This window comes from Phaethon aethereus (assembly GCF_964289735.1).
Source record: "Phaethon aethereus genome assembly, chromosome: Z".
Lineage (NCBI taxonomy): Eukaryota > Metazoa > Chordata > Aves > Phaethontiformes > Phaethontidae > Phaethon > Phaethon aethereus.
Window position 1 is genome coordinate 40,964,370 of NC_138577.1, and position 72,089 is coordinate 41,036,458.

The 72,089-nt window shown below is 39.1% G+C and overlaps 1 protein-coding gene across 1 annotated transcript; it reads right to left on the minus strand.

Annotated features, from left to right (window-relative positions):
• Positions 1 to 16,262: 16,262 nt before the first annotated feature.
• RORB (RAR related orphan receptor B) lies at positions 16,263 to 55,495 on the minus strand (the record flags this gene model as incomplete). Its single annotated transcript, XM_082013302.1, has 10 exons — positions 16,263 to 17,007; positions 17,489 to 17,601; positions 23,467 to 23,577; positions 24,701 to 24,808; positions 26,731 to 26,863; positions 28,141 to 28,262; positions 46,423 to 46,824; positions 49,862 to 50,003; positions 54,388 to 54,473; positions 55,423 to 55,495. 10 exons carry the CDS (start codon positions 55,493 to 55,495, stop codon positions 16,852 to 16,854), a joined length of 1,446 nt encoding a protein of 481 aa, XP_081869428.1. The 3' UTR covers positions 16,263 to 16,851.
• Between the last annotated feature and the right edge of the window lie 16,594 nt (positions 55,496 to 72,089).

Genomic DNA, 72,089 nt, shown 5'->3' on the forward strand with positions numbered 1-72,089 from the left:
ACTCACAGAAGGAGCCTCAGGGCAATCAGAGGTGGGATAGGAATATGAAGAGAACACGATAGTGGACTTGACATTTACCTGCTCCTGTTGGAATTAAACGGGCAGAACTCATTGTTTCAGGGGTGTTCAAATTCAAACTGAAGTGAAGAACCACAGAGAGTTAAACCATATTTCACTGTGAGGGGAAACCGGGGGACTCTTCTGGAGTATTTGGACTGCTGTAGCATCTGAACTAGAGTGCAGGCTCCATTTTCTTCCTGGACTTCATTATCTCCCAGTTTGCCGTTGACACCTTCACACTGCTTCACCTTTTCCGTGTTCCCCTAAAGTTTACTGTCTCTCTATGCCAAGCATTTGTAACAGAAACTTGGTACTTTCACTGCATCCTCTATTTCTCAGCAACATATTTCAGCAGCTCTCCAAACAACTCTGCATGTAGAAATGAGCTCAGTCACACACGAGATTTTACAGGAACGCAGGCTCTAATTAATTTCACCCATATTCAGTCGGTTAACATTGTTATTACCCCAAAAAAGCACATTAAAACCACGGGGAAGGAAGAACAGTGTTGTGGCTTATTCAGGAGTGTTGCACAGTCTCCCAGTGGCAGAGCTTGGAGCTGAATGAATTACATGGCACACTCAAATTGCTGGGTTCTGAGTGTGAAGTGTTAATTTTGGAAACTTACCCAGATGTTTCCATGGGGATCCAGCCATACTACCTAGCTGCTGGGGCTGCAGCATGTGCATGGGGGTATTCAGCCAGATGTGATGGAGAGAATGTTTCTTCCAGTGTTTCTTTTAATTTCAGGTGAGTGGTGCTATACAACCCTGTCTTTATAGGTGATCAGGGCTGCAGTTAGAAGCAGGTGACTAGGAAAATTACTTAATGATGTCATCTACATTTTATAAGGAGTAGAATTTAACCCAGCTCCAGAGAATGCTATTTCAAAGCCTTCTGTTTACAGCTCCCTTCCACTTCCACTCCCTTCCAGTGTGGCTAAAAAGCACTGCCACAGGGGGCAATAACATAGACCAACACACTGGGTGGCTTGCGTTTCACCTATGGGCTGGAAATTCCTGCTTAAGCCAGAGTTCTCAATAACTAAGATCAATGACAAAGGACCAGCATATGTGATGATGAAAGATAATGAGATAAAAATTTTCCCACCTGCTCTGAATATTTCCTTGGCATCATACCAATTTGCAAGGAGGTGAGAAATAAAATTCAGCAAACAACCTTCATAAAAGAGAGGTGTTCTGTTCACTCTCTGGGTTTGTGCAGCCAATGTCTGGAGTCTGGACTTCAGTGGGAGTTTTTTTAGTTTAAACAAAGTGAATTTATGCAGAAAATCTAGTGTTTGGTAGCGGCTATAAATATTTCTATCCTGCCATTACTTTATTTTACACTTAAAAATATGTAGTTTCTGTATGCATTTATTCATGTATATTTTATACTCACACGATGCATTTCTGACTAGTTCCACCACTGTGAAGTAATGCTGCTGATTTCAGAGTAACTGTGGGTTAATAATCCTATAAAAGGAGTGTTCTTGACTGTTAAATACATCAACTCTTCCTTGTTTCAGGTGCTCTTATTTTTCTGCAGTTTACTTTCAGATGTTTTCTAAGGGAATCCCTGTGATGAGTAAATAAATGATTATAATTAAAAAAAATATTTAAAAACCAGATGATGGCATTTGGAGCATACGATTGCATGGGTACTTTGTCTACTTAATACTGGAAAAACACAGTTTCTTGTGGAACAAAACATATCAGTCCAATGTGACACATTGCTGCCTCCACCTCTTTGCTGTAAGCAGGATGAAATAAATATTTTTACTATAAGTTGATCTTTCCAACAAAGGGTAATGCACCAGTGATTTTCTATGTTGCAATGCTGCTCCATATTGGAAAGAACGTTACAGCAGCTCAAACAGAGGTCCAAGTTCAACACAGTATTGGAAAGAGAAGCTCTTGGGAAACAGCTTAAAAAGCAAAAGCTTTTAATGTCCCAAATTCAGCTAACAGAGAGCAGCCATTAGCTCAAATGTATTGAGTCTGTAAATTTAAAATAGAAGAATCAGAGTTATTCTCTGTACTTTTGATGCAGGTACTTGATAAACTCACTTTTGATCATATTTGATAATAAATAATGAGTTGTATTCAGCCATTAAATGACTGAAGAAGTTTAAATGGCACTTCCGTTGTCGGTATTCTGTGGTGTGTGTTCTGATTCCTAGTCTTTCTATGGAATACCATAAAAAGACATACTATTTTCTTTTAAGTGTGATGAAAAAATGCATCAGGTTTATATAATTTTCTATTACCTCTCAATGCAATATTCCTCACAGGAAAATTGTGCCCACAGGAGAATTTTGTTTTTTACTGAAAGAACACTAGATCTAATACTAATTGCAGGGGTTTTTTTACTCTTTTGAGTGCATATGCCTTTATTAGCACAGTCACAAATGCCCTTAAACAGTTTTTGGTGAGTAACATCTCTGCCTGGGGGCTAAAGTTTTAATACCTTTGAAAGTGCAAAGCATATTTTGACTGTATTCGCTGAATGCTTTCAAATTAAAATTTTTCAAATTAAAAGAACAATAACAACTTTGGATTTCTTACTGCATACAAAGATTTTGAAGTCTATTGGTTTGGTTCAGTGATGTGTGAAAGGCATGGTACCTACGCTTTGCTAGTGTTGCGAGAAGGTGTAATGGGTGCACATTTTAGAGCTGGATATCCTTCAGCATGCGGCATTGAAGGTTAGGAGCATAATTTTAAATGCTGATTTGCAAACAGCCGCAGCTTCTCAGCATGCTGTAGGATTACAGGATTTTCCTTTAAGGATGAAAGTGTTGTTTCAGTTCAGACTAACTTGCATAGAACAAGTCACTCTGAGGCATTGGAACGATAACTCACCTTGTAGAGAGGCAGAGTGGATTTCATTAGTAACCCAGATGGCAGCAAGAAAACGAGGTGATCATTGCCAAGACAGTATGGCTTTATTTGATAACATCTGGAAAGCTTACAGTAAAGATGAAGGCAGTGCTTATACCTTAAAAGTGCCGAGAAATAGATAAATAGATATACAGATGCCAAATAATCTGCTTGCCTAAAATGGCAGAGTAGTCAATGATCAGAGCCAGCAACCCCAAAATGTGATGTTTAAACTTGATGTTGTGCTCATTTTCCAGTAGGCCTCTCAGTTAGGTATATGATGACATTACGATGTAGTTTGTGGACAGAAAATATTAATTTCTTAAAGCAGCATTTTTCTGCAAAGCTTTTGGCTGGTAAAATGTTCCACAGTTCCTGGGTAGTTTCATGGATAGCTACACTCAGGCAGTTATTTAAGCACACGTCTAGCTTTAAGCTCATGGAGGAAGTATTGATTTCTTTGGGTAGGGTATGAGCTTAAAAAGCATACACAAGTTAATGCCACTGACTCTCCAGGGACTCCTCAAAAGCATGGCCTTCAACTTCCCCTCTGTTATAAGGCAGGGAGGGTAGAGAAGAAAATGGATAATATGGTGGTAAAGGACCTTTCGAAGAGACAGAAATAGGGGCGTGCCCCTGAAATGTACTTTCGTTTTTAAATTACCCTGAAGTGCAAGCCATGGCAGTTCAGCATTCATAGCAGGCAAATACATAGGCTGAGGAACAAAAGGGAAAAATCTTCTATTCCCCTCCATATCTGCTGGGAGTGGATCCACAAACATCTAGTACGAAGCACTGTGATCGAAACTATTTTGTAACCTGGAAAAAGAAGATTAAATTTCCTCTTCCTTTTGTCGTGAGAAGATGGCATGTTGATTAGGGCAGCGTGGCCTTTTAAAGAAGGTGAAGGTAGGATGAGCTGTCTCTTAACATCGTCACCTCCCCATCAGCTCTCTTACCTCCCATTTGATATCACAGTGCTCCTAAGTGCACTGGCTCAAGAAAAAATTTGGGGGCCAATTACAAGCCCAGAAAGTGAGAAATCTGACTTCTAAGCCAACAGAAAATTTTTATTGGTAAGAGAGTAATACCAACATATATTTGTTAAAACTTCACAGTGTTTGGTCATCAGCTGTCACAAGGAAGCAAAGGATATGCTAAACTTTGCCTATGTCGGTCACTGGGTCATTTAGAGGAGTGTTGCAAAGCTTATCAACCAACACTGCAATTTCAATGATGTCATCTTTGTAACTGAATCATTTTTGAATGCTAAAATGCAAGAGAAACAGGTGGATAGAGAATGCAATTTTTAAAGCCCTCTGATAAAGTCTTTTATGAATCTGAAGAAATTCCAGGCAAGCTCAGCATTTGCTCAAAATTGCTATTAGTTAATTAGTTGAAATGGAAGCATCTTACACACCAGCTTTATTAGGACTGGGCTGAATCCACTGATCATGGAAGTAGTCTCTTAAGCTCTGTATTACAGTTACTGTTGTGGGGATTTTGAAGGGAAATCATAGTATTTATTTCTAAATCACCAATGGTGCCTAACTTTTTTACTTTCATACATGCAAAATTCCAGGCTTTCATACGAAGTATGCTTAAACTATGGACACCTGAACACCAGCACATAATTACATTGGAGTTGCCCTAAATTATCCAAAATGTCCAAATACTGGGGGGTCTTATGAGAGACCTGAGACCTTGAGGAGCAGCAAGCAGAAGTCAAGCAAGGTACCCAAAATCAATGCAAAAAGGACCTACATACCTCTCTGTCAAACTGAACTGTGCCCTTACAGATTAGAACACCCAGATGAAAGATTTGCTCATATTTTTTAAGAATCATAGCTACACACACAGTTTTAATGCATGTCTGTAGGGGGAGATAATATTTTTATTAGCCCGTTCAATGTAATTGGAATAAAACCCTTCTGGGATCAGAGTCCTTTCATCAGGACTAATTGAAGCTCTTAAGTCTTCTGTAAATCTCACTAGTTTTATATACATAGACCATTAAAGCTACAGTAAAACTCCTGCCTAAATAGGAAGGTAAGCAAACATTTTCCAGGAACAGAAGCATGGCCTGTAACACCAAAATTACAGCTGCCTTCCATAATGAAGAGGTATTTCACACCTGCAGCAGAACAAATCAGTCTTTGTCCTCCCAAAGCAATGTGCAATCCAGTTTTCAAAGGATTTTTTGAAGATTTCTCTGGGGGATGGGGGTGAGAATTGAGGTGAACAGTGGAGGAGTAAGAAGGGAGAGAGGCAGAAAAATTGCTTAGCTAGGTTTTGATTTATCCAGTACAAATGCTGGACTAGCTTTAGGATGTTGATCACATTTCATGAGACAGTTCCTGTTATGAAGATGGTGCTCAAAGTGCATGGTAAATTATGGTTGAATAGAGCCACGATACATCACGATCCAGAAGGCTGCATTTGCATGGGTTTGTAACCAAGTGAACACCTGTAAGCATATAATTCTTCTGGGAATGACAGCTATTGTTATTTCATGTTGTTTTGTCTAATGCATTTCACCATTGTCTTTCATAAAAGCTTATATTAATCCATCTATCTTTGCGAAACTGTAATGTGCAAAACGTATACAATAGTTCATACACACAGGAGTAAATTTATTGTGGGCCTGAGCACGCTGACATTTACACTGACATTTAACTGGAGCAACAGTGTAGTAAGCGGCGCCCTGTAGGACTCCCATGTAACCGTTTCAGAATAATGTTCTATTTGTCTTCTCACAAAGTGTTGATCGCTGTTCTATTTGTCACTCAGAACCTATGAAAGTTTGTTTCTGTATTTCAGGGACAGTGGATATTTTACTAAAACTTTTCTTCCTAGACAGATGAGAAAGATAAGGCGGTCTTAAAATATCAAAGACAACAAACCAGGAAGAATACATGAACTACACAAAATCTGTTGATATTGTTTTCAAAACCACAGATTCTGATTTTCTAACTGAAAAATACAGGTTAGTATAAAATGAGTACCTCTGACACTGTGACACTACGTATCTAAAAACCAACAGCGTATTTGCAGGGTTGCCTGTTTTGCAACACGTAAATAGAGCAGTCCATTTTTTTTTTTTTTTGTATGCCTGGTAATCTGTTCAGCTTCATGATATCTGAAATATAAATGTTTATATATGAACTCCCTATTACATTTGCCTGAAATCATTTCAGATGGGTGTGAAATCTCCAAATGAGTCTTAAATATCTAGGACTTGAAAATCTTACCATGCTAAGCTGCACTTCTTACTACATCTCAGAACCCAAACTTGCTTGCCTGCGTTGTGATGCAAGAAACATTTAAACATGTATCTGTCTTTAAGTGTATGCATTAATCCTGCAGAATTCAGTAGCACTATAAACGTGTGCTTAACTGTTTGCAAAATGAGGCCTTTAGATATTTTCTTTTTAAATTTACTCCTGCTTTAAATTTAGGGTCCTAAATATGAAAAGATAGTATCTTTGAGAGATATTTCGACAGCTAACATTTTCTGTTCCATCCTTCCTATTAATTATTAATAGACATACACAAAAAAGATTTTATATATTTATAATTTATTTTAAATACAATGTCTTCTTTTATATACGACAAACTTCTGTTACACTACTGTGTAATTTGCCTTCATGCAAGTGTTTCTTGTGTTGTTTTGCTTTTCTAGTAGATGAGGATTTCCCCAAAATAAATAGAAAAATAAATTAATAAATCTAACAATTTGCATATTCAAAAGTTGCAGCTCTAGTTTAAGTTGCAAAACAGATACATTTTTGGTGCATGATGGAACAACATGCTGTAGTTAATTCAACAGGGTAAGAGAGAACCTGAAAATAAGTACAGACTCCTGATGTTTAGGTTTTTGTTTTTACCCTTCTCTTTTGGAAATGCACACAGTGTAGCTCTTCCTGACAGATCCAGGCAATTTAAAGGAATGGGGGAAAAAAAGTCACACAACAGAATTTATTTTCTCATACTTTTTTTTTAATTTTGCATTAAAGAAAGGAACTTCATCAACATTGATTGTCATTTACATAAAACATTCAAAAATCATGTGTGCATTATTATGGAATGCTAACAGTATTGAACTAATAATTTACAGGACATAAAAGAAGACAAAAATCTATTACATTCTAAAGTAATATAGAACTTTTTCATTTGACAGGGATGCTGGTCCTACAAAATTCATGATAAAAAATAAAACCCTCAATGGTCACTTTCTAAATGAATCAGGCTGTATTTTTACTCACATACACATAAATAAGGTCAGTTATATTAAACAAAGGAGAAATACCAGAAGAAAATTGCAGATGTAAAAATGTTGGATGAACTCCTGGCTCCATAGAAATTACTGAGGGATTTTGCCATTGGTTTCAATGGAGTCAGATTTTTACCCAGTATGTCATGGTTCATTTGCAGTTTTGCTTTTTGCAGCTACAAGCCAGTTAAGATACATCATAGTTAATATACAATTAAGCTTAAAAAAAAAAATCACTCTTGACTCTATGAGGCATTTGATTTTAGAAAGGAATTTTTATTCAGCTTTTGAGAGTGATTAATTTTGAGTGTTATTTGTATTTTATTTGATTGCTTTTTATCACACTTCTTGACAGGCAATGCAACTCTTGTGTATTACCAACAGTGGTAAGCATGTTTATCAAGTAGCAAAACAATACACCCCCAAAATTCAAATCAAATTGATTTGCAACAAGATAACTACAGCCAAGCACCAAATAGCTCAGGGCTTGGAGATCTGGGTCTTAACACCTCATTTCACTCTAACTGGAAATAGGATAAAAACATTAGATATTTGAAAGTGGGAAGTATATGAAAAATCAGTTTCTCTCATAATCCTAAAAGCAAGGAAGCATTTTCAGGGATATTTAAAAAATATTTGAAAGTTTCATTTAAATCTAAATATCTATTTTAGTTATGTTTTTCTTTTTTATAAATTGGTAACCATAAAATACTAGCCATTAAAGTCATATTGGGATGCTTTTCCAGCATCCCAATACTTTCCATGTTATTTATGCTCCTGCCTGTGTTATTATAGCTGTTCATAAGCTGGACATAATTTCTTTTTCTATTACGATCTTTAAACATGTATTTGGTGAAGGTCAATTATGGCTTCAGATTACAGCTAATGAATGACCTGACCTCAAATTTGAATAAGAAATTAAAGGCATACAAAAATATTTTGCTCATTGGAAAGAAAGAAATGTTTCTATTAATATAATTCATGCCAGAAGGATTCATAAAAGCCATATGCTGTAAGGAAACATTATTTGCTTGAGTGAGCTTTCTTCAAATTATATCAGTCAAATGCAGTCTGCAGGTATTAATACAATACTCACTGTACAGACTCATTGGGATCATTGACAGTCCCGTCTTTTTTTTTCTTTTCCATTACAAACAGAAGTATACACTAAACATCAACGGCTGGTCAAAAGGCTTTATCTATTACAATCAGTTTCCATAAAAACTGAAGAGTACATTACACTTACAGGAAGCAGGTACATAATTTGCTCTTTGATGTTTTTCCTCTTTAAAAAAAATCATTACAAAGTCTTATGCTTAAACAGAGACATAGAAAAAATCAGTGTATTCACTGTCCCAAGTTATTTACAGCAAAAATTACAGAGACAGCATACATAATATCAGACCTTCCACAAGCATATATTAAAAGTAATTACATTTGAAAAAATATTTTATTTGTCTTCTACATTTCTACAATACATACTCAGGTTTCTTTCTTCTTGTTTTGTTTGTTTAGTTTTTAAGTAACTTTCTTTAGTGTTAATCAGATGAGGCAGAGAGTGCAGCTGTAAAATAAGGGATTTTGTTGCTATTCCGATTCCTATTTTATTTATACCGTCCATTCATTACAACCAGAGTAATTAGTTTAACATGGGAATTATCTCACAGCGATTAGCATAAATCTCAAAATACCCCATGCATTTGATTTAGCTGGGTGTTGATAACAGCTTAGAGTTCGGTTGTGCTTTATTTGTGGCCACAAGTACAATCACAGAGCCGCTCCCTGTAGCCTACCAGAGGTCACATTGCAGTCACGCAAGAGGCAAAGACTATCACGGCTAGTTCACTTGCTATGCTACTCAGTGGCTTTTTAAGAATAAGTGCACGAATAAATCCCCATCTACTGCACGAGAATGTGGGGTCCACACTCTGTAGGGTTAAATGATTATTAGCATTTCTTACTTAAACAACAAAACACCTTTTTTGCCTGATTCTGACATTGAAGTGACACATTAAAAAAACACAAATGTAGTGCATCTGAATCTGAATCCCCAAAGTCAACAGCCTAATGTAGTTACTTTGACTTATTAAGCTGTGTGTCTAAACAAGACAAGTATAAGTGCTTTTTTTTTTAATATTTTTTATTTTTTTTTAAATAAGCTGGTTTTATCTGGAACAGTCTTCAAGGTAAAGCCTGTTCTTTCCTGTTCTTTGTGGTTGACCATCTGGCCCTGCTTATTTTTCAATGAAGTTGCGTTCATGTTGCCCAAACAAGGGACCAACGTGATCATAATATTGAAAACTAGGAGACATTTTTAATATTCTGTCCAGACAGAGTTTTATATTGAACGTACTCTACTGCTGCCAATGTATAGCCATAAACAAGGGCCTCAGCCTTTTCTTGAAGCACATACATTTTTCTCAACAGCAGTGTCTTCAATCACAAATTAGCAGCTCCATCCAACGAATCCAACAAATATGCAAAAACACTGTGATATCTACATTAGATGAAGTTTTTTATGTTATTGTACAGAAGACCACGTGCAAAGCAAACGATTTCTGCAAGTACAGTTACAAAGAAACACTTATAATTTATTTATTGCTGCTATATCCAATGATGTTTTCTTTCACTCTCCCTACGTGCTGTGCTTGAATTGTGAGGATGATGAAATTATGTAAATGTAGTACATCATGTTACTGAACTCACTGTGAGCAGTATTATCCTCGCTGCCTGCAGTAACACCCAGGAAATCGCTCTCCTTTCACAGAGCATTCTCTCAACACAAACAAAATGCAAGGATCCTTCGGAGGACACTGATCCATCCATCATGTCACTGGACGTTCAGGCGGCCTTTTTAGGAGAGTTACTGATCTGTGAGCTACCACTGTAGAAATTCTAAGTCTCTTCACACATGGCTTTTGTCTGCAGTCTGCATACCCAAGTGGTTTTTATAGTTAAGTGATCTACTGCAAACCACTTTTGGGATGTTAAATTACTGGTGTGTTTGGCTCATTGCCACACAGCCTTACTTGCAGGGACAACACATGCAGGGACAGTACAGCGAAGTGAGGACATGGAGGCTGGGAGGAAGGAGCCTCCTTCCTGCCTCCTGGGTGGAGCCTCCCTTGCAGGCTGCAGGTAAGCATCAGCTTTGAGAAAGAGCAAAAATGAATCATTTACCACTCCAGGCCTCATTCATTAGGAGCTACGAGTAAAAGGAAAAGGAAAGAGAGGCAAGGTCCTCTGGCCAAAAGACAGGTATCATGCTAACAAGATTCCCAGTTGCTTGGACATGGCTCCCAGCAACCTGAAAGATTAAAATTCAAATTGCAACAGGACGGTGGGCGAAGAATATGATTATGAAAACCATGGTGCATAAGGATGCTGGCCTCTCCTTTCCAGTTCTTGAAGTTTTCCACCCATCTCCTAGGTGTAGGAGGGAATTCAGAAGATGAAGGGAGTCAAAACCCATGCAGTCACTGTGAGAACAGGAGTAATGATCATACTTTAGGTTGAGAAAAACCTCTTGGCTGGAGACCTGGAATTAACTCAATGACTGGCAATATAACCCACTGCAATTTGCCTTTCTGTGTGTGTTCTTGTAATGATAGGTCTATAGAAAACATGTGGTGTAAATCTAGGGATAAGCAGAGGGCATTTCAAAATTCTAGGAAATGGGAGTACTTTTCACTAACACAGTATAAAACGGGGTCATGTTTGCTTGTGGTGAGAAAAGGACTGTTCATATCATGAAGAAGCACTGCTACAGAGGCCTGGTAGAAGCTATGATTTGGTGCATCCCTGAGAAGAAAGGGTAAGCTGTTTAGCCACTTTATACTACTTTATAGTATAAATCTTTATAGTAATTTCTCCATGTGGTAGCTCGGCATAACTGTTGCTGTCATTGCTGACATACTATCATTTATTCCATGTCTTAACCTTTCTTCTTACATGCCTGCAGCGATTCTGAATATGAGCTCACATTAATGGTACCTAAACTCAGTACCTTTAAACTGTTTCATTTGTTAGTTGTGTAAAGTCAATAACTTCTTACAAAGCTCGCTTGCCTTTTTTTTCCAAAAGGACTTGAACACCACAAACTGATGGGTCAGAAGGGCCCCACTGACTGTGAAACAAGGGATGAAGTGAGTCCTGCATCAAGCTGAGGAAATGCTGACAGTGAATTCAGTTTATACCAATGTTACTTCTACTCACTGGCTTGAAAGCCTTGTCTGGGTCTCATTCACTTGGGCAGCTCAACCTGTGCCCTTCAAAGCCTCTAGCATTCTCTTCCTTATTATCAGTGTTTTATTTATATAGCTATTTTTAGTAATGAAACATCCCTGAGTGGCATACAGTGCAACATCTGCGTCAAGCAGTGATTGTCATTTACAAAGCGTGAAACTTAAAAAGGAAAGAAGAGAACTGGGTCTTCAACACACCGTTCCTAATGGATGTCAGAGATAGGAGTTAGTTTCTAGAATGGAGACAGAAAGCGCTGGGACAGGTTGGTAAGCGTAAATACACTGTTTTGTTATTGCCAGGGAAAAGTAAGCTGTTCTGTCTCAGGTTTCCATTTCATAGGCTCTTAGACATAACGTATTTGGCCAAAAAACTCTTTCATGTTTCAGTTTGATCTTATTGCCCAGTGTTATATTCCTGGGATGTCCAACAGACAATGACTCTGAAAATAGAAGCTAGCTTCCAGGCTGGACCTTGGCTCTTCTGGAAAGAGCACAGTCAATGGCAGAGTCAGGAGGAAGGAGGATGGGGGGAGCCTGAAAATCTTTCAAACGTACTTTGTAGAACACCTTTAGAGTGGGTGAAAAAGACAACAGGGAAAGGAGTTGTCAGCTGCACATCTCTAACTGTGCTGCCTCACTGATTTGTGAGGCTGCTGCAGCCTTGGAGCAGCCCCACAGCCTGGTGGCGGGAGGCTGAGGGACCAGCACACAAAGGCAGCTTTGCACCCTCTTTGTGTAGCAGTTCTTACGTCAGAAATCCCTACAAGCTTATACATGTCAGAAATCCCAAAAGGAAATGTACATCTGTGCAAGCTGCCGCCATGAATATGAACACAGAAAATCACCTAATAATGCTCATCTTCATGGACAAGTCTGGTAGCTGCTCCACCTGGAGCACCATAACCTGACTGAGGCTTTGAGACAGCACCAGCACCCAAGGTGCACCAGGATGAATAAACTGATCCCTGTAAAACGGAGCTGAAACGAACAACTGCAAGCGTGAAGTAAAAGCATTAAAATGCAAGTATGAGAATAATGTCTGACTTGTGCCCTGCAAAGCTCTTAGGGGACCTCTTAACACCAAGGGCCGCTGACTTTAGGAGGAGTTGAGCACCTCCTGTGTGGTGCTGAGGTGCCTCCATTTTTAGTGGCTCTAGTTAGAGCTAAGGGAGCCTGAACAACTTGCAGAATCAATTCCTAAATGCTGCCTATCACAAACCAATCAGAAAGATATACATTGCTGTTGGAAATAAGTTGGCTCAACTGAATGCCTTCTATTACCCTGCTTTTTTTTCTAGCAATCGCTAAAGCAATCTTTTCCATTAGAAGGAAATATGACTCTTGGAATTAATTCCTTATACAAAGAGCTGGCAAGAGTGACATTTACAGCAAAATTAAGTCTCTGTGGTAGTGTAACAAACAGTCTACATCTGCTTCCTTGATGTCAAAAATAATCTAGATCAATGTGGTTGAATTAATCTGAGAGCAATGCTAGAAGTAGAAGATTCAATACATGCTTTAAACATGCTTTTGTTAAAGAGCCCAGGTTAATCAATCATTAAAAATGTGTCCCATTTGAAAAGCTTGTCACTAAAAAAATCAACAAACATAACCAATTACTACAGAGAGCAGATGTGACAAATACTAGTTTTAGAGATTTAATTGAAGGGCTTCAAATACTACTGTGAACTAATGAAAGCCAAGAAGAAATAATGTGTACCACTAATATTTTCTGAAATGCATTTCGTGAGTGGATTATGCAGTTATTTACTCAAATTCATGCTATTTTATTATTTAAAGCCTATGGATAACTTGAACATATGAAATCCAATATCAACAATTTGAAAGTGTGAGCATAAATGACTGTGTATCAAAACCGATAACATGCATCCAGCCTGTAGCGTGTGATTGTTATTTGTTGTTCTAAACTCAGCAAATGAAGGGCAATTTACCTATGTGGCCAATCCCAAATCACAGAAAATGAAATAAAATTTTTCAGCCTTAGTTACCATGAATAAATATTGTATGAGAATGAATTTTTATTTTCGAAATAAACAGCAAGGTCATTTGCTCAAATTCTGTAGAAAGTAGCAACAAAAATAGAGCAAGCTGTTAATAATCAACCTTATTTGAAGATAAAAATTTGTTTGACAATATTTGTAGTTTTTTATACAGGCTATTGCCTATCAGTGGCAATGAAGATTTTGTATACCAGCATCTTAATATTTTTAGGACAAAAGGCAAGAATCCATTTTTATTCCAGGACTGGATACCTCTCCCTCTGTGGTCTCTGGCAAGTCATTTAACTTCTTTTCCTTCATTTTCTCGTCTTTAAAAAGTGCTAGTAATCCTTACTGATTGAAAAGGTCATGAGGTTGCAGTGATTTAAGAACAGTGCTTTTTAGGATTCAAAGCCCTGCAAATAATGATTAAATAATGTCTTTTTCACTGGTGATGTCCATTTGGTTATCTTACCTAAGACATAAGTCAGAAATCCCAAGGACTGATTAGCTTATTTGAAAAGAACAAAACATTTTCAAGATGTGACACACAATTGTGAAGCACTACTTATAAACATGGCAAACCTGTTCATTTCTCAGAACAATAATATTTATCACATATTCTATATTTCTGTGTGCTGGCTAAATGTTACTTTTGATATACTGAAGACAAATTTATAAAGCATTTCAAACAAATATATATATATATGTGTGTGTTCTTGTGTTGGAAAAGGCAAGGAGGACATGAAAACCCTGCAGTTAAAACTGAGCATTTCTAGGGATCAGTTGACTTGACTTTTTTCCCAAATAAATTCTCACAAGCAGTACATAAATATAGTTAATTAAGTTTTTTGATATTAGAAAGAGCTGGAGTGTGGGGTCCTTTTCATGGTTTTACCATGTAAAAGGGGCTTCAGATCACCTTATAAGGGAATGCTGGTCTTAGGGTTTAAGTGGTATAAAGAAGCATCGAGAGCAATGTTTTATTATGTTAATTGAAAACACTTTAATGTAATCAGTAGAGATCAGAAAATGTGCTCTAAATTTGGAGCAAAAAAGGTATTTTAGAAATTGCTCTTCCATAAGACTACGTAATTTTGAAGCCTATGTCAGGTTTGCAACAGAATTCTACAGAGCATAACTAACTTTGCTATGCAGCTTTTTTTATTTTTTGTTTTTGAAGTTGTAATGGACCTACAGAGAAACATTTATTAGCTAAGCATTTGTAACTGCTCTTGTATTTGGTCTAGTATTGCTAAAACAGAGCAAACAAATGTTGATGTTGTCTAGATTGGATTCTGTCATGAAACATGTCTGTAAACTTGCAAACTGGCTGATGGAAGGCATGGGAAAACTCCACAAAGAACTTGGAATAGCCTGTGAATTATCTAGTCATGCAGAAAAGGGAACCGAAGATTGAGACCAGAGCTGTGCTAGTCTGCTGGAAAAGCTGGAGGCATCAAGTTATCACTGCAAGGAACCAAGTTCCTGCACCCTGGGGCTCAGCTGTGTCTCTGCGAGCTCCCTGTGACACCGCTCTGCCATGCGGCCTGGCAGATGGCAGGTCCTTTGGCCTCCTGGCCAGCATGCTCCTGCTTGGCTTGCCTCAGCTTGCACTGACTTCTGTGTGATTTGAAATAAAGAAATGTATCTGCTTGTGGTCCTGCCTTCACTCCATTTCTTCTCTACTGCCTGCTTCCTCTTATTTCTGCTCTACTCCCTCCACTGGTGTCCCCAGAGGAGACTTCCCTGAAAAAGCTCACACGGGGTAAAAGTGATGGTAAGGACAGACCCGTAGCAGAAACTGAAACCCTCTTCCATAGCTAAAAAGTCTATGTTTTGTATCTCTGGCTGAATCCAAACACATTAATCATGACTGCTAATTAAACTTAATTAATCCACAAGATTAAGTCCATGGCAATCTTCCACTCCCCTCTGTGTTTGCCTTTGGTTTTGCGAGCAAATGAACATAGAGTCAGTCTGGAGACAGACAAAAAGAAAGCCCCAATCCTTTGCTCCCCTCCTGAAGTGCGTCTAAAATCAACCCTATATATGTATATATATACAGTTATATGCATACAGATATATACATACATATATGCACGTGTATGTAACATACACACATGTATGTTTGTAAAGGAAACCGTCAGTCCCATCTAGATGATGGCTGTGTCAGAAACGATAGTTACATTCACCTTCGTAACCGTGGACATTGCTCGCTTTGACCTTCCTCCTCCTTCCCTCCCTTCCTCTCCCTGACGCTACTCTTCAGAGCTACATTTTAGGCTTTCTATGGTTTTCACCAAGTTCACTACTACCTCTGTCTTTCCGTTGAGTTCAGCAAAATACAAACCAAGCCTTGCGACTACTTTTCAAAGCAGTATATATAAAATAAAATCATGTGTGGAATCCGAAAAATGTACATGTGGGATCGTCTACATTTTCACTCTGTTTCAGACACTTTACTGACATCAGGTCCTACAGTGTTCATTTTTCCCCCTGTAACAGGGAGAAAGTAAAAAAAACCAAAAACCAAACACACTTTTCGTCCCTCCACTAAAATCATCCAGACAAGGCTTTTGCACCATTGATACATTCCTAATGTTTCATTTACAGACTGCACGCATGCACTACATTACACATATCTCAGAAGTGATCCTGTCATTACACATCGGCAGCTGATAATTTAACTCTGACTGGCAAAGCAAATCTTGATTGCCCAAAGTAAATCTAATACATTACTTGGAGAGTAACAAATGCATGACAGCCGGGCTTAGCATCCTTTAAAAGTAGGCATGGGATTTTTAAGCTACAGCATGTATGCATATAATACCTACATATATATATATATTTCTCTCTAAAAAAATTATATAGCACATATATATATATATGTGTATTCCATACATGCACCATAATTTCCAAGACAGCTACAAATTTCCACATGCATTAAACTATCTAAAAACATAGAAATAGGCAAGTCTAATAAGTGGAATTTTCTTAAATTATATTTGAACAATAAACAGCAAGAGTAATACTGCGAAGTACTGCTCTATTCTCATGTATATCTACAATAAAATTCTAGGAACAGTTGTCTCCCAAAACATTCCCCAATAAAATAAAATAAAAAAAAAAAGTAACACCCAGTGTCCTATATTTGTATAATCATTTTCAGTTAAAAAAAAAAGTAAACAAAGAAAAGAGAAAAAAGACATCCCCACTCAGAGTTGCATATTTACATTCTTCAAACTGTAGCGGTGAAAAATAATTCTATTAAGTGCAGGACATTCCTAGTGTTGCAGTAGTGACATTTTTAATAAGTTCTTCATGAAAACATTTCTTTTTGTCTTAATAGTGACGCATTCCATGACTACGTGAAAATTCTATTATCCCCTTCACTTGCAGCCAGTGGTTGAGTCTGGATTGAAAAGCTCCTTGTATAATGGAGGAAACAGTGTGTTCACTATATCTGGATGAGATTGCTTAAATACCTGTAGTTTCTCTCCGTGCAAGTTGCAAAGTGCAGTAATGGTTGGTATCTTGGCTATTAACTGTGAGACATTAAAATAAAAGGAAAAGGAAGAGGGACGAGGAAAATTTAGTATAAATTGCAGTTTCCAAAATGAACCACGTTAACATCTTGATGGGTAAATGAACACAATACTCTGAACTCCATCAAAACTATCTACCCAAAGGACCAGACATTGTTCTTGCCTAAGAGGCTAAAACCAGTTGTCCTGAAATTTTAGCCGAGTGCCAAAAATGCATTTAACAGGAACTGCCTCCAGGAGTATTTTTTTAAGGCAGTCTCATTCTTGCTAGGGTACCAACTAAAAAGATTAGTGGATTGAACAAAAAATGGAGTAAAGTGAACCAGGGACAAGAGTAAACCAAGCCTTACTTCTTATATACATTGCAAGCAGATAGTGTGCTGCTTTTAATTTTCATTAACACAGTAATAAATGGAGAAATGGCTACAAAAAAAAAGGGTCACCATCAAGGAGTGTTTGGCTTTTCGTTTTAACAATTTACCTTTGTCAAAGTCTCATCGTCGAGGTGGTTCTTCTGGATCACATGTTGAAGTGCAAAGTAAATCTTTTCCTGAAGCTTCTGGACCTTCCTTGGCTCTATTAACCAGGCTCGATCTGAGAAAAAGGAAAGCAAGAGCTGAAGTCAAGAATGCACAGATGTGGGGCATGCTCATGGCGGAACACAGTGTCCCATGCTGGCAAGCATTCACAGCAATCATAATTCCCATGAGGAAGGACTGCATGATAATTCAGACATGGTTTCAGAGGCTAAGTCTCTTAATCCATTAAAGAATCACTTGAGAGTTTAATTAACAGACAAAAAGTGTACAGAAACACAATGTTGGCTCTGCATCTTTTTGTTTAAACCAGGGTATTAGAGGTAAAGATGGGAGTAGAAATGAAACAAGGCCCAACCATTTCATTATTCTTTGTTGGTACAATCAAGGTCCTTCTAACTTCATACTGGCTAGGTGAAAAATTTGTCATGTTACCTCAGTGTCTTAATACATAAATAATAAATGTATTGATCAAAACAGTTCTTTGAAAATAATAGAATATAACTATTTAAAAATTAAAATAAAATATATGTCATTATTTACTAGGGTAACATTTTGAGACCAAATATTATATTCTGAATAAAAAGAAATAGCTTCCTTCAAAAGAATTTCTTGAATAATTCAAAAGAATTATCAGTTGTTACAATGTCTTGATGTGCAAATTTCTCATTATTTAAAAATGTTCTCTTTTTAAACAACACAAAATAAAAGATTGTCTGGGAGGATAACATTTACAGACACAGTTTTTTGGAAACCTATATGGTTTCTACTGAACTCAAACCCCAAGTGTAAGAAGTCTTCCTTAAGACAAGTCATAGCTTCTGGAGGCAAACACACAGAAAGAGAAGTAGCAGACCTAAGACAACCCCAAAACCATTAATACAGTGTGTTTACAGCACCATTAAACCTTCTGTTTTCCCATGCTGCAAACTTGTTCCTTCCTTCCTTTCTCCCTGAATCCAGACCAATTTTGTGGTATAGATTTTAGCTGTCAAACATAAATAAGAAAATCTATTTTATCACAGAGTATGAATCTTCATGTACAAATTGAAAAGTGCAGGAAAATTCCTTTCACTTTCAGAGGTCTTTCACCCACTCCCAGCTGCTAAAATAACCCATAGAAATAATGTAAGTCGACCATTCCAATGAGCACACATGCCACAGAGGCTGGAGCTGTAAAGTATTTCATCACAGGAGGAGCAGGATTCTGTCATTTGTCTGACTGTCTGTGGAGAAGCGCGTATGGAATGTGTCCATCACAGAGTACTGTGAAAAGAGATGAAACCAAACCTCTAGCTACTTAACAAGTGATCGGGAAACAAAAATTATCTTTTTAGTAAAGCTTAGAAAATCATGCTCCCAGAAGGTAAGCCAATGGATCCTGTGCCACCAGTGGCCATAGAAACAGAATTAGCTGAGAGTACACATAGCATCTACACAAACAAGCACACAGCAATGCCTAGACTTCAGAGGTTAGGTGCCAAATTGTATGTTATTGCAAAAAACGTGCCTTTCAATAGTGTTAAATCAAGGCCTATTGTAGCAGACAGGAGCTAAAAAGATTTATCATAGAGAGCAATCCTTAAAGATTTATCTTTCTGTCACAAGAATAAGCTTAAAAATAGACTAAAGCTGTTGGAGGACATGTTTCATCACTTATCTGTTGCTGTATATAACACAAGAGTTCTTAAATTCATGACAAGAGCTAGGTGAAACTTTTGCAATGGATATTAAGTTTGTCTCCCAAAACTTGGTTTCTACCACCTGAAAACCACCTGCAGATTTGATTGGAATTCCCCAGGTACCTCTAGTTATATTCACAAAAGTGCAGAAAAAAGTCAATAAATCAGTGAGTACTCATACATGATACAAGAAGCAGTGGTTCAATCCTGTACTTCTCTTTTTAGGTTTTCAACTTGCGTATCTTTAAAGAGTGCACAGGTCACTAGAATCATAGAATCACAGAACGGTTTAGGTTGGAAGGGACCTTAAAGATCATCAAGTTCCAACTCCCCTGCCATGGGCAGGGACACCTCCTGCTAAATCAGGTTGCTCAAAGCCCCATCCATCATGGCCTTGAACACTTCCAGGGATGGGGCATCCACAACTTCTCTGGGCAACGTGTTCCAGTGCCTCACCACCCTCATAGTGAAGAATTTCTTCATTATATCTAATCTAAACTCACTCTTTTTCAGTTTAAAGACATTACCTGTTGTCCTATCACTACATGCCCTTGTAAAAAGTCCCTCCTCAGTTTTCATGTAGGTCCCCTTCAGGTACTGGAAGGCTCCTGTAAGGTCTCCCCAGAGCCTTCTCTTATCTAGATTGAACAACTCGAACTCTCTCAAGCTGTCCTCATAGAACTGTTCCATCCCTCTGATCATTTTGGTGGCCTCCTCTGGACCCGCTCCAACAGGTCTGTGTCTTTCCTCTGGAGCTGAGGGTTCCAGAGCTGGACGCAGGACTCCAAGTGGGGTCTCACCAGAGCGGAGTAGAGGGGCAGAATCCCCTCCGTTGATCTGCTGGTCACGCTGCTTTGGATGCAGCCCAGGATATGGTTGGACTTTTTGGCTGCGAGCGCACATTGCTGGCTCATGTCCAGCTTTTCATGCGCCAGTACCCCCAAGTCCTTCTTGGCAGGGCTGCTCTCAATCCCTTCATCCCCCAGCCTGTACTGATACTGAGGCTTGCCCTGACCCAGGTGCAGGACCCTGCACTTGGCCTTGTTGAACTTCATGAGGTCCACACCGGCCCATCTCTCAAGCCTGTCAGGTCCTTTTGGATGCCATCCGTTCCCTCTAGTGTGTTGACCACACTACACAGCTTCGTAGGAAAGAAGACGAGGGATAACTTACAAGATCTGCTTTTGCAAAAAAGAACATGGAAAAAAGGAACATGGCCGGTCAGAATTTCAGAAGAGGAACTGGGACACAGTGGGCAGCCAGGTTATTGTCTTACCACCTGCCTCTGGCATGTTTGCAGGTGGACATGCCTCTACACCCTTTACTGGACTCTTTCTACAATGTTTTAACCTTTGAAATCACAAATCAATTTAAAGAATCACCACCAAGCAGAGTCATTACATCCGCCTTAAAATGAAAAATCTATGTTTGTGCTCTGAATCAGATGGAAAATGGGTCTGGCACTGGGCTTTGTAACCTTGGGAATTGTATTAATGGATGTTCTTAGGTCCCCTTACTCCTAATGGGATGGCTTTGTTTCCTGTAAACTACTTTAACACTGAGATCAAGGGCACAAGAATTACCTTTCAGGATGGTGGCTTCTGTAGAAAAGAAGCTTGAATATGAGTACTTCCCATAGGGAATCACTGTGTATCTATGTTAGTGGGGAAGGACTAGTGCAGGTACTTCTGACAAGCAGTGCTTAATTTTTAAATTTTTACATATGTTCCCAAAATGAAACAGTTTTCATTTTGGGAGAAGAAGAGGATGTTCCAGTTTCTTCTGGAACATCTAGTGTGGAAGGAAATTATTTCTTTCTCTATTGCTTACTGTTACCATTTTTGTAATAAAATAAATAGCAAATTTCAATGTCAGTTCAATTTGTATTGATTTTCCCTCCTTCCCATTCCCAAACTTGGCAGCTCATCTGAAATGGGAATTATTTGCACAATCCAGATGTTCACTCACATACATGCTGCTGCAGCCCATCATGTCTTTCTTATTGCATCTTCTATGACTAAAAACACACATGCTTACAGACTACAGAAATAAGCAGTCAGTGTGCATCAAGCACTTTTTTTTTTGTTTTATTAAAGGAATAGAAGACACTGTATGTGTTCTCTTGCTTGCAAGTAGGGAAAACTCAACTTGGATCTGAAATGGGAAATTGTGGATTATTTCATCTCAGTAGCACTACCTTCAACCCTGAAGCTTGATTGTGGTGAATAAAACCTTGGAATTACCTCTACTTATCTGTGCTACTTAGCAGAAACAGAAGCTGCTATTCAGGAGACACTTAACTCTGAAAGGCAGTATCAGAAGTGATGTATATCAGGACTGAAATGCTTTACTAGTGTTAAAGGAGAAGCTTTTACAACACATGTCTGCAATACAGCTGGCTGAAAGCCAGTGCTGAGTTATGAGCTTGTTCAAGTACTTAGTACAGCTGCAAGAAGTAGAAATGAGTGTGGATGCTTGGGCAACATGAACTGCTGGCAAAATGCAAGAGATTTTGGTGCCTTGCAGATTAAAGGGAAATATGTAGAACTGCAGAGCTGAATCAGAATTCTGATGTCGGCCTAATGCCTACCTGCAGCTAAACACATTTCATAAATTACCTGATCCAAAATCCATTAAAATCAATGGGAAAATTTCCATTACTTAAATAAGTTTTGCCCAGACCTAAGGCACAGGACGCTCTGAAACACTAGAAACTTTCTGCAACCAGATTTTGTTGAATACGGCTATAACTTGTTCTCCTTTCCAAGATTACCTAGGAGACAGAAACATGACTAGAAATTACATAACTGAGTTCTCTTTCTCCCTACAGTTGAGATGCCCCCATCTGATCCAATGTGCTTTGAAGTCAGCTGGACAGACAGAAACAATGAGATCATTCTGAAGCTATCTCCTACTTTTCCTGTCCTAACTGTAAGAAAAGAAGCTGAAAAGTGACCCCCCCCCCCAGCTGTTACAAAAGAGAAATACTCTGTTAACATCTTACCAAAGAACTTCACAGCCCAACAAATTTCGAGGTTGTCTTCAGCTTTGCACTGAGTCAGTCTGCTGAACAGGCCAATAATGCTAACCAGGAGCAAGCACGGACTGCATATCCCTGTCATGCTTATAGCTCTGGTCTTTTCAAACTGAGGGAGGGGTGATGGACGGGGACCCACCAGCACGCTGCCAGGCCCCTGTCCCAGAGGAAGCTTGGGCATGTGGGGGACAGCACACAGGCAGCTCTCATCCCTCTGCACAGTTGGGACACCCCTGAGGTGGAAATGGTGGCTGTTTGGAGGCTTGTGTCTGGATCATCCTGGCCTAACACCATGAAAAGCCACTGGCTCAACCATGTCACCTCCCAGCAGATGACTGCAAGAACTGATCAAAGGGAAAATAAAAGGAGCAGAGTCCTTTCAGTAGGTGTCATTAATGACAAGAATGAACATGTTGATACCATCTGTGCTAGTCTAATTCTGCCTAACATAATCTCCACCACAGATGTGCAAAAGGACGAAGTGACCTAGAGGAAGTCTTCAGCAGAACAGGCTGGAAAAATAATTTGTGGTGGTATTTTTTGTAAAGGCCTTTCAAGAGGTGGGAACTAGGAGAGTTAGTTATGTCCCTGAGACATATTTAAAAATTCCACGCTAAATTTGCAAGCTTATCTACTAGATCCACATCCAGGGTCATTTCAACCACAAAAACCTCTTTTCTGTGGTCAGACAGCCAGCACTCTCTGAATACATGCTTGCCTGTGCAGAGTTATGATATGTGAATGCATTAAAAAGAGCATGTTGTCCCTGGAATCACCACCTCCCACCTGGAGCTAAACTCAGACAGAACCTCATACAGATTTTTACTGCTCGTGTTCTTATACCCACAGAAAAAACCCACCATAGTTAGGGGCTATGTAGCCTGCTCAGGGCTCCCTGAAGATGCTAGGAGGAACATGCATCTCCTTGAATACCATGCTTCTCTGTATGTGGTCTGGAGGAATGCCGGACTGCACTGCTTGTGCACGCACTCCTGCTGCGTGTCTGTCATCCCCACACTTTGGATCTATGTGTAATTGCTGACAGGCAACAGTGAGGTATATTTGGGTAATTCAGGTATTCTTCCATTGCTTAATACATTGCTTAATATTGATTAACACAGCTTAAACAGCTGTTTAAGTAGGTAGAAATAGAGGTGGAAAAGGATGAAAAAAAAAAGTTATGGTGTTTGGAATGAAAAATTACCTGGTGATATCAGAACAGCAGATGAAAACAAGGCAATCTCCTCCTCAGTCAGCTGTAAGGAACATAAATTCTTTGCAAAGTCAAACGCTTCGTTCACCAGATCATCGGAACCTGCAGATGACAGAGGACAAAATCAATGCTAGAAATTTATCAGATCTTTAACCCGCCATGAAAAGTGAATTGTTTTGGTGTTAAAAAAAAAATTGTGAGTGAATGTCTGTGCTTCTAAAACAAATGCCTTTCATAAGCTATTAAAATTCCACCTACACTGAAAATATATCACTAAACCAGTCATAAAGCACAAAAATTATCAAGAATTAGGGACATGACCTGTACAAAAATTGCACAGATATCTTAGAAGAGGGTTTTCTTTTCCCAGTGTGGAAAGAAATGTTATTTCTAAACATATAATAAATTTAAGAGGTATGAATGACCAGTCGTAAACAGATTTCACACATATAATTTTGTTAATTAACAGTACAAGTATTTGTGAACATTTGTGAAAACGTCATAAAGACCAAAATAAATCAACGACTGTACATTCATAAATGCTTTAAACTTGTAAAGTAATGTGTTTACCCATATGCAAATAAGAAAAATATATACCTGTATGATAATCATACACATTTGAAGCAAATATGTTTGAGTTTTGTCCTGAATAAATTTCTGATAATATATCAGTCTCATGGATGGGCAAAAGACATATATTAAGATTTCAGGTAGCACTCAATATCATGTTGAGAAATGGAGCAATTGTTTCAATACAAGAATCTAAATGAGCTTAAAATTTCTAGGCAAAATAGTATTTTAGGTAAATCCTTGGCTGTATTTTCTAGTAGTTCAACAGTTTAGTCCCCTTGTTGCTAGGGCTAAAATTGCCCTCTGCAGGACAGAATTAGTGGGAGTGATTTGATATATCAAGCATAACTGAACTGTGAAGATAAACTGATTGGCTCTTGCCCTAAACTCATGTTTTATCAAAGCTTCAGATGGCAGAGTAAGAAATCTATCTGAAAAACCCTCATGCTGTTTTTTTTAATTAGAGAAAAACACCTATCACTGCTAGCAGCTAGTGGAGTCACCTTTTTTCTTTTTCAGGTGCAGCCTAAAGATTCGGAAGTTTGGGGATTCAACATTTACTGGAGGTTTTCATTGTTGGACACAATTTTCAGAAAAACAAATCTGTCACTATGTTGCTCAATGTAATTGGTTGAAAAGAAGATGACCAACATACCCAAGGCTTTAAACATTTGCATCCCTCCATACTTTCCTTCAAACAGAACAGTATTGTTGAGTGGGTTGAAGGCACGGCACATTCTCACCAAAACCACTTCCAGGCAGCCTATTAGACACAAAAAAGAGCTAAAGTACCACACATTACTGCAAAACACCAGAATATAGGAAATTTCAAGAAAATATTTAGGAAGACATCAGTCATTAGAAACATCAACAGGGATAGACACTCTTGGTGTTTACCTAGGCATCTAGATGATAAGTCTCTGAATGAGAGAAAGAATATTTCTGTCTGCTTTGAGCATAGAAAGGGGTAACTTCTGGTCCAGCCTAACCACCTTATCTTTATGTTGATTTTTTTCCCCATTTCAGCAAACTGGCAGCCCAGACTTAATCTGAACCTGGGCAAACATTTTCAATTTGAAAAATATCATGCTGAAAATTAGGCATATATTGAAACTCCTTTTTAATAATTAAACCTTTCTTATATAAAAAAGCAGCTTCATTCAACATGTACATAAATCCCAGCTTCATTTGGGTGGAGGGGGGGAACATCAGAAAGTGGTTTTAGGGAGAAAATAAAAGTTAAAATACTATCAAGAACACCCCTAAACTGGGTTTTACTTCCCACCCCTTGTTCTTCTTTCAGGCTGGGAAATAGCCAAAGGAATCTTATTTTTTTCTCCTTATCTTTCCCTGTTATTTCCTAACTGCAAAAATACACGGTTTAGGAAAATGAAGGGAAAAAATTTAAGCATGTTTTAACTAAATCTAGATCTCCTGTAAGAGGAACTCTGAATCTGAGCATTCTTTTACAGACACGCTTTTGAGTGAAAAGTTCTTATTTTCTAACTCCTGCTCAGCATTAACAGCAAAACAGAAAACTAAACCTGACATATTTGTACGTGCTGAAGCTAAGCAGAGTTGTCTGACAGTACAGTCAAGTACAACTATATCTTTTGCTGAAGGTGCAATTGTGTTGTTAGCTTTGCCAGCCAAATGAAGGAAGTTACCTGGGGTGCACTGGTACCTGCAGAATTTTCAAAATTAGTAAGAGCTTTAAAAAATTCTATTTTTCCAGGAGGTTGCCTGCGTGTTCCCAAGGTCTCTGTATCCCTTCCCTTTGCACCTGTGACCACCACCTCAGCCCAGCCCCACACTGAGCCACAGCTCTCTGTGTGCAGAGTGGTGCATCACACTGGCTTTCAGCCTTAATGAAGAGCTCTCTCTTGAAATAGGAAGCACTTCTTATGCTTTAACGAGCCACCTCACACAGCATCCTACCTCTTACACACAGAGGGAGCAAGACACTGGTGTGACAGGGTAAATGCAGTTAATTACCAATTGTGGTTCACTTGGTCATACCGTTTTGTCCTCCTGAGTTTGGCGGTGTTACTACATAGTCACGATAAATCTTGTCATGATTCTTCAGGAGGACAGAAATTACCAAGTCCCATGACAGGGAGGGAAACCCTTTTCCCCCTTGCCCTTCTGCACACACGTGCACACCAAGGCACGCACAGGGAGCACGGCCGGAGCGCACTGCTGTAATCCGCTCTCATTTATTCTGAAACCAACTGGCGCCGGCAGGGATTTTCCCTCCTGTGCACTGGCTGGAGGGTATTTCTGTAGTCTCATTAAAAAGATTAGAGATGACCACAGAGGCAGGCCCCGGTGAACCTGCGTTCGTTTCACTAATGACAAGTGGGGATTTTACAGGGTGGCAGATGACTGATTCGACCAGCTCAATTCGCAGGGTCCTTCCACCACATGTCAGGTTGGAGACTGCAGTTTCTGCAGCGATTGTGTGCATGCATGTACTTAATAACCACAACCGACTGTGGAGAGAAGGGGATCAGAAGGCAGTAAACGTGATTAATGTGGAAAAATAGGGAAGGGTTAACGTAGCTAATGAAACAGACTGAAATTAAGGCTCCTTCAAAATTAAAATGATTTGCAGAACAAGACAGCAGAGCACATTTCTAACGTGTCGGGTGCTAAACCAGTCTCAAGCCTCCGGTGTTTACCCACCTGACTTAAGGAGGAGAATTTGGTCATTCTGGCAGAGCTCCATGAAGCCTGTTATGCGCTTCGCAAACTCCACCACGTACTGGATGGCATGGGTGATCTGAATGGCACACTGCTGCCACAGAGCTTCTCTGGTCTTCCGGGGAAACACAGATGGAAAAGCAAAGCAGTGAGCAGGTTCATCAGTGCTTAAAGAGCTTCAGGTGGCCTTGCAGAAAGGGGCACTCCCCAGACTCCACCCCCACCCCCAGGCAGGGCTAGGAGCATCTCTGCTTCTCAAGGTACCCAACACTGTTCGTGAGAAGGCTGTGTTCCCAAGCGGATTGCCCCAGTGATCCGCATGCTGCCATTGCCTCTTCAAAGCGGAAGAATGCACTGCCCAGTCTAAAAATGTGATTCTAGTGTCAGCTTTTGTGCAAGGTAGACCAACAGCAGCACAAACAATGCAAACATCGCGGACTACGCTTAGGGAAGAAGTGGCGGAGTGCTATTGAGTTATCCCACAGAATATTTTTGCTAGTTTGAAACTTAATATGTAATTGAAGTATCATTGCAATCTGAACACTGATAGCAGCAAAATTTTGCCTCCTTCATAATAATTTTCCTTGCACTTACAAGTGTGCAAAGGTAAACGGGTGCTCTTGGTTTGTATGTCACAGCTCTGCAAGCTGTGGTGTGTTTTTATTCTTGTTAGTACTACATAGCCCCTCAGCTTTCAAAGAACAAGCTGGAATCTCTTCTGTCTCTTGCGTGATCAGCTAATGTGCCAACTGAAATCTGACTGAAGAATCCTTGCTAGTGATGCTGGTGCAAGAGGCACAAAGATTTCTGTTGACTGGACTACATCTGAAGAGGTGCCAGTGCGAAATAGTCAACCTGAGAATTGCAGAGGTATTAAAAAAAAAGTAGTGTAATGAAATAATTTTTCCACCCAGTTTTTAACAACTTCAATTTAAGGACTACTTTCAGTTTGTCATTATGTATTGCCTATAAGTGACAGATATTTGTTATTCACATAAAAAGGGGATGTGTTTTCAAAATTATAAGGAAACAAAGTTAGGTTGTCTTATTTTCTTAAAATCCTCATAACAGAGAATCCAATCCTGATAGCATTAAAGTCAACTGAGTATCTGCATGAAGTTTAGACCTGCGATAACAAGCAAAGTAAGGAAAGCTGGATTCCATAACCGTGCCTAAGCTTCCACATTAGCAAACATCCTAACATGCTGGAAAGCTGCTGCTTCTTTTCACGAAATGTCACTCCTTTGCTTTCGGTAATCAGTTCCTCAAAGATATTTAAAAGCCTATTTTGACCTCTATGAAGCTCATCAACATATCCCTGCCAAATATATTACACTGTCAACAATTTCAAACCATCAGGAGCAGAAGAGAAAGCATATTACAGGATTGTACCTTGCTCTGGTAGACCTTAATTTCTTCATATGTGTGGGTCTGCCACGCTAGCTGGTGTAGTTCCTCCATTGTATATTGACAGGTCTCCAAATGAGATTTAATGATATTCTGTGCAATTCGATCTGTGAGGAGGAGAATAAAAAACAGTTTACATGAAAGAGTGAACAGTGCTTTGCAATAGCAAAATGTTGAAAACATTGAAGTTATTGGAAAAAGCAGATTTAATAATATTTTCTTTCTAATGCTACCTTTCTCATTTTTTTTATTTCTAAATATGGCTGTTGCAAAATGTTTCAGTATTAAACACAAAGCCAAAAAATCCTCGATAAATAGTACACATGAAAATAACAATGAATCTTGTGAAACTACTTAGACTGTTTCATTCCGGAGATGATTTCACCCCCGTGCCCCCATGTTTAAATGAATATCATTTGGACACTCTAGTTACTTGATTACTTCTGTCTGCCCCAAGCCTGTGCAACTGCCCAGCTCTGACTGCTCAATCCTGACATGAGCATTTACATTACCTTGCCGTGACTCCTATCAGAGAAAGAGGAAACAGGTTTCCACTTTTTTCTCATTAATTTTCAGCTGGATCAGTTTCTGATTTAGCCTGAATGACATGACTTCGTGCTAGCAAGGAGTGAAAACTAAAACTTGTATCCTGTGTTTTAGAAGGACAGATGTGGGGAATAGATCTTACATACAGGATTAAGTTACCTTAAAGTTATTCTGAAATTGCAGCCTTAGAAACTACTGTGTAACATGGAATGCAAGACTCAAAGGGAAAGGGAAGCATTAAGTGCTGGCCTGAGTTCGCACTGAAACTAAGAGTAAACTTCTCAGGGAAGTATTTTAAAGTAGATCTTTGCCCTTTAATCCACTTGAGTGGATTAAAAAGATTCACAAAAACTTCCAGCATGAATTCATTAGCACTGGAAGTTGAAATGGCTTGATAAAACATGCTTTAGAAATGTGCAAGTTCTTATTTTGTAGCTTTGAGACCTACATGTCTAATGAAACTCAGTGCTTCAACCTGAAGACATTGTTTAAGCTGGATACCTTTTAAACAACAGAACAAATTTGAAGTCACGGAACTGAACTGAAGGTTTTGTGGCACAACTGGCATTTCGCAGAAAACATATTTGTCAAAAAAGGAAAGGACATTGACAATGCATTAGCCAAATCTGAGCACAGGAAGTAGAAAGAACTAGGAATGTCACAATGTACTCATTCACAACCTCAACTGTTTGCATGCAGTGGGTAGATCTGGTGCTTGGAGTCCCAAAATAAGATTGTTTCTTTGGCCAAATGTTGACCGAATTTAAAAACACCAGCAAGAAGGAGAGATGAAAATAATGTAAACATGTATATGCTCCCTGCAATCACTGCTATCAGAGTGTTATTTAAAAGAGAGATGCCTGTGTTACTGTCACAGTCAATAAGTTGAGACTCAGTGGAAAAGCACTGGAGAAAACACAAAAGAATTCCAGGTTTTTGTAGGAACAATAAAACCTGCTCAATTCCATCTTTACAGGTATCCCTTTAAAGGTCAACACTATCTTTAGGTTTCTTGATGGAAGAATTGACTCGGGCATAAAGATAGCTAAAAGTGTGTATTAGTGAGTACAGGGATCTATAAATTTTTCTTTTACAGAAGGTTGGTTATAAATTTTAACCCATGATGGTAAGCTGTTCCATTTTATAGTAAAAGCCTGCCAGATAAATGGGCATGATGATGAAAGGGATGATGAATTTAAACAGACTGTTTTAAAGGATCAACAAAGGTTTATTTGCATTTCTTTAACCAAGAAAAGCAAGGAAACCCCACCTTTTCTAGAAAGATCAAATTTCAGATGTTTACTCTCATATTGTTCTATTTAAAGTACAGTTTTAACAATATTATCTTTCTGGAAACATTTTTATTAAGCTCAAGCTATAGGTTTTGTCACTTATGTTCTTGGAAGTATTTGACCAAACAGAACTGAGGTATAGTCAGAGGAACATTTAGGTCTTGTATCTAAAATACTAGTGAAAGAAGTATGATTTCAACTTGTATTACAATTCTGCAGCCTGAAAGCAGAAGGATTTTGGTCTCTGCACCTGCTGGCTGGTGCTTCCTAGCCCAGCTCTCCTAGCCTCACCATTTATTACGAAAGTAGGAATTATTCACACTCTTGACATAAAGAAAATGCTTACAATAAATACCTCAAATTCTTAAATATTACTGCATAGGCAGATTTTGAATCGGATAAGGTGACCTGATGCCAACAATCTGAAAATAAGACCTTTTCATTTCACTGACCTCAAAATATACTTGATTAGCTGTTCTACATTACTGCAAAGACCCTAAGCTCCACTCCTTTCCTACCATTGCTATATTTACCTTAGGACTGAAGAGCTCACAAACTCTTCAGAGTTTTGTAAGAATGGCCTCCTGTGTTTTACCTCCGTACGTCTTTTCCTTACAGACTTGTGCTTATGTTGAGCTGACTGTAGAGCCCATTTAGATGTGTGAAGGCCTAGGGCAACCGCAGCAAGCAGCGGCTCCAAATGCTGACATCCAAAGAGGAATCAGGTGCAAGACAGACTTGAAACTTTTGTGCCGTGGGCTAGGCAAGGCTGAGTCTGTGATGGAAAGGGTACATTCGGTCTCCAGGGAGGAGGGGACTGCTCATTCAACATAAGCAGCAGAGGAGGATGCTTGCTTGCACTCAACTCTGGAGTCTCTGGAAGGAGCTTTATGCAATTATTGCTGGCTGTGCAGAGCTGGCATGATGCAAAAAGTAAAAGAAGTCTAAGCTTGTCTTGGCTTCTCATATGGTCCAGCAACAAAAGATCTAATGCAGGCAGAACAATAAACATCACTCTCAAAGACCATAGCCTTTTTTTCTGACATTTTCAGATTTTAGCATCTTTTTGTTAAAGAAATTGGAATCAGTACACATCTTAGCAAGTCCCATGCAGAAAGAAGTTTCTAAACTGCTGGGAATAATGTACTGACATCTAATTTAATCCTGTCCTGTCACACGGCACAGGTACTGTGCTGTACCCAAAATACGATACATTTCTGTGAGACATGGCAGCTCTGAAACACTGCTGGCAACTGAGTTCAACAGTTTAATTCTGTTCATAGAACCACAAAGAAAGGGACAATGAGGAAAGAGAGCAATTATCTTCATACACCAGGAGGAGAGCTATTGCCTTGATGCAGAGGCTGCAGCCTATGGAGGCACGCTGCTGGGTTAACACTCAACAGCTATGTCATTCCTGTTCTCCAGGCTAGAAGAGTCCACCACAGTTTCTCCATGCATAAAGTCTTGACTTTTGTTCATTTTGTTTTCAAAAATCTTCAGACAGAGATTTCAAGGGTATCCTTACACTGGACAGGTGCATGGACACAACTAGCAATCCTGTTTAGATGGTCTGCAAGGACTGTGAAAGACAACTCCATTTTTGTGACCTCAGTGTGAAGTGTGACCTCAGTGTGAATTTCTGCTAGAAATTTTGTCAGCCTCCATTTTACATAAGTTACAGCAGTCTTGCAAGGTTTGCTTTATGAAAATAAAAAGAGAAGAGATGATGCTGGCCACTCAGGTATGAGAACCAAAGTCTGCAACATTTTATTTTACAAGCACCAACTTGCAAATGTTGAGTGAAAATTAATAATTCCAACCAGAACAATTACTGAGCCTGCATGGTAGTACACCACCAGCATTATAACAACTATAGCTGTGACCTGCAGGATTTGTGAAGCTTACCTGCTATAGTATGTAAACACAAATGTAGACTAGGTGCTTCACTCTTCCTATTTTGTCTATATACTGGGTTTATTTTATTAGGGCATCACGATCATTTTATTTTATCATGCATCACGATCACTTGATATTACCTGATACCATGGGGAATCTGAAAGCCACAGCATATCCTGGCTGATTGACTGTGTCTGGGAAACATGGCCCACAGAACACATCATGTTCCCAGTGTCTGAATTCCAGCATGCACTGTGACACAGAATCATTTACATTAGATAGTTTGGTTCTAAATTTGAAGACTTCTAAGTATCGCTACCTTGAAATTTTTTATGGAAAGCAGACACTGTCTGTACAAATGCTATTTTTCATTAAATTAAAAAAAAAAAAAAAGGTCTAGAAAAAAGTATTTGCTTCCAGAGAGATAAACCAGAAACAACATACTCAATCAATAGAACGGTCAATAGTTGTAACCAATATGAGGTCTTGAAAAATCAGAAATAGTCAAACAAGATATATCCTGGAATGGCCACTTACGTTTCATTTCTGTCCTGCATATATCTGACTGGTTTCTACAATGGCCCACTATTCTAGCTGTAAACTCTTGTCCATTCTTAGGGTTGACAAGGAAACCTAGATATTGTTGGCTGGTGCAGCCACAGAGCAGAAACCTGAGAGGTCGGGCTGGCCTCCATGCCCCGCAGCCAGTGGGAATGCTGCCTTTCCTGTCACAGCAGGTCGGTACTGCTGGTGGAGCCCAGAAAGGTGCCAGCTGGATGAGAAGATAAATTAATTGGGATTTTGCAATGCAGCAGTGTAAAAAAAAAATCAAGTGCATAGGAGATGTCCAAAAGAAGCTGAATATTGTACTTCAGGAAACTGAAGGATTATCTGTCACAAAGATTTGTTCCTCATTCAGAGAAAAAATTGTGGATTTTCTTGAAAGAAATACTCTGTGTGTGTGTGTGTAATTTTATGATCTGCGACATGCAACTTGTCAGACAAGGTGGCCTCTATGCCTATGACTAGATGGAGCAGCAAAAACGTAACAGAAGGATGTACATGTACTGTGGGTGAAACAAAGGCTATACAATGTGCAAGGGAGCATGACAGCAGAATAAATAACCATCTACGGAACGTGCTCCTGGGCTTGTGGCTCAGTGGTTACAAATTAGACTGTTGAGGCCAATACCTGAAAGAGGCCACGTGCAAATATTGATGGGAACTGTCCTGAAGCATAACGAGGGATCTCACTGGTGCTAACAAAATGAAATGAAGCTATCAGGGAAAAGCAGCATCTGAAGGGTAAGATGTGGAAAATAGGACATAGACAAGATAGGGATGAGGAGGACCACGAGAGATCAACGCTGTTTTAGCAAAAGAAATGGCTTTTAAATTTGGCCTGGCCTACCTAAAACTACCGAGAGAACAAACAGACTTGATTTTGAGAGTATGGTCCAGTGAACAGTGAAGTAAGCTGTACCACAATCAGTGCAACAAGCCCATCCTGGTTTTCTACAGACACGTCAAAAATCACTTACCATTCCCTCCCTGACCTCCCATCCCCCATGTTTGGCTGTGTGAGAGGCACCATGAACTTGTACAAGGGGCCAGTCTGCTCAGGCTGATTGGCCAGCGGCCACCACCTTTTGGGGTGAACATGGGCCTGGGTCACAGTTTCTGCCTTTCCCTAAGGTTGTCTGTCTCCTTCACCTGCTGAGTAGCCTCTTTTCCAAAGCTTATGGGAGCACGAGTTTCTGAGACTTCTGCTTCCCTTCATTGAAGCTGGACAGTAGCTAAAGAAGTGTTGGACAGGCCTGACAGAAGGACTGGGCAGACAGAAAGACTGCAAAGCCCTATTCCATCAGCAAAACAGGCCAAAAACATACGTTGCAAGGAAAGAGCCACAGCACACAAGCTATACACCTCTTGCATAAACTTGGGACTACAGCTCACAACTTCCAGAACAGCAAATGACCTTTCTGTTTCCAGTTTTGGCTACCCTGCTGGGCTATTTTTTTTTCTTTCCCCCCCCTTTTTTCCCCCTTACTGTAATTTCTTATTTTAGATTTCAGGAGACACGTCACAGACAAAAGTTATGACAGCTCAAACATGTATTGCACCAGTGGGTTAGGAGCTGCTTAAATCCTAAGTACATATAGAAAACTGCACATTGCAACCTAGATAGTATAAATCAGCATAGCACAGAGCTGCAGGAGTCTATCTTCAGCTGAAAAGCCAGTCTTGCCCTTTTCAGACATTTCCTTATAATATTTGGAGATCTCCAACTACAATACTGAGAAAAACTCCAACTTGGGGTCAAGTACAATGCTGGTGGAGATGGGTGTAATAACTCCACAGATTGCACACAGCATTCACCAGCTGTGAATTTGGCCTGCTAAGTGAAAATTATCCACAGTACTCGGCAGTGTCTGTTTCCTACAGGCTCTTTAGTTCTTTCATTTGTCTCTCTTTTCTCAGGAGAGACTCTGGTTTTTCTCAGCATTCCCTTCTTTTGCATTGGGAACTGAAGAACTTTGAAGTGTGCCTCCTAAAACACTGATAATCATCCTCAATTAAAATGAATAATGAATTTTTAATTTGCCACTTACCCTTAGGATCCAGTTGAGTAGCTAAGAGCTCATCTCAGCTTATATCCTAAGTTGAGCTCTCGCAGGGATCCACTTTGAATTAATGCTGCAATAATACCACAGCTTTGGCTGGCTGCTATAAGCATGCATATCAGTTCATACAACTATCAAAACTCCAGCTAGACTTTCTAAATAAAATCTCCGTTCTAGGACCTAAAATAATGCCAAGCTAGTATCAGATCAAGACTCTTCTAATTCAAGAAGGGACCCTAATTCAAGGGTAGTATGACTGTAAAGTGAAAAGTTTTGCACATTGGTTAAATTACACAGATTACCTCAAGAAATTCTTAGACAGTAGCTGAGAGTGATATCAGCAATAAAGGAAAAGTATGTCTTGTGGTTATTGTCAAACATGAATAATAGGTCCCAATTTTTTTAAATGAACTGGCTGAAAAGTCTGAACTTTTTTCACAGAAAAGCAGGAACACATTTTCCTAAAAGTGATTGCAAAAAGCACATCCCATTTTTATCTGTCCCTGGCATTCTCGATGTCATAATGCACAAAAGATTTTCCTTTTCAAAAACTGTTATTAGATAGACTAGCAAGTTTCATAACCCCCATTTGTTTAATAAATTTGTAACACTACACAATATGCAGCCTAGGAAGATGATATGAAGCATTAAAACACTCATATGAGACTAGAAGTGCTTGAATTTAGTTCAGGAATAACCCTCCCTTGCGTTCAAGTTATTGAATGCTTACTGTCAGGAACAGATTGCACATTGAGGCAATGTTATGTGTGTGAATTCTGTATTTCCTCTCTCTCCCTTCGAAATAAATCAGTGTTTCATTTGCCTTTCAAAAAAATGCTAATAAATGACAAGAAATGACAATACAATTGGATGAAGACCTAATCTGTAGGAACCTAGAGGATGGACCCAGAACTCTGTCAAATCCCAGAAGGTATTTATAAATGCTTAAAGGTCTCCACTTAATAATACTTTTGCTGGGTCTCAGCCAATTTAGTAAAAAACGTATATTTTGTACTAATTAGAAATCATTTAGCTGGCAGCAAAAACAGTAACCAAGGCAATAGCTAGAGCTTACGGGACATGGACTCTACAGGCACCATGTAATTACCACAAATTTATTGAGATGAGTTGTTTCCTAACTTCTTCCAGCATAGCTTACACAAAGAGATCTTTATATTAAAATTGAGACTGTTCCGAAACAAGAATGTGGTTTCATTTATTACAATTAAAAAAACATTGCTTGGAATGGGCATTGTTCACTGTGAACCCTAGAAATATGCATAGAACAATTGGAATATTAAGGGTTTTAAACTAGATCTGGAAGGGTTTGCCCTGTCATTGTCTGCAAAAGGCTGGGAGAGGTTAGACATACCTTTTAGCACTTCTTTCACTGTCACAAGCTTACATTTAGCTTTTTATAAAGATTTTAAGTAATCTAGGTATAGAAATGCTTTAAAAAGTAATGACAAAACGTTCTCCCATGGCTCTATTTTCCTGTAGTGTGGCAACTGATTTGAATCAAGGTGGTGTCTGCACATAGTGTCAGAAAGTGAAACAGCTTGGTTATCATAAGCAATGCCAGAGATTTCACTGATCAAGAGAAAAAATGTCCATGCAGTCAAAAATGAACACAAGACAATGCTCCATGCCTTAATATCTTGCTTTAACTATTCCAATTTACATGTGACACTCACCCCTGCAAGACTACTGCACTATAAAAACTGTGTTCTGATAACCAGTTTCAGCATTTGTCCAAGCCCTATGTCTTGTTGCATTGCGTTTTTCCACTAAACACATCCATGTTCCTCTCCCGGGTGTTTCACTCCAACTTTTTCTCGTATATTTTTACTCTTGTATAAAAGAATTGTTGCTGTTCTATGAAATAAAGTATCCAAACTGAATGGACTGAAGAAAGACGTCATTACCTATAGAGCTGGGAACAACATCATAAGCTGCATAACAAGCAGAATTACATTATTCTCAATAATAAGGTGGAAAGTAGTGAAAAGCATGAAGTGAGTGACGAAATCTGCCATACAGAAGGCGCAGAGTGTGAAAAAGTGAACTATGTCCTTGGGAAGTCAAACTTAGGATGTTGCATGTGTACTGGGAAAGAAGAAAATTTGTAAAACCAAACTTCTGTTGGCTTCCTTGTGCCTGAGGATTAAAGAACAATTCAGCAATGTTGTCCAGGATGACAGAGAAATACTCTATGGGCCCCATATTAAGCTCTCAGAAAACACAAGATTAAGTATGCATATTGTTGGTGCTGACTGCCCAGAAACAACATACATAAATATTAAGGTCAGGGAGCATTGATGCTGGGATAAAAGAGGTTGCTCAGACGAAGAAGTAAGCAACATATCACTACTAATTCAAACCACATCAATTTTTGCAGATAGTATGCCACTTCCATATACTACAGTGATTCCTAAATCATCACTGCCTTGCCCTCTTGATTCTCATCTGCAGTGCCTGTATTTGCCTCCTCATGGGTTGTGTGCAAGACACAAGCCTGCAAGACAACATCCTTCACATATCCCAGTCCCTCCGTGCTCTGGCCTTCTCTTTTTGAGGGTTTCTTGCAGAAAGCAAGTTGCCGATTCTTCTCCTATTGACATTGCTGCTCTGAAGCATACGATAGGGAATCGGCCAAATGGCTATTCCTATGATTGGCAGCAACAGCACGCCTCAGTACTCATAATGCCATTAGCTTTGATCTTTTTGTGTGATTTCTAATCTGACAATATTCACAGCACAGTGCTATTCCTGAGAAGATTGCCATGATATATGGTAATATATGGGATGCATGATATGGTATTTTACATATTTCTACTGCTACAAATGGTTTCTTTCTAACTGCTTTTTGGATTCTCAATAGTATGAACATATTTTGTGAAGTTTGGTTATGCAAGAAAATATTCATATCTTTTGAGAAAAGGAGGAATTTTATATACTTGCTTTAATGGATTAGAAATATACCCACTTTAAAGAACTAAATTACCATGTTTTTGAAATGTAAGGTGTAGATAAGGTTGTTTTTTTACCCTTTAATGCATCTCTTTAATTAATTTGTAAAACAATCTGAAAGGTAAGTAAAATGGAACAAAAGATCACAAAATGTTGCCCATTCTCTATCTCATTTAAAAGATGTCACTGATTTTATTAATTTCATTGCTTAATCCATCTGCTTTTATTGTTCAAATAGTCATAACCACAGTTAAGATGGGATCTAATTGTCTTCAGTGCTGCAAAAAAACATGGTCAATAGAAATTTTAATTTCTTGAAAACATGCATCACATGCCAGATGTAATTATATTTTACCTCTCTGTGAACAGAACTCTTGATTGTATTCCCACTTGCAACACTTATCCCCACAATAAACATAAAGGGTAATATCTAAAATAACATTTTCTGTAGCATCTATAGTGCATGGTCTGTAGTCTGATCAAATCCCAGCTAGGAATACTGCTAATGGCCATCATTGGTAAAATTATTGTGACGTTACTAGTTGGTCTGCATTTGACATATGAATTGACTTAACTGCATGAGAAGTCAAATTGCTTTCAGAAATAGCCAACAAGCTTTATAATTTGCAGGAAAACCCAGTCTGAGGTATACTTTTAGGCTATCTATCTAGTGCATTTCCAAATAGTTTTAGATTAATTACTTTACTGTATAAATTTGAACTAGAGTTAATAAAAAGGCACGCTGCATCATGCTTATTGAACTGCTATAATTTCTGTTAAGTATAGTCAAGCAGGACTGCCAGAACCAACACGCAACTGCTCCGAAGTCCACTGCAGTTACTGTGAGGCAGCTTGTGCTCAGTGATTTGAAAATCACAGGGTGAAGAAACTGGTGCTTAAATAATAGTACCTTCTAGAAAACAGTCTTTGTTTTCTAAATCTACATCAAGAGTTACAACACAAACTCTTGTCCTCCCTAAGTGTTATTAAATCAGTAAGTGCTAAAAGATGCACTTAGTAGAAGATAACAATATAATCAGCTATTTATGAACATTTGGACCATTTAAACCAGCTGGCTGGGCAACCCAAACTCATTAAAGCCTCTATGTAAATCTGTAATTAGACTGGTTTTAGTCTAAATTTACAAATAAAGAGAGATTACTAATTTGGAGGTGGGAAAAGATAGAACTAGGAAATATTACAAACTTTCAAAAATATTTCCCCAACATTTCTGCCAAATTATTTGTTGATTTTATTGGTTAAATTTATTTCTAAATATATGGTTAAAAAAATCAGAATCTACAGTTATTAAAACTACCCTTCATTCCAGCATCAGTTCATCTAGAATGCTTCAGCATCATAATGCGCTAATTTATTCCTCCACTTTTCTGTCCATTTTTTATGAAGTTGAAGTGTTTCCTAACTGAGCAACGCTGTCAAATTAGATTTAAATCTTGCCATTCTCAGGTCTTTTCTTGAGTGCAGGAAAAGGCGAAAAAATTAATTAGTTAAAAAAATCGCAGAAGTTCTAAGTTTTGTCACACGAACTGAAATGAGTACAGAACTGAAATATTAATTTATTCTGATTGTCACCTTTAAACAGGTAATGATGGTAAGATATAACGCCCTAAGGGTATCTGTGCAGAGATGTACATGCTGCACATTTTTAATTGCTCACTAGATGGCAACATTGATCTGCTAAAATACAGCTGTAGGTCTGGACATCTGCCCCGTAAAAATTGACTGTCAACGTTGGTGGGAGGACTATTAAACTATGTCTTAGAAAAGGAAGTGAAGAAACATTACACAGGACTACACTCATAAACCCATCATTTCTGCTTCACTGTGTGGTGGACGGTGGCCTTGTAAAGGGAACATCAACACAGACAATGTCACCGTAGGTATGGATTTTAGTTAGAGTTCATTGCATTTTGAGTGTAACGGTACATACAGTGTCCCTGTAGATAACACCTAACTGATCGTACATGTTCAGTAAGATGTACATTAACACTTGATTTAGCACAGGGAACAAATCCTGGAGATATAGAGAAGGGAGTTAAAGGATAATAATTTAAAACTTTTATCACATTGGAGAAGTGCCTTTGCAACCTTCAACAGCAAGGCACAGCATACTTTTCAGCATACTTTTTAAGACATCAGCCTGATGCTGGTATCTATATTGCATGTGCAACACAGAGTGCTGTGGACATCCATGAACAGCATAGGCATGGAGAAATAAACTAAATTCTTCTGAAGTTAATGGTAACATTTATACTGAAAAGATAAAGGTGTGGGACTGGCTTTCAAATATGTCCTCAACAGAGGAGTTGAGAACGCTTCCAGGTGAAGATCTCCTCTCAGGATGGGATAGTGAATGAACTAAATGCTCAGCTCCTGCTTGTATGCTATTAAGTACATTGCAGCAGTGGAATTTAATAACTTTACAGTATATAAAGTTGCTCACTGTAGGTCCTGAGATAAACGTACGAATACAGCTAAATTAAGACTTACATATGCACAGGGTGTAATTTGCAGCTACCAAAGGGGGCTTTTCTTTCACATACCCATCCTGAGACAGTCTTTAAAACATTTTGAATGTTTTGCTTTACTGTCATTCTCCAGTCAATGGGCCAGAGTCAAAAGAGCTGAGTGTTACGGTGGATTTGGTGAGTAGAGCAGGTGATGCCTCCTTCAGTTCTCAGCACATGGCTGCCCTAGAGACCTATTGCCCACCTTAAGATACACACAGCAGAGCAGGGTCAGAGGGGCTGTGAAAGGGAAGATCAAGCCCGAGACTACCAACCTTACTTCCTATTTGACTTTAATTTTGGTAGAAATGTATGCTTTCCAAGCCATTGGGTACCTTCAAATAGCACTGATGTTGGAAGAAATGCCCTGTAAATACACAAACCAAACACTTTTTTCTGTAATTACAGAGGCTGGGCTAGGTGACCTTCTGTACGCTCTAGTGGTGCCTTATTGACTACCTAGATACACACAGCCATAGGGCACTCTTCAGTTTGACCTGGAGTGAACCCTTAACCAACCCGTTTTCTTCACAACTGCGTTCGCTAATAATTTTTTCTCATCTTTAAGAAATCATAGGCTGGTAATCTCAACTGCAGTCAAGGCAGGGAAACCTTCCCATTAACTTTTGCAGAACAGGATCTGAACCACATATTTTCTGAGGAAAATGCAATGCTCAGCTCAGTGACAGATAATATTATGCACATATATTTAAACAAGATGGACATTAATTTGACCAAGTCTAAAAATAAGCCTTTAATACCTGCTAATTTAAAATCACACTTGGGAGCAAGCATTGCTGTCCCTCTACGGTCTACCAGGGTCAGGAAACAGAGCTCCCTTGTCCCCTCCGGATTTCTCATGCACCATCTGACCTCTGCGACTCTCTCTGCGAGGAGAAAGCTGTTCTGCAAATGACCAAATACTTGCTTTTGACATGACGAGCAGATTTCACCCTGCTGTTTGAGCTCCCACTGCAGCATGAGGAATTTCTGCCTTCCCAACTGTGCAGATGGCACGACGGTCAGGGAGACACAGGACCGTGCCGCAGGGTCCCTGGCAACATGCACCCTCAGGGCATGGGTGTCTTCCATTCTGGCAGCATTGCTGGCTGTCAGGACGCACATGGGTCATGTCACCCATGGACAGCAGGACAGGTAGAGAAAGAGCCTGCCCAACTCATGTGGTCGCGGCATCTGACGTGCTTTGTGTTCTGCCCACCCAGCTACAAATCCAGATCAAGCCTCCAACAAGATGCTTTAAGTTAAGGGTGAAAATACTTCCCTTAAAAAAAAGGAGCTGGCCTGGAAATGCAGCTGATGCCAAGCTGAGGCTCTGCTGTATGCTTATTTACGAGCTTTGGACTGATTTCTTTATCCCTTGAGTTTCTTTTTGTAGTAGGAACTGGAATACTGACCAGGGCTGAGCCTAAGGCACAGTTCTGCCTGATGGGGAACTACCTGATTTTATCCAGTTTTTCTCCATCGTAAGCTCTGGCAAATCTGTGTCTGTATCTGAAACTGCCCTTTCTTATACTTACCCTCTCTTCCATAGGAGACATTACCTATCCTGCTTCTCATAGTAATCAGATAATGTGCAGTTGTACCCTGGACTATTAAACTCATTTGGAGCAATATACTAGTACTAAGTACCTATGAAGGAGCCCTATGTAACTTCAATTTGTCAGCACCTCTTTCTTCTATACCTGTTTCCTGGTACAGTACTTAGAGGTAGTAGTATGCATGCATTGCAGGATAAGCTGTATTCTGCTTGCTGTGCCATTTTAATACTATATGTTGAAACACTTGCTGTGTAAAAATTTTGAATTTCAAAACTGTTAAGTTGAACAATTTTGATTTCAACTACAGAGTCTACTGTAGATGAAGGTATGTTCAGGGAAAAGAGCATTTTCACATTCAAATGAAAGCACAGAACCATTAAAGATCAAAGTAGTCCTGACCATTTCAATTCCTTTTTGGTGGAGTTAGAAAATGAACATGTGAAGAAAAGAATGTTAATGATATGCAAATTATGTCATAGACTATCTTAGGAAATATTATTTTAATAACTGAATCAAATTGACAGGGTGTATTGGGTTTGCGTGGCATCATTTTGGTAGCGGGGGTGGCTGCAGGGGTGGCTTCTATGAGAAGGTGCCAGAAGCTTCACCCATGTCCGATAGAGCCAGCGCCAGCCGGCTCCAAGACGGGCCCATCTGTGATGGTGGCAGCGCCTCTGTGATAACATATTTAAGAAGGGGGAAAAATAACTGCGCAGCAATCAGAAGAGAGGAGTGAGAACGTGTGAGAGCAGCAGCCCTGCAGCCCCCAGGCCAGAGCAGCAGGAGGGGCAGGAGGGGCTCCAGGCGCCAGAGCAGAGGTTCCCCGGCAGCCCCTGGGGAAGCCCACGGTGAGGCCGGCTGTGCCCCTGCGGCCATGGAGCTCCACGGGGGAGCAGATCTCCACCTGCATCCTGCGGAGGACCCCATGCTGGGGCAGGGGGATGTCTGAAGGAGGCCATTACCCTGTGGGAAACCCACGCTGGAGCAGGCTCCTGACAGGACCTGTGGTCCCATGGAGAGGAGCCCAGGCTGGAGGAGGTTTGCTGGCAGGACTTGTGACCCCATGGGGGACCCAGGTGGAGCAGCCTGTTCCTGAAGGACGGCACCGTGTGGGGGCACTGAGGCTGGAGCAGTTCGTGAAGAACTGCAGCGTGTGGGAATGACATGTTGGAGAAGCTTGTGGAGGACTGTCTCCCATGGGAGGGACCCCAGGCTGGAGCAGGGCAGAGTGTGAGGAGTCCTCCCCCTGAGGGGGAAGAGCGGCAGAGACAACGTGTGATGAACTGACCACAACCCCCATTCCCCATCCCCCGGCGCCATTTGCAGGGAGGAGGTAGAGAAAATCAGGAGCGAAGTTTAGCCCAGGCAGAAGGGAGGGGTGGGGGGAAGGTGTTTTAAGATCTGGTTTTAGTTCTCATTATCCTGCTCTGATTTTGATTGGCAATAAAGTAAATTAATTTTCCCAAGCTGAGTCTGTTTTGCCCTTGATGGCAACTGTTGAGTGATCTCTCCCTGTCCTTATCTTGACCCATAAGCTTTTTGTTATATTTCCTCTCCCCTGTCCAGCTGAGGAGGGGAGTGATAGAGCGACTTGGTGGGAACCTGGCATCCAGCCAGGGACAACCCACCACACAGGGAAATGAAGACTAGTTACTTGCCTTTTTCAGAGAACCTTACTGTTGGATAGCAAGCAAAAAGTAAATACTAAAGTAATTAATGCAATTGCAGCACGTTGTTTAGTGAGGTGCAGCAGGGACCGTTGTTAGAACTTGTTTTACAAGCATTTAACATTTTCATTAATAATCTGAAAGAGAGGGTTCATAGCATGCTAATTAAATGAAGAGATAATTCTAAATTGAAAGAAGTCACAAAGCATCAATGAGGATTGAGACATGATGTAACAGGACTGAAAAAGGAAAGAGAAAATAAGATTCAAACTTGGAACTGTGCAGTCAGAGGTATCTTAATAAAAACTGCCCTATACAGGAGAGAAGTGAATGAGAAACAAGAAAATAATAACACTGAAGGAATAAGTGAACTGGATATTGGTTGACATGTGATGCAGAAGCTAAAAAGGCTACTTTCTAAAGTGACTACTACTTCTGAGCTGCCTGTGAAGAAGCATGTCCCTTGGATAGCTTACAGCAACTTTTAGGAGCTCAAGGATGGAAGGAGTCGCACACATTTGTCTATGAAGAAGAAAATTAAGAAGGTTGCACTCAAGATCAGGCAAGTGGCAAGAGAGGTTCACTTAAAAAAATACATGTATTTGAAGAATACAAAAACCAGAAGACTGGAAATTTGAATCTGATACAAAGTTTTCAGTAGTGAAAAGAACTAACATGATCTGGGATAGTTAAGGCAATGGTTCAGTATATCACTAGACAAGATAGTATAAAGAAATTTCTATCAGGCATGAGGATTAATGCAGTATAGCTTTTCCATCTCCTATGATTTCTTCTAACAGTTAAGGCGGTAACTTCTATTTAACGAGTTGAGCTTATTCCTAAATCTCACTGGAGTAAGCAAGATACAATGCTGTGGTGAAGTTTAAGCACAATGTAATATGAAATCAATGCATCCCCGTGCTTAGAATTTTTCTGCTTTGACTGCAAGACTGCAGCTTTACAGATGGTCCAACAATCCACCGCAGCATTAAGAGGCATTTTCTGTTTGTTTTTAAGCACTGAAAATATCATTTGCCTGTGCATTAATCCAAATATTTTATGGTACCTCTCTTCCATTTTTTCAGTCGTGTCAGCTGATCTGTTACACTACATTATCTCTCACTAACAACCTTACATCTCTGCTGTAGGTGCCACAAATGACGTACAGCAGTACTTGGGTAAAATCCCAGCAATTTAGGAGCCCCGGTTCCAATTTCAGAAAGAAGAGTGGTAAATCCCAGCACCTGAATTTTGCTGTAAGCTCAGAGACAGGCCCTTTGTTATGTCCTGCTCCCTGTGAACTGGGGTTTTCCCCATTTTGTGTGCTCCAGAAGGGGAACACTGGACAGATGACAAGAGGATGAAAGACTGGGAAATGTGGGGTGGTTTAGGGCTAGCTGGCTTAAGGTTAGGAGAGCAAAGTAATGGGTGACAATTTAAGAATGTTGCATTATTTCTAAATAATCCTGCAAGAGATAAATGATTCTGTAAAGCTCCATCAGTCAAAAGATTCCATTGACTTTAGTGTGATCCTTTAGCCACTAAGGGTATAGTGCCGTGGCCACATTCTCTCTTTGGGCTCACTTCTGTAACTGAACACAAATCCTAATTTGTGGACTGTCAGAATTGTCGTATTTCTGGTACCTCCTCTGAATCTCTCTGGGAACATTTCCCTTTAGTACAGGGTCCTGCAAGGAAACAGTTCTTATGACTGTTTAAATTGTCTCTCAGCTGGTTTGCTGTCCTGAGAACCACTGTTGCAGGACTGAGGTTTGCACAAGCCATGTGTGAGTAATACTCATGTGGCCTCAAGAGCCATGAGGGAAGTTGGAGCAGACGTTCCTCACCAACCCTCTGTACTGCTATGCTGCGAGCGTAGGACTTCACTGGACAGCCTTCTAGGCTAAAAATGATAACAAAAAATGTTCCACTAAGCAGAGTGGCAGAAAAGCAGAACTTTCTCCTGTGCAGTGCACAACTAAAGCGCACAATCTGTTACACGGCTTCCCTGCACACGAGCATCCATGGGTAGAAAACATACTGCAGATTCCAGCTGCAACTTTATTTTTTTGTCAGAAAATAACTACTATGTATGCCTTTTCTGCAATATGTATTGAGTGCATGCCACATCTCCAGGGCTCCCAGTAGGTCTGAGTACACACATAAATTTACACGTCTCAGTGTGTAACCATGAGGCAGCAAGGCCAGGCCAGAACTATAGAGAGTTTTAATGATGTGACATTAATTAATTTGTTATGGGTGCTCTTGAATACCATCTTGGTTTTTTCTTCCTGCTTCTTTCTTTTTAATTAAATTCCATTAACAAAGTGTTACCCTTTGATTATATTCTCAGCCACAACTGACTCAGCATACTTCACTTGTTGAGGTGGGAAGTACCTAATTAGGATGCCAATCTTCTTTCATGTTGCTTCTTTATAATAGAAGTAGTACTTCCAGTTGTGTTGGAGAGGTACAACTAGTATGACTAGAGGCATTAGATGAACAGAAATCCTCCTCAGAGAAGAATTACCGTTAGCTGTTGCCTTTCAAACCGTCTCGACTCACAGAGAGGTCTCTGCTACTTTTCAGTGAAGAAATCAAGAGACAGGTTCTCCAAGCTGTTGAAGCAGAGGAGCAGGGGTATCCACACAACTACATTCAGAGTTTGTGCACCTCAAGTGAACTTGCCCTGCATGTACATCCACACAGCATAAGTAGCAAGCTGGTGCTTTTTGGCAATAAATACCCTAGAATTAGCTGCCATGGGGGTTCTGAGTGTTGACAAGAATATGGCTGGCTGGCTGAAGAGATCATTTAACCCTGTTAGTAATGAGGTCATTTGAAACAAGCTCCCTGCTACTAACTATCACTTGGTTCCAATTGATTCATCACTTGCTTTGGTGCTCCTATTTCATAAACACAACATGAACTGCTGAGTTTAAGAAACTGCATAATTTGCAGATTTTGGTAAAAACAGAATTGCCTCAATGTTGTGTCAATTACTGCCAGACTGATTTTCTTTCCTTTATTCCCTGTTTGTGTGTGCAGATATACACATGTGTGAACATGTAATTATTGTGTACCTATGTATAGAATGACTGTATAATATCTTAATAAAGACAGTATTGTAATCTAACTTATAAATATACACATTACACTACAGGAATAAGGATTTTCCTTACCTATTTCAGTCATGGATATCCCCGGAGCTAATTGCCCATTGTTGAAAGAGCTATAGGTAAACAAGTTTGGTACAGAGGTGAGGTCATAGATAGGTTCCTGCTTTATCTGTTTGATTCCAGTCATGTCTAACCCAGACTGGTCTGGGGAAGGCTGGGCGGAATCCACATTATAATAACCCTCAGACTTTGGCAGGTCAATGACGTGCCCGTTTGAGTAGGTGCTGCCAGTTTCGTTATTCAGGTTGCTCAAGCCGTTGCTGATGCTGTTGCTGTAAACCCTGGCGAGGGCTTCTGCCTCACCGCTCTGCTGCTGCCGTTGCTCCTGCAGTCGTTGCTGGTGCTTCTGCACTTCAGCGTACAAGCTATCCCTCTGCTTTTTGGACATTCTTCCAAACTTCACAGCTGAAAAGCAAAGCACAATATGAACCATTGTCATCTTTCATTTTTCTTGAATTCCCTGAACCCCACCACTCTTGATATTTACTTTCAGCGTTACTTTTGTTGTGGAAACTTGCCTTTTTCTGTGGAAATGAGAGAGGATGCAAAGCTTTACACCGCATGCATCTCACAAAGGAAAAAGTATTGTGTGCTTGGATTTACAAGGCGATGACAATGACTGCTATTTGACAGGAGGGCCTCAGTCAAGCAACTCACTTCCCACTGTGAATGTTAAAAAGACCATGCATCCTTTTATACCTCTCTGTTCGCTGAACAACAACCCAGAGCTGTATGAAGTGCACAGTCTGTAGATTCATATCCTATGTGATTCACCAACTTTCCACAAACCTTTAAACACTGCACTAACAGGATTAGTACTCTGGATGAAAACAAGCCCTAAAGCCTTATTATTGCATCCTTTCAATGGGGTGTTATCTTCACACTTAAAAAAAAAAATCTTACAGGTTGGAGTTAGAACCTAGAGGAAAATAACAGATTTGAAGGTAAACAGCACAAATGAATGTCGTCTTTTCCACAGAGGAGAGTCTCAGGGATTTACACAATCAATTTACATAATCTCCATGCACAAATCCATGCATTCCCTCTGATGAGAAAGGATGGAAAACATCAGAGTGCAAACCACTCTCCCCAGGATCAGGGTTCATTACACTGAGATTGAAATTTTCAAAAATGACAGGCTGATTGCTGTGGAACTAGGAGGAGTAAATCCACAGCCTGCACATACAGTGGGTCACCGATGATTATCTCCCCCCACAGCCCCATGTCTCTGTAAATTCTGGCTTTCTACTGGGCTAGATCTTGGGATCTCAGAGCAGAGGTAGGTGTTAATTAAAACAAATGAGGGATACATTCAGCAGAATTTATCAGACCACAGATAAGAGGACATTGCTTTGGAAATAGTAATTTCTACATATTATGAGGGGTATTTTCCAATGCTGAGTATTTCTAGTCCCTCTGTAATTGGGATCAATTCAGAATCATGACATTTATTAGAACAGGAGGGGTTTGGCTCTCATTTTTGCTACCCCATAGTTCAGCTATAGCCCTCCAGAAGAGTCTGAGCCTACACATGTGGATGAATGTGAAAATCTTCAGTCAGGAAAAAGAACAGAAAAGGAGGAACGTAATATGAAAAGGCAGTGCCAGAACACCAAGGAGATGTCAGCCTCTTCAATTTATTTGCACTTTTTTACACTAAGGTTTTTTTCTTGTGCCAACCTCAGCTCACTTGCAACGCTTCACAACAGGCTGCAAGCCACCTCACATGAACACAGCCTCCCCCTTGAATCAGTCCGCAGTGCATTGCACACCCTTACAGACAATATACAATGACTGTATTCTGAAAAATGCAACTGTGTATTTTCTTCAAATTTAGGGCCTCAGTAATAAAAACAAACACCCACTGTTTATTCTCATTACATATTCATTAATTGGATTCTCCAGCTGCTGTCAATTAGCATCCTGCCTCTGCTTGATAAAAATGAATCTGTTACATGGCTGAGAGGTAAAAATCACATTCAATTTCCCTGTTTAAAAAAATCCATACAGCCTATTTTAAACTTGCAAGAGCTCTTAATATCATTAAGTATAAACACCCTTACATAAACAATGAGAGAAGAAAGTGATGCTATCAGGAGAATCACTCCCTTTGTCTGCATGCCATGGTCCCTGAATTATAGGTTGGGAACACAGTGCTGTCAGTCACATTAAAATGCCCCTGTGATACCTTAAATCATTAGAAAATATTACTTTTTGGAGGAAAGCACGTGTTGTTAAATAACTGAAATATTACTACTTTAACCTCCTCTGGGAAAGATCGGGAGCTAAGGCATCAAGTAAGCTGCATGCTAGGGCCAAAAAGAGTTCATGGATTAAAGGCTAGACTGCAAGGGCTCTCCCAGACTGGTGAGCAAGTTGTTTCTGTGAGACATGAGATACACTGAGGGAGGAAAAGACCTATCAGAGTCCAAATTTAAAGCAAGTTTACAATCTGTGAACTGTGTAAAGAGATAACTCTTCAAGCAACTTCTCCATCAATGACTGTTAATTTCAAATGACACATTTTGTGTAAACTCTCTAAGACAGAAAACTGCTGCCAGGCAATCGAAATTAATATAACCTGCCTTCAAAACCAGAGCATTTTCTTCTCATACTGCCTGGCCATTTAAAATATGTCTCTGAGCTGGAAACGCCCTGCACGAGCAGTGGTGGCTGGGGCAGGCTGGCTGTGGGCAGGCTTGCTGAAGCCTCCCATTGCCTGCAGCTCTGGTGTGGTGCATGTTCCCAGCCTGCCGATCATGGCTCGTCACTCCATAGCTTGGAAGGTGGACCAGAGCTCAGCAAGGACCAAAGGATCCTGCTATCAGGTACACTGTGGAGCTTTCCTCTGGTGGACTGTCCATTTTCAGTCCTAAACTATGAAACCTTTCTTCTATTACCCCAAACAGAGACAGAGGGCAATGTACAGGTAAAAGAAATGTTTTTTTAGCAAGACAAAATATTTGGTCAAGTGCTTTGAATAAAACTAACAGAAACCCCTAATGCTATCAAGGTGTAAATTTCTTAACTGCCTATGTACTGCCACAGATCTTTAGAGATCTCAAGGAAAGGGATGCTTTCACACATCAATATTTTATATTAAGATAAATGTTAATGATTGATATAAGAAGTTCTTTAAACTGGAATATAAATCCAGCTCTCCAGAGGTGACCTTTCTGTGCTTTTGATCGGAACAACACATTCCATTTCTTACTCTTTCTGTTCCAAACTAATGCTGCTCTCCATTTTGTGATTTCCCCACCCGCCCCATGAAAACAGCCTCCTTTGTTAACTGAACAGCAAAGATGTGTGTCTCACAGTGCGTGCATTACAAAGCAAGGAGCTTCTCCTCTCTCCAGAAATCCACAGGGAGTTTAAGTAAGTCAGCAGTGAAGAAGAGTTTCAAAGGCTTTAGGTGTGAAGCAGGAATCCAACTCCTTACCATCTCGAGACATTCCCAGGGCAAGACATTTCTGCAGTCGGCAGTGTTGGCAACGATTTCTGTTGGTTCTGTCAATTAAACAGTTTCTCTGCCTTGGGCAGGAGTAGGAGGCATTGTTCTGCTGACTCCTCCGAAAGAATCCCTAGGGGCAAGAGGGCAAGAGAGTCAGAGTATTACCATGTGCATGTATGTGCACACACACACAGAGAACCACGTAAACGACTACAGTAAACTCTTATTTAGTGTAATGCTGCTTATGCTTTGACTTTACAGATGTGTTGTCCTTGTATAGTGAAATTAAAGAACATTTACTTATAATAAGGAGAATTGTGCTTTATTCTGTAAGGAATGTAATTCTACTTTTTAAAATGCAAACAATAATGTTACAGAATACATTCTTATTGTGCAATAACAACCATGTATCATCTAACACTTGCTCCTAATAGAGGAAAAGCTTGTCAGCATTTATAAACCGATGACTTAAAAGTACTTGTGCTGACTATTTCCTTCCTTTAATGAAAGAGGCTGGTAATAACCAGCACTGGCTATGCGTAGCATTAGAAGCTGAAGTCTGCTGTTCCATTTAACCTGGCAAATGTTGATCTGATCTGGAGGGACCATACACTTCAGGAGTGAAAAGTAATTCAAATTCAAGCATCACAAAAGCACTAGGATTTAATGACTGTATCAAGTAAAGCCAACACACAAAGGAGAAAGCAACACCTTTAGACACTACCATGAGAAAGTAATGACATTTTCCATTTCAATGGAATATAACATTATCCATTTTATCTATGTAAAAATTTGTAGTTACTCTATCCCTGAGAAGGTTCGTCTGGCCAGTTGTGGTCTCTTTGGTCAAAGATCAGAGGGCTAGAAGGAGAGTATTAACCCATACCTAAGGCCTTACGAGCTCCCAGCTGCTACGAACGGTAACACCAAGAGGTATCGTTGTGGTAGAAGTGACATGAAATGGCAGAGGTGACAAGAAGAATGAATGCAGGGAGTGAGGATTAGAAGGAGAAAGAGAGAGGGAGGAGGCATTTTATGATATTCTTTCTTTTCCTGTAAAATAAAGGACGGGAGGAACAGCAGGTCCAGAGAGAGAGAAACAACGAAGAGAAGTCCCTTGGCCACTGTGGCATGTTTGGACGCAGGCAGCTGCAGCGTTTTGTGGTGGGAGGGCTGAAGGATAGCCTAGCCACCGCAGGAAGCCATGAACAGAGAATGGGCAGAAAGCATCACGACTGTAGTCACCACCAGTAATGCCAAAGCGGCTGTGCCTTTCTGGGCTGGTTTGCAAAGAGCTCTGAATGGAGCCAGAAAGCAAGAGCTGACTTCATTTATCAGGCAAAACCAGTGTTCCCTCTGCCCAGGCTGACAGGCGTAATACTGAGCAATGGTCAGCCGTGCGTTTTGGGGGAACGAGGCTGCGGAAGCAACAAGGCGAGAGTGTCACAGGGCTCAGTTCGCTTGCTACAGGTAGTGCCTAAATTCTCACTCAAGTCTCAGTGAACCCACTGAGGATGGTGTGGTGTGTCGCTAACAACAGGCGACAGGCATGGTGTCACACCAAGGACTCCAGCAGTGCTAATTCCTGAGGTTGAGCATAAAGAGTTTAATTTCTTCTGGCCTGTGCTGATTTTATCAGTGGTTATAGTTTATCTAAAAACTAAATCAAGTTTTATCATTTGCACTTTTGAGAACATGGATGCTCTTCAGGGTAGCACAGAAAAAATCTGGTGGGGACTTATCTGACCCTAGCTGACCAAAACTAGCCTGAAACCGTGGAGGTAAGTTTAATTTAAGCCTAAATGGATGCTAACTGCAGATATTGCTACTTTATTTGCTGAACTTTACAGACAATTTTGGTTTTGGCGTGTGAAGGATTTTCTGGTTTAAAGGTTTAGATTTTAGCAGCTCTTATGTGGATATGGATTTGTGAGAACAAATGAACTAAATAACGTTAAAAAAACCCACACAACCATGTAGCATTGACTGAGCCTTATTTTGTAGTGCTGTTTTTTCCCGTTAAGGTTGATGTCATCTCAGAAGAATTTGTTTGTTCCTTCTTTGCCTCTCTTAGGAAAAAATCAAGGGTTACATAATGAAATTAATCTACAGCAGGTAATTTATTTTTCCGAGGAGACTTTTGTATTCTCTTTCTACTGCATAAGATCTAAATGTTGTCTTACAAAGTACAGACAACCTTTTCATTTTATTTTTAGGGGGTCTTTATATAATATTGGCTGTATTTACTGAGAATGGCTCCATTTGTGGAAAGGAGGATGCGGTTCATTACTGAGGAGCTACGGACTTAAAGACAGATTTCCCAATGTTCCCAATACTGACAACAAATCTTTCTGCATCTTGAACAAGTCACTTTATCCACCACCGACAGTCAGTCTGAGAAGGGAAATGGTCACGCCAACTATTGTCTAAATCATGACAAAAGAGGGTAGCAAATACTTTGCTCTGAGGGTAGGCAGGAGAGATGATAAAAGGCTTCTCAGCAGAAGAAGGAGACACAGAGACAGACGGGATGGAAACCTGTCTTCAAATTTCACCCTTTCAGTGATGGTAGTGGCAGAGCCACCAATTTTTTCAGTGGGTCCAGCCGGTTATTCAGCGTATGCAGGCATGCACACGAAACAGCAGTAATATTTACGATGCCCCTTAAGCACTTATAATGTGTGTTTGCAGCAGCATAGCTAACGTAGGGATGCAGGGTTAAAGGGTTTCCTGCCCCTTGAAGTTTGTACCACTGACACCGGCGGTACAGTCCTCAGATTCTGTGTCCTGAAACGCTGCGGCTCTCTGGTGCCTGGCTCACCCTGCGTGCATGCTTGCGGAGTGGTTCCCGCCCCTTTCTTCCACACATGGTCTCCCGCTTAATTAATTCGGATTTCTAATGCGTTCAGACAAAAGGAGCCAGAAATGACCAGTTGTTAGTGTGTGGGCTGAGTAAATAGTTATTTAATTGCTGGGCAACGAAGCAGCACTGCCCAAAACAACACTTACCTTACAAGAGGGCTCTGACAGACTGAGATGCCTCTCATCGGACCCGATGTGAAAACTGACATCTTTTTTCACAACAGGCTCGCAAACCAAGATCAGACTAATTGATCTGATACTGCAAAACTGGCACGAAAACAATAGGGTTAAAACTGTCGTAAGTGGAAGAGAAGCTCTTTATCTTAATAAGCAGTCTACACACAGAGCTGAGGGTATCATCTCCTCTTGAGGCACACACAAGGGCCAGCATTAACCCTAATCACATCTGCAGGAGCCTCTACCCCTAACTGCTCTGTGGGCACCGACTACTGAGACAAGACATTGTTTTTCTGCTTAAAGCATTTTTCTCCTGTAGCTTTTGTGCCAATTTTGAAGTAACAGATCAATTAATCTAATCCTGTTTCATGTGACCATCATAAGAAGGTGCTTATTTCTAGTCCAGTGTCACAATAAGACAGGGACACGCTGCGGGTTTTTCCATTTGTAATTGTTAACACTTCTGAAAGAAATCTGATCTTTGACAGTATGTTGCTTTTCAATGTGTGGGCATCAAAAGCTTTCTTTTGGGAACTGGTGCACCCAAATTTTCAGATTTTTCAGATGTTCTAAAATTTTGTAAACCATCAAGTAAATACGGACTTGCCATTTCACTCTACAGATATGCACCTACTTTCAAATGTATCAGTTTGTGTTTCCATACAGAAGAAATCAGAGATGCTACCTTTCCCTCTTTGCAATTTCACATTTACAGTCAAAGCTGAAATATCCACATGTAGTATGAAATTCTGGTTTTCCATGAGTAACAATATAATTCTTTAGATAACAAAATCACAGCGTATTTTTAAAGTTGAAAACTGAAGCCTTTTTTCTTCTGGCTTGCAGTCTGATTTGTGTTATTAAACTAATGCCTGGGATAATATGCTAATATGACTAAGCAACATGGAAAGAGTTTTTGCCCCTTTTTTTTTTTAACCTCCAATTCCCAGCAACTGTCCTGTGCTGGAGCCTATAAGGAAGAAGACGAAGGATCCTTTTACACTACTTATAATGTAAGGCATTTTTTTCTTTTGGATTACAATCTGGCCTGCAGAGAATACAAAGGGGATAAAATAGGACCAAACTGACACCTGTAAGCTTTTAAAGATGTTGAACTGAGATACCACACCAACTTTTAATGCTACATGGATTGTATAGGAAAGAAGATAAGAAATCCATCTTTCAAGCAGATTTAAGGTAGAACAGGTGTGACTTACAGTTGCCAGCCTCTGTTTCAGCACTTATGCTGCATGAGATGTGATTAATTTGTGTTTCAAACAAGAAGGTAACTCTAAAGACTATTTGATAAAAAGAAAAGTAACTAGTAAAATGAGGCATGAAACACGACTATATCAGCAGCAGGCTCTACAGCCTTTGGCACCACTTGTTTGAAAGCGTGTAAGCATGTATTACTGTACACAGATGCCTGAGGCTAATGCAGATGCTGATGACTATGTTGTATTAAAATCTCATACCTTGCAGCCTTCACATGTGATGACTCCATAGTGTATTCCAGAGGACTTATCACCACAAATTTTACATGGTATCACTTCAATTTGCGCTGAAAAAGAAAAGACAAATATTTTGAGTACATAATTCTACTTAATTCCTTTCTTTCTTTCTTGAAGATCTTAAAAACTAGAGCTAGAGAGACGATAACCTGTTCACCCCCCTGACAGTATAAAACTGCTTTGTGTTGTACTGTGTTTTTCTGAATGCTTTGATTTGGCAAGTTTTAATTGCTTCACATTATGTAGTTTTTACTATATCCCACAAAACGATTTAAGATACTTCACAATCCGCAAGTTTTTCCTCACATTCTCCTTTTTTGTATTTACTTGTTAATTTCATTATAATTATTGCTAATGACAGTAGTTAAGGGTCCTAAATAGTTATCTAGATTGTTTTTGTTTACAGATTGTTTCAGATATTCATGACTTCGCATTTTGCTGAGGTAGGATGACATAGCATACTTTGACGCATTTTTCAAAGTAGCTGAGGTGATGAAGTTTTCACATCCTTCAGCTTATGGCTTCAAGACACACAAAGATACTAATCCCACTGGCAGAGATGGGCTTGCAAATGCTTGCTTAACCTCTCCGCTTCAAGTTATTTGTTTCAGTGCCAAGTCACGGGCAGGCAAGGCCCACAGACTGAGTTTGGGTAGCCAGTGGCTGTGTGCTGGGAGAGGCAGGTACTATCTGAAAATGTTTGAATATGGATATGTTTCAGATCCTTTAATAAACCTAATGGTCATTTAATTCAGAGAAGGAAAATATATTTCACGATCTTCAATATATTTTTTTTGCTAACATATCTGTTTGCTTCCCTCAACTACTTTGAATCTTGTGTGTGTTTCCTTTGATGATGGTGTAAGAGTGCATACTCTGAAATGTAGGAAGGATTGTGCCCGTATTCTAATCAGATGCATTGGGAAGAAATGGAAAACCTATTACCATTTTTTCATTCTCTTTCATTTTTTTTCCTATGGGAGATGCATGCCTCCCTACAATTCTCCTGGCATTTGGAAGCAGCATCATACTTGCTAAGGATCAGTACTCCTGGTAGACGTCTTTCCTCCATGCCCAGGGCGACAATAGCAGCAGTTCTCTGCAACACAAGTCACTCATCAAATCCTTGGGTAACAAAGCTGACAGCTTGTGTAGTAGGGCTACCCTGAGCGCAAGGATTGCTAACCATTAGTACTTTGACTGGACACATTCAGCTCCAAAATGGATTGGGAGACAGGGAAACAAGATTAAGAGCATCCCATTTCAAAACTCTGGGCAGTCAAAAAGGTTATAAATGCTGAGAAAAAATGTACTTAAAAATGACTGCACATTGTAAGCTAAGCACTAAGCACACTTGCACAGTGGATGCTGTGACTATATAATGATATAACCTGAATTTTGCCCTGTTTCTGCTTACAGTTATCATTTATCACTGTTAGCAGAAGCCAAGAGTTTCCTAAGAGTTACCTTCCTGTCACCATGTGGCTAAACAAGCAGAACTCCAAGCATGTCCCGCAAAGCCACCACACTTCCCTCTAAAATGTGGATTGCATCCCCTACTCCCCTACCCCCTCTACTTAGGGTAGAGGCTTACCAAGGTAAACTCCACAAAGTGAGTGCTAGCAGGCCATCTTCTCCTGAAAGTCAAGTAACTATCCCCCTGGGACAATGTATCCCAAAAGAACCATGGAAAAGGGACATTCATGGATGGCTACAGAGACTTTAGTTCCCCATGATGAGCTCAGTTTCCTGAGATGCTGTCTCTGATCAAGCATGTTTTTAGGCAAGGCTTAGGCAAGCAAACTGGTTTTTAAACTGCTCATAATCCAGGATGGATAGAATTAATTTTATTATAGGAAACAGCAATTAGTTGTTAATATGTTCTGGCTGGAGACAACCCAGAACCAAAATCATTCCTGTCTTCACACTTAAGGATGTTTATCTCTAGAAATAAAATTTCTTATGTCATCCGTAATTTTTGGGTTAGCTTCTGTATCCCATTTCGTTTTCATGAACTAAGTAGTGGTAGTTTCTTTCTCTTCTTTAGGAACTAATATACATTGGCCATTCTGTCATGACAGACACATAAAAAGGAAGGCAATTCCTTACAGGAAAGCATCTGCAGTTCCTTGGCAATTTTGCTAGGTTGATCCTGCTCTAAAATTCCTATGGCTTATCTCCACTGAGATAATTAAAACATTTAAACATGCACCTCCAGGTACTGCTGTTTGAGAGGCTCGTTTGAGTAATTGTTCACAGGTCTCTGCTTGAGAGTCATGCAGAGGGAGCAAGGCCCCACTCTAGGACCACACGCCGCTTTATGTTGACAAATCTCAAAGACGAATGCCAATGTCAGAGGCAGGAACTACAGTGGGAATGTAAGGAGATCTTCAGGAACAGACAAGACAGAAACACAAACCCCCACACAATATGAAGGTACTTTTAATGTGACTTGCACATACAGTATGTAAGTGCGATAGGAACAGAGACAGAAGAATTGATCCTGTGACACTCATTGCATATAGCACAGTACTCATTACTCTGAGCAATCAATAATTGCATGCATGACTTGCAATTATAAGCATTACATTCGCGGTAAATATTTCTGGACCAGGTCTCTAAATGCTAAGGCTCTGGGTTTCAATTAATATGAAATAAATACTTTAGACTTATGACTCATAGTTAATTCAAGCCCGTATTCAAAACTAACCATTCTATAAATTAGTAAATACAGAATATCTAGGAAATTGCTACCATGGCTCCTTTGAGAGCTCACAGAAAAGGCAGCATCTTTAGGACACAGAAAGCATTTGAAGAAGTTTGGAAAAGTAGATTCTGCTACTGTCTCCTAGGCATTTCGTTTTGTTCATAAGACACCAGAACAGTTTAAGGATTTGTAACAGAAAGCTTGAGTCATTAATTGTACAGGCCGGCTGAAAAAGAAGCCACTGTATTCCCAGAAACCTCTTGAATTACTGTAATTAACACCCAGTGTACCAGGTTTCTTTTGCAGATTTAATGATTGTCAGAGGCTACTACACCTTTTTCACATTGTATCTTTGTTCAGCACCTATAATTTTATGTTGTTTTTCTTCTTCCCTTCTCCTCTTAGACCAACAAACAATTTAGGGACTTGTATATCCTACCTCTCTTTATAGCTTTGATAAAATAAGCAGGTCACCTCTGAATTCCTTACCAGTACAAAATGCATTGATTCAGTACTGTTTCCTGAATATTGAGGCAAAAATTAAATGAACTAATAATAGTGCCACAATGATAATTTTCAGCAACACAGGTATAGAACTCCTTTTCTCTCGATGCAGTAAACATGAGGAAGGAATAAGAGCAAAACTACTTATCTCCACTTTTAAAGTCCTTCCATTTGCCTTCTAACCTATCAACTTTAATAATATGAATAAGAATAATGACTCTTGCCTCTTTTCAAGAAATAACAGAGGTCTCAACTGTCCATTTGTCCAATTTTTCAACACACAGATTCTGTTTTCATCCTGTCTTGAGATATATCACTTGATAAATGCCTGCAAAACCACCATCACTCTGATGTCTAGCAAACCTTCTACAATGTTTGGAGACATGCTGTACTGCGATTGCATTGTGACTGCCTCTTATCACCAACTATTGTTTCTCTCATCAGTACCACAGGGTCATCCGGTCTCTCTGTAGTATTCTTCTTTTATTTTATGCTTAAGTTCTTTGGGGCTGGGAACTGCCTCTAGTTTTATATGGCACCCTACAAATCAGAATGCCACAATGGAAATTAATTCTACATGACTAGTAATAATAATCCATAGAAGCTGGGTTTACCACCTGGAACCTCATTCATTCTCTCAGGACAACAGGAAGAAGGACAGAATTCTATTAAGGAAGCAAATACAAAATCAACTCACACATTTGAAATGAGCACTTGGAGAAAAACAAATATGTACTTAAAAATATCTTCAAACCAAGAGTTAGGTATTTTCTCAAATGTTTCCCCAAGAGAAATAAAAAAGTACACTGAGCTGCTTTTTTTCTCTTTTTTTACCAGCAAAAAAATTACTCACAGGCACAAAATTAATTATCCTAAAAGTAGGGCAATAATCAAGTTTCAAGAATTGTTATATTGGTGAAATGAAGAATAAATCTGGAAGGAGATACACAGTTAATTTGCTGAATTTTTCTTGAAACAAAGATGAGAGTCAACAAGGCATCTAGTGTGTCCATTGTGTATTTGTGAGGACTGTCACTCACATGCATATGTGGTCTAAAAAGAAAAAAGCAAAGCTCATGCTTCATAAAATCTTGGTGTAACATCTGAGGAACATCATTCGGGAGAGACAGGACTGTAATCTCCCAGACCTGTAGTTTTGGTTCCAAGGGGAAAAAAGACTCAAGCTTTCAATATTTAGTTCTTGATCAAAAGAGGATACTAAAGCATGCTGGGCATGAACTTTGAAGAGGAAGTCCTCTCTCTAATTTGTTGATCCAGGAGGGATTGCACTCGGAAACATCAAGGCTAATCAGAGAACTGATAGCAAAATAAGCAGCTCCTTCACCTTCCAAGAATTCCCATCATCCTTAAGCTGGAGTTCTTTGAAAAATGTTAGTAGATTGGCCCAGTTCACTTTCATGTTTGCATCCCTAAGTGATTTCAAATTAAGTATATTCAGCATTTTCATCTAGTTGCCAACTCTGTTTTTTTTATGCTAACCTCTGTGAGTAAGACAGGCTTTTTTCCTTCCACATTACCATCAATAGAAGATTCCACTGTAAGTTAGGCTGCCAACTAGATTTTGGTATCCCTTTTGCCATTGGGTTAGATATTCTGTGGCTTTACAGCAAGACTTCAGGTGCTTTTCATTTGTTTTTAATAATCTGAAAATATACAGCTGAGCATACTAGTTATATTTTCAACCTCTGTTGTACCTCATGCAGTGGGAGCTACATAGTTAGCAATATATCAGCAAGATAATTAATGCCAGCTAATGTTAATTAATGCGTCTGTAAATGCATTTGTTGTCAGCCATACCCCAAATGAGCCATTAGACTAGGCAGATATGATGGAATTCACCCAGGAAAAGAATGTTTTCATAAAATCTTAGCATTGTCACACAGTAGTGATACACACAACTCTGACTGTGAGTCTGGAACCTGGACTTTGTCAGAACTATGAAGACTGTCAGGTTGACTTTGCCTAGGGCCCTCTCTGCATGTGCAGCAAGGCTGATGATTCCCAAATATGCCAGTCCTATAGCTCATGTACAGAGATGTACAAATTCCCCAGAAGAAGTTCTTGTATAGCTGTATATCTCACTGGGCACACACGGTAGATTTGATGTGTATGTGATCTGTAAAAGCTTGTAATGAATTTCAAGGTAAGTGGTAGTCCTGGAGCTGGATATTGAGAAGGCTTATAGATCATTGCTTGAAATAGAAGAGTGATAGATTACTGCTAAAAAGATTGTTTTTCCCATAAATCCATGCAATCGTCAGGACTGATTTCATTCATGGTCTCACACTCTTAGCCAAAGTTTTTTTAGCTTATAATTAATGTCACTTTGAAGGTTTTTTGGTTACATTGTTTTCTTTTCCCCTTCCTTTTTTATGATTTTCTGGTGAAGAAAAAAAAAAAGAAAAAGTACTGAATGTACATCAAGTCTTCTTACAGATCAACTCTTCCTTTTATTGCATGGCTCTTCTAAAGAACCTTTTAAAATCTCAATTTTTTTTCGATTAAAAAAAAGTCTGTATGTAGTTACCTTGTGCATCCCTACTGTGTGTACTTAAAATTTATTTTTGAAAAGAGAAGGTAAGATCAAACCTTAGAAATATGCATGACAATCCCTGTAGACTGATGAAAAGTTTCAAAATTACATGCTATGTATTAAGTTTTTTGCAGGTTTTGCATATGAAGGAAATATGTGTATGTCTGCACTGAAGCCACATACTTCGGAAGACTTTTTGCATCTGTTTCATGGCCATAATAATGTTTACAGACCACTGTCAAATACATTGAAATAGACAGATGAAGTAATATGAGTTCAAATGATTATCGCTTCTCCAAAGCTAAAGGTAATCTCCAAACTGTTCATATTATCTGATCTTTTTGTACCTTGTTTTTACATGCTAATTTTGGAACAGGTATGGAAGGAATGATCTGCACCGATTACTTGCCTTTACATTCAACAGAGAAGGTGAAATGATAGGAAAACAAATGAGCACAGTAGAACAACCTTTTCTCATCACAATAAGAACAGAAATAAGAAAAAATGTTTTTGTTTGAATGACCTTTCCTTCCTTTTCTGAGTGTAATCACAATGGATATAGCACTGTTATTTAACAATTTATGAATAGTAAAAAGTTGCTCTGCTTGTGATGGTCCAAGGGTACAGATGAGATGAGATTTTCAGATAGATGTAATATCTTTTATTATACCAAGGGATACAGTCTTTTAAAAAGAAATGCCTTTGGACCTCTAGCTTTTTATCACACCTTTGATAGGAGCAAAGGACTTCAAACTGAAAACAGGTTAAGGATAATTGCTCAGAGCTGAATTTCATTATGCTAATCAATTAGAAAAGCTGCAAGATTTGTGAGGTTGGATGATTCTCTGTGGAGCAAAAGTAGTTGTGAGCAAGAGAACTCTAAGAGTCTTAAGAGCAGTGACATGATGTTGTGAGATAATTTATATATACTTATTTTGGATTATCAGTCTCTCTTTTTTTTCTGCAGAAGTGATTATTTTAATGAGTTAAAAGCATTTGTAAATTAACAGAAAATATGGATTCCCATGGGGTTACTACAAGACAGTCGTGGTGAGGCTGTTTCCTGGAATCCAAATAAAAACTGTGCAGCTTTTTTGTCAAGAATGGCAGGCCAACACCCAATGAAACGGCAAAAGGTTAGGAAGATGCCTAACCTTTACACAGAAATGTACTACCTAGCAGCTTATTTGTTTCCTTATTTTGGACAAGACAGAGTGGTGAGGTGCATAAGATGCACAAGAGTTTAAGGCTGTCCTGGACTTTTTTGGGATGGTTCACAGGCAGAGAAGGCAGCAGAAGGGAAGCAGAACTGCCAGTATCCTCTGCAGGGCTGTGATGGCCAATACAGACGAATACAGACCAGTGTTCAGATCCAAGACGACAAAAATCAACACTCTTGTCAGAAGGTATGACTCAAAGCTTGACCTCTGAAAGGCTGTGCTCAAAGAGTTCAGAAAGGGTCAAAAGATCAGTAAACTTTGACAACTCTGTAAATCTGTACACAAGCATATTCATTGGCTCTCAACATGGACTTCTCTATATTAATCTATGAACTCTTTTCCCTAGTAACTCATATGCATGGAAATTATGTGTGTAACTTCAAAGGATGGTACTACAGTAAAAACAAGTTACCACACAACAAAAACAGGTTGCCAAACCGATGATTTGGGCTCCATAGGCGAGTTCAAATCAGAGATATTTAATTAAATCCTCAAAGCCTTATCCTGGGCCCCATAACGAGCTCAGAAACTTGCCTTATTCACAGGGAAAGATTTAAGTGTATAATAAATGCAGAATTATTACTGTACAGTTTCTACTTCCCTCAAAGACTCAAGCAATGGTTCTGCTGATACTGCACACTTTCCCTAAAGAGATTATTATGGTAATCCCAAATATTATACTACCCAAGCTATCTTATATTTGAGCTCATCAGATCCAATGTTCTGCAAATAATCTCTAGAAGCTTTAGGTAGTGTTTATATAAGCTGGTCAGGATGGCTATTTGAGCAGTGATGACCATGTTTTCTATGTAATTCTCTACACAATAAATGTGCAGTTGCTCAAAAAACAGCAGCCTCTACAGAAAACGCATTGCACACGCAAATTTCTTTCCTATGAGAAGTACACTTAGTATTTAGTATTTGCCAACCTATTTGTCATAATTTGTGGATGTTTCACTTAAATAGTTTACAATATATCAGGCATTTAGCAGGACAAATTATTTTCCCTCCTTACTTGTCTTTACTCAGAAAGCTACTCAGAGTGTGCCGAGTGTTTCTGAACTACTGTTTCCTGATAGACAGCAATCCATGGCTATTTTTTTTTCTCTTCTGGATAAAGGGACTAATAAACTTTACGAGTGAAGAGCCCAGATAGCATGATAAATACTTATGGTCCATTTTGCCTGTTGAGAGCTGTCTGAAATTGTCATATAGTACTCAGCACCTTAGTGGGAATACTTTGTTAAATATGCGTAGTTCACTGCTGTACCGTTACAAAACCTAATAACACAAAGAGAGATGATGCAGGAACAGGCTATTTATGACTCAGTTGCCACTAAACTGAGTCTGAAGCCAGACTCTGTATAACTGGAGTCTTCAAATGTAATCCCATTTAACCCCTTTTCTACAACTGTTTATTTTCTGAACTTCTTCTCAAGCACTTGCTCTGATAAAGAGAAGAAAAGCTGCACCAACACCTGCGATGGGCAACTGCAAGAAACAGCAGCATCATGTGGGGTGGGTGTTAGTAGCAGAATATTACAGTGCACTGTGAATGATTAAGGATTTAGGAGGTTTGTTCAATCTGTAGATACACACAGAGTTGCTGGACCTACAAAGAATGCGGTTTCAGGGAAAGTAACAACTGGGTCAGAACCTTCTTTTATTGTCCCACCTCTCAAATACTTGTTTTTTTTCAGTATTTATACTTCATGTAAATGTTGTCTGCAAATTGTGAAATACTCAGAGAGTTTGAAATGCTTTCTTCTTTTCGAAACATATAAGACAACAGAGAAGAATCAAGCCATCTAAATCTTTACTTCTGAAAATTAGTAAGTTATACACTGCTAGAAAGAAATAAAATCAAAAATATGAGAGAAAAATTTCTAATGGTGAATAGAATGGAAAATTTACTTTCATATAAGTAAGTGAGCTTACCATTCACATAACTGGATATTTATGTTTTCTATTCTTCCATTTCTGTGGAAATCCAGTGATTTTTATTGAAGTCTCAGTATGTTCTACTTTTTATAAGCAAAATATTGGAAAAAGAAAGGATATTGAGATTTGAAAAAGTCCAAACCTTATACACACCCAACAGGAGAAACTAGTGCCATTTTAAAGATTTTGTAGGAAAAAGCCATTTTTAAAATGCTGTCCTTAGTAGGAACAAAAAAGCACTTCAAAGTCCAGAAATCCCTGCTAGTATACTCAAAAAGTCTAATTATTTTATATCCTGTGTGCACCTTTTAAAAAAAGATTTTATTTTCGTTTGTAACCATTGTTACAGCTGCCATAAACATTACCTCTCAGAATACTGTACCCAAAGATGGCATTTTACTTTTAAATTTATGAAAATGTGACTTAAAATAACTTAAGGACAATGTTAAAGCATACTTGGTGGTTACTAATGGCTTCTGCAACCTTTGAAAAATGGTGTTTTCCAACTTTCCTCTGTCTTCTACATGTATCATGTTATAAAGAAGATACAGAAAAAAACTTTCATATCTAACAATGATATGTAACAAGGATATGTTTCATACAGTAAGTATTCTCCTGTATATGTGGAAACACATATATACAATAAAATAGTGTTTCTTTTGCTTTATCAATTAATCTAATACCTTAGTTGTCAGACAAACATAACTGATTGGCTATACCACATCACTTTTATTAGCCAGACATCCCTCTTTATATTTATTTGAATATACATACCTGCAAGATTGTTTAAACATTTAATTATATTAATTGATCATATCCTTAATTTCCCCCAAATATTATATCCCCAGCATGAATTTTTATAGTTGTATCAATTACTGTAGCAAGCAAATGTCACAATAGTCACATTTCTGGAAATTTAGTCCTGGGAGTTTTCTTTTATCTAATACTGAAAATTAGACACAAAAAGTAGCCCAGCACTAACCAGTGAAGGAGTATATACATTAAGTCATCTGAACATATACATTTAATTAGAGAAAAGCCAAAAGACTTTCAGGAAGTCTTGCCCACAGACACAAAGGTGTGGGAATGGCATAACAGGGGAATACAAAGGTTTATTCTGCACATTGATAAGTAAAATTCTTTTCAACATCCCTGTTTTTTTACCCCCCTGACCCTCAACACTCCTGTTTCGTGGAATATTTCTCATCCCTGGAATCTCTGTAAATCTATTTGTCCGTTACAATTAATAATGCTTAATTATACTGTTTTCTGACTGCCTTATGGAAGATATCTTCAGGAAAACTTTAGCTGATTTGACTATGACAATCATATACATTGATTAACAATACTTTGGTGAACCACAGGGCATCACGCAACTTAAAAACCCAAAGCATTTTAGTAAGCTAAATATATTGTATATTTGCAGTCCTGATAAACCACTAGTTAATGCAGCTTTTAATGTTAAACGTTTTACAGCTTAAAGCTTCTTGCCAAAATAGCTAACTGTAATGCTCAAGGAAAAATTGAGAGGGAAGAATACATAAGCATAGTTTATGCCTTTATTTTTGTTAATGAGCATGATTTAGTAGCAAAAGCTGTTTTAAAAATGGGAGTGTTTTTTTTTTATTACCCTTTTTTTTCTTTTTCCTTTTAAGACAAAAAATCATCAAGCTGGCTGCCCAAGGGAAAGAAGGGATGGGAAAATGTGTTTCTGCTAGTACAGATTCTGAGTTTTGCTAAGTAAATTTGGAGTAATTCAACACACTCAAGTAGAATTATAGAAGTGCAGCAAAAAAAAGGATCTAACTTGTATTGTCTGGGACTTTATGTAACTGCCATCACAGTCAATGGAATAATTTCCCATCCACTTTCCTGGATCACTTTCCTTACAATATATTCCCCTATATCAGGCACAATATAACTCCTACAAGGCAAAATGACAAGAGACATAGGCAACAACAAACAAATAACGAAAGTGATTTCAGTCTGAAATGACTCTGAAATCCTTCTGATGTTCCCTTCTCAGAGTTTTTTTGAATTTGTTCGTATTTTAGATCATCACTATGGATTTTCATTTTTGCACATTTTTATATAAAATCTTTGCCTCAACTTTTGAAAAGCAATCAAATCAGCTGGAGATATTCTTGGATTTGCATCTGTTGCTGTCTGAAAAATATTATACTTCCCAACTGTCTACTTACCAATTTAATCTGCCATCTTTTAACACAGTAGGAAGAATTAATCTTTAGTAAAATTCCAAGTACAGTTGTCTCAAGGATAGATTTGGTACAGCTTGATTAATATTTCCCTATTTATTCTTCATTGGAATACCGCATATTGTTAAGGAAGTGAAGAAGAAAAATATTTCAACTCACCAGTTGAATCAGTTTTTATTCTGGGTTGAATATCACACATTTTGTCGTAAATAAATAAGACTCCTGGGAGCAGAATAGTGTTCTTCCTACTACCCTCTTTATTCACAGGTATACCTGTGCTGTTGCAAAAGTAGAGTCTTAACAGACTGCATTAACAAGATTAAATGGAAGAAGTGATAAAGGCATGGACCATTCCATTTCATTACGGAGGGAGGAAGACTGCTGGAGGAACTAAGTAATGAAACAACATTTTCTTTTGATACTATCTTCATGCAGAATGCCCTTCTTATTCCAGCCCAATCATTTAAAAATAATACTTCTTTTCCAGAAATTCTGAAAATAAATCTCAGCTTTCCTTTACCATCAGTTGTTTTTGTTTCAGACATACATAAAACATGGGATTAGAATGGCAGATGTAAGACGTCAAATTATTACAGATAAAACCCCATCTTGTGAAATAACACCTATATCCTATGTACCTGCATCCAGAGCTAAAAAGTTAATATGATTACCGTGTCTTTAGACTCCATGTGACAGACCTAACCGAACCGCCCCTGTTGGACACCCATTACATTAAAGGAGTATCAACTGAATCCCAGTTACCCTTAGTTTGTACAGCCAGGGAGAAGTTAGGAGTGAACTCCCACTATTAATCTCTAAGAGAGTTGCTCAGAGCCTAGAACTACTATGTTTTTTTCCTAGGCTCCCGCATTGGCTAGAATCGCATCCTGGTTTACAGGTTGTACTTGCAAGGGCATGCAGCGGCTGTCGTGCACCCAACACGGTACAGGCAGACACGAAGCACTGCAAGCTTTACACAGGCTTTCTGTCAAAAACAAAACAAAGCAAAACAAGACATAAGAAGAGAGCACTTTCACAAGACGGCTAATATATTAAATACAGTGCCTTTCACTAATTCACTTTTCCCTTGGGAGCCTTTGCAGGTTTTCTGTGCTTGGAAAGAATTCCCTTCACCTCTCCGTAACACATTCCCAGGCTTTTTTTTTCTGGAAGAGCTCTGCAAGGTTACCCCATTTCCAGGTAACCTTTCCTTGTTAAACCATTTTCTCATGTCCTAACCTTTTGCATAAACTACTTGTTGGAATAAGAGATGATTCAGATTTTAACAGTTCTGTCCTGCTAACTCTATATATTTATTCCCTTGGAATTTGTGCCAAAGATAAAACAGAGAGGACTTCATTTTCAAGATTCAATAAGCCTTATACGTACAGAAGACTGTTAATCCTACTACCATTACAAAAAAGGTCTTCAAAATTGCCACCATCTCAGACACTTTGCCTGGAATGCTTGTTCTGTCCTCAGCAGTTGAGTTCTCAAAAAAAGAAACCTATTGCAAGGGGAAATATCAGGGGAGAGTTTCAAAGTTTATGAAAATAAGGAGAATTATTGAAGATTAGGAAAAGTACAGAAAACAAACAAATACATGAGCTGGGAATAGGCAGCCTGAAAAAATATTTTTCCAATAATGAGGAAAACATTATTTGAAGGATAATAAGAAACAGGATGAGTTAATTACTTATAATAACTCATTTAAATCTGCATAAACATTACACAGCTATTTTTTTCATGACTGTTCCTAGAACCAGTCACGTAGGTTACATGTGATGCTGTGGGATTATAATCTTAAATAAGGTCCCAAACTCTTGGTCTGCTGCATTTCAGACGAATAAAAATTCCCTGGCTTGCTACAAGAATAGGAATTGCCCTCTCTCTATTATTTCATAAATGCAAGCCTTTGATGTTATGGGGCATAATTTTTCTTGACTGGATAAATAATTGGTGTATAATTTTCCTCCTGTTGCAACAGTATTTCATTCTGCTGAAGTAGTGATTGCCTAACAAGATTTTTAAGTCTCACTGTTTCATAATACATTACAGTTCCCTATTAGACACACCACTTTCCTCTCAGATAAAAAAACACGGATCAAAGAAATGGCCAAAAGAAATGAACAACATTTAAGTGTTCTTTTCCCATTTTCTCCCTCTCTAATTTGTGTAACTGAAAATTAGTTCTGCATGAGTCAGAAAGAAATCAATAGATTGTTGCCAAATATTACAGACCCTTCTGATGCAGGAATTAGTATCAAACTAGTACTGAGCTACGATTCCAGACACACTGGATTTCAGTCCGAGAATTATCACTTCACTAGCAGCCTAATAAATCACCCTGTATGTCCTGTCGGGTGTGTTCTGCCTCTACAGGCATGAGGGCAGGCAGAATTTGGATGCAGAAGTCTTAGGCGATGTTTGCCTTTTGTAATGAGAACTCAGTTCCAGAAGAAAATGGCGATATATAAACTCTTACAAAAAAATAATGATACAATATAGTTTTCAGTTCTAAGTTCCTATTTCCACAAATGTACCCCACTGACTCTCAGCTGAAAAAAAATTTGTACTGAGGAACAATTACAAGAGCTGAACAAATATAAAATGAAAATTCCGCTCATCTGTAGCATAAAGCAAGCTGTGACATCCATGCATTGCTAGCTGCCTTTTGACCAGGAAGCTGTCTTGTGAGCTGGCTTAATAGCCTGAACCAATGGGCAACCTGAATAAAAGGGGTCGTCATGCACTTAGCTTTCTTTTTAACTGTTTCAACACAAAGGGATCATAGAATCATAGAATAGTTTGGGTTGGAAGGGACGTTAAAAGGTTATCTAGTCCAACCCCCCTGCAATGAGCATGAAAATGTCCTATTTGCACGTTCATGAAAAAATGTTGCCTATGTCCATTTCGGCCTGATGATGTTCAACAGAAAAGAGACTTTTTTAAATATGATAAATATTTTTAAGATCAAGAAAGGGAATGATTTGACAGCAATGAATACTACAGAATATAGTCTTATTCCTTAATGTTCTGACAGTTAATTCTCTCATCAGTCTAATTTGCTCAGCAGTTTATAGCATCTTGTGACATACACAGTCACAGGATTAGCTATGGAAAGGAGGAATGTAAACAATTTATCCCAGTAATTTAGAAAGAAAATGAACTATAAAGGTTGTTGCACAGAAACTGGTTATTGCACTACAGTAAAAAAAAAACCCAAAACACCACCCTCCTGAAAAACAAAAGTATTCAAATCCAAAAAGGTAACCAATTGGATATTACAGTTTTTGTAGAAACTACAAATACTTGAAGACATGTTCTGCTGGAGCTACTGTGTGGTTTGATAGCTCAGGGTGTCCTTCAGCTGTTGTAGGTAAAACCTGACCTAGGTGATAGGTCTAGTAAAAATGATTTGGCTAAACCAAGGACAGTCTGGCTATCACTTAGAGACCAACAAATGTGGAGTTTACGAGGGAGGCACAGTGGGATTCACTTTCATCCAGCCACCTTGCTCTTGTTAAGAGCAGGCACCAGATGCATCCACAGACAGGAACTTTTTTCTTGTGCTGTTCTTGCTGTTTTTATCAAAAAGCATCCAGCTGTCTGGGGAGTAAGGGGAATGAAAAAAAATGCATGTGTGTGCGTTTGTGCACTCATGGGCAAGACTGTACTGGTTCAGAACCTCATTTGGTGTGAACTGGTGCAGGGCTGCTGAAGTCAGTGAATCTGTGCCAAATTATATTAACTACGGGTCAGGTCCTCTTCTCATTTATCCTACATTACACGACAGTTGAAAAATAAAGTAAAAGAGTGTTATTAAAGAGGCTATAGGTAACTGTATCACCCTCCTCCTGAAGGCTGCGTATAATACATCGCCCTGATCTTAACTGCCAGAACTATAGAAAATTGAGCAGCAACTTCTAGGTTGTGCCCTGCACAATTTCAAAGAAGGTTCTTTCATTTTAGGAAGTAGGTATTGTCCTCCGGGAATGTGATGAGATGAACCTTGCTCTGTTTTTCTTTGTATATTCTTCAGCCATGCAAGCTCTGATCCACCTTGCAAATGTCCTTTTAGATGTTGGCCTTCCTCCCTTGTGGATACAGAACAGAAGGAAAAGTCTTGCTGCATCCTGAAATCTTGTGATCTGTAAATCTAAGTCTCTGCAGTCCTGGGGACATTTCAACAATGTGAATCAAGTTCTATTCCACTTGCAGGCTAAAGATACAAAAATGGTGATGTTACCTCCAGGTTTAAAGAAAAATCAATACAAATGTATCGAGAATCCAGGTGCTTTAATCAGGGCTGTTATACATGGGGGAATCACAGCAAAATGATTAACACAAGAAATTGGTAGCAGGGCTTTCTGTCAGTTCTTTTTTTGTTCTATCTTCTTATTTCTGGTGAAAAGCACCCCCACCAGACTGGGTGAAGAGAGAGCATGCTCTAGTCCACTGTGCAGTGCACTTTAAGTTCAAAGAGTTCAGAAATGATAAGACAGGGTATACCTTTATGTGCAGAAAAGAAGGATCCTTGGAGAACCTTGTAACATTAAGGTGACAGACTTTCTCTGTTGGTCTGACCTCTAATGGCTTTGAAAAATACTCAATGAGTTTTAAGAACTAAGGACTAGATTGTTATCCATAGAAAATTTGAAGAAAATCATGGACATGTAGGAAATAGTATCTTTGAACTAAACTAAAAGTGCTGACCTCAGATTTTTAGGTGGTCTATTATTATACTAATAGAAAGGAAAGTTGCAGCATCCAGGTGACTTGTTCTGAGTGAATTTTTGTCTCACTGCTTCTTGTTTCACCTTCCAAGGAGTGACAGACCCCTCTTGATATAAAAGTCTCTTCCCTAAAATAGGTGCTGCATCTCCTTGGCACATGTAAAGAGAAATTTATGACTAAATCCATTGAGAAGCAAGTCAGGCATTTTAGACTTCTACAGTCTAGGTGTTTCCACATCACTTAATCAGACTACCAAAATTTTGCTGTAGGAAAGCACTGATTTCCCAAACCAATTATCACTGTTTTCATGATTTCAGACTTCTTGTGTCAAATGTCTCATGCGTCAATCTCTTGCTTTAACGCTGGGGCAAATTGTTTGTCATTGGTTAATGCCTGTTGAACTACTGATTATTTCTGTAGGTCCATATAATTTTTCTAGTGTGACTGCAACTATCAATCCCATGAAGATGTACCTAACAGGGCTCTTTTGGAAGCAGAGTGTCCACCTGTAACAGTAAGAGCGATTATGCATATTTTTGTTATGGCTGGAGATCACCAGAACTACCACCAAAATTCATATTCGCTTGGACATAAACAGAGCACTCTCTCCTGCCCTACACCTAATATGTAATAAATCGCAACACTTCTGTACAGAAGGCTGACTCACTCTACATTTAGACACATTTCCAAAGATTTGAGGCACTGGACAGTCTCAGACAACATGCTATGCTCCAATCTTCATCGGTTGCCCAAATTATTTATATTTTTACTATGATTAAAATAGCCAGCAAATGTTCTCAATTGTGACTCACTGTCTGAGAACTAGGAATACTTTAATGGCTGCTTTCAGGTTGAACCCATTGATCTATATTAGTCACTTTTTGCTTGATAGTCTGAATATGAATTACATAGTTTCGTTATTTAAAAGTAGATTTACTTGCCTGCATAGGATAAATAGTTACATGCCCCAAAATTTGTCCATTTACAGAAATTATTTTATGATGATGACCGCATAAAAAGGCTCACAGTGCTTCCTCCCGTGAAACAAAGCATAATTCTGTATTTAAGTGTATACATTATTGCCCCTCTTTTGCAATCCACTGTGAATCTAATAAGCCTGTCAGCTGTTTACCCATATCTCTTCTTCCCCTAGCCTGACATCTCAACCTTCATCAGGATCTTAGCTGCTGATGGATATCATAAAGGAAGAGTCCAGGTTTTTCTGGACTCTTCTCAGAGTAAGAAAAAAATTTACTTTGTTGGACTCTCATTGACCATACACACATGAAAGCTTCACAAGTAAGTTGTCAGTTGAACTGCTGTAAAAGCACGGGATGGGGAGAGGAGAAATAAGATTTTACCATACTTTGTGGCTTTGCTATTGAGGTTCAACAGACTTGACAAGAACCGAAGATTGTCTCTTCATGGGTTTCCTAAGCTTATGAAGCCTCATTCTCTTGCCTAAGTTTTCGTGACTCTACAATAAATTTCAGCTTTCTGGAGCAACAGAACCATTGTATCCTGAGAACTTAGTCTGACCTACTAAGGAAAACTGTGCTTTACAGAGACTTGTGTCTCACAAGAAAAGCAGAGATAAATCTAAGGTGGAATTTTGTTTTTTTTTTTTTCTTTAAGAATGAGTAAATTGCTTTCTACAGTTCTTTATAAACTAGAAGAACCAGCAACCAAAATATTTTTCTGTAATTACTGAAGTGCTCTGTTAAGAAGAGTAACGCCTACATCCTGAAAACAAAAACTAAAGCAGAAAGATTTATTAAATATAATTA